General features: G+C 43.8%; 2 protein-coding genes across 2 annotated transcripts in view; both read right to left on the bottom strand.

Moving 5' to 3' along the window:
- Window positions 1-6780, bottom strand: part of LOC138672558 (trefoil factor 2-like) — an 8157-nt gene extending 1377 nt beyond the window's left edge. The window contains exons 1-3 of the mRNA XM_069760650.1: window positions 6631-6780; window positions 4451-4600; window positions 1713-1856 (exon numbers count right to left, since the gene is read on the bottom strand). Coding sequence (XP_069616751.1) covers window positions 1713-1856; window positions 4451-4600; window positions 6631-6763 — 427 coding nt within the window. The 5' untranslated portion in view covers window positions 6764-6780. The remainder of the gene's footprint in view (window positions 1-1712; window positions 1857-4450; window positions 4601-6630) is intronic.
- Window positions 6781-19989: 13209 nt separating this feature from the next.
- On the bottom strand, window positions 19990-45592 carry LOC138672559 (trefoil factor 3-like). The gene is made up of 3 exons (XM_069760651.1): window positions 45464-45592; window positions 20868-21014; window positions 19990-20311 (listed from the first exon to the last, which is right to left on the bottom strand). Exons 1-3 carry the CDS (start codon window positions 45540-45542, stop codon window positions 20301-20303), a joined length of 237 nt encoding a protein of 78 aa, XP_069616752.1. The 5' UTR covers window positions 45543-45592; the 3' UTR covers window positions 19990-20300.
- Window positions 45593-72089: the final 26497 nt, after the last annotated feature.

Here is a 72089-nt window from a genome sequence, read left to right on the forward strand (position 1 = left end):
CTGTGCAGATGATGCAATTATCACCTGTGCAATACTAAGGAAATCCTGAAAACATGACCTGTTGGTGGCTCTTGAGGACCGGAGTTGGGGAACACTGTTCTAGAACATAAAATAAAATTCCGTTAATCTAACTTCCATTCGGAAATGTGCACACCGAGTCTTCTTGATTACTTTTTGGAGCAAAAACTGAACAGAAACTCCAAATTTTTGAAGAGATTTGACTTTTTTGTGGAGGATTCGGGGAGTGTCTGCTCAGTTTCTATTCAGTTTCTGTTCCAAAAACTCCTTCTCAACGTGAACGTACCTTTGTGCAATGTGCACCCGACATCTTTAATCCGACGGTGGAACTGAAGATCGACGAATATGTGCACAGCAATGACATTTTGACCTCAATTTGCATTTTGCCCAATGTTTTAGGTGTTTTTTTTTCATAGGATGGGGGCCAGAATACGCCTGAAAATAACATTGTGTGTACATGGCCAACAGAAGTTAATTACTCTTGAAAACTAGAGAAACGGGAAACATCAACCTGGACCAAAGTTTTCGAGGAGTTTTGAGATTTCGAAGAGGATTTAGTCAGTTTCCGCTTGCCTTCTGCTCCAAAAAACACCTTGACAATCCTCTCGTGAACATTGCCCAAAACTGAAATCTCTTCTAATTTGGGTTTCATTCAGATCAAACATGTTTTTTTTATCCCAATCTGACCACTAATGAGTATTCTCTCAGTTTCTGGTTAGCAGCGGTGGTGCTAAATGACCATTTAGCCCCTTTAGATTTGACCCTTAACCCTAGTGGCTTTTCCTGTGAGGCATCTTTTTGATATGTTAATTTAAAGGGTTCATACTGATGTAGTCTTCAGCCTTCCCAAGACAGGAGGGGCAAGGTGCAGAAGGCTTCAAGGTCCCCATTGCTACCATGTTTAACCTCATAGTATTATATCACTATATGATATCCCCTAGACTACAAAAAAGTGAAAAAAAATAGTTTAAAAAAATATTTAATAATTAAAACACCTCAAAGTTATAATCATCATTCTTTTCGCAATACAAAAAAAAAAACATAAAAAAATTAAACGTAAACCTATCTGGTCTAACAGCATATAAAAGTATTTAACCAGTTTAGAAAAGGAAAAAAAAATTGCAGAATTATTGTTTTACAATCAAAACGTTATATTACGTATCCCAAGCCTTCATACAGCTCTAAAAAAAAAGGGTTAAAAAATGGTGACACCAACCACTACTTTAAAAAAAAAATCTACTTTTTTAAACTTCTAAAATTTACAAAAAAAAATACAAATTTGGTATTACCGTAATTATACTGACCTGAAAAGTTATGTCACGTTAATTGTAACATGCAATGAACATCGTAAAAAGAAAAAAAAAAGAAAAAAACCACATCGGAATTGTTTTACCATTTCCCATCTTTTGGATTTTTTCTTCCCCTGTTTTGCAGTACATTATATGATAAACTGAACAGTGGCACTGAAAAATACAATTTGTACCCTCCCTCCCCCCCCCCCAAAAAAAAAAAAAAACAGTATGGAAAAATAAAAAAAAGTTATGGCTTTTGGAAGAAGAGTAAGAAAAATACTTAATGGTCAAAAAAGGGTTATACCAGTAGAAGGTCATTTATGGCTAGAATTGTTCCAGGGGCTCCAGGCAGTGGTAGAACGTTCCTACTTTCATCAATGGATGATGCAATGAATCATTTACCTTTGAATTTGGGATAAAAGCACCAGTTCACCTCGGGGGTACTCGAGTCGAAGCAGCAGCCTTTGGAATAACAATCCTTAGCTGATATTCCAGGGAAACCACAATCTTTCCTTTTTTTGGTGCTGACCCCACACTGAGACTTATCTGGAATTTAAAAAAATATATATATATACAGTGGGGCAAAAAGTATTTAGTCAGTCAGCAATAGTGCAAGTTCCACCACTTAAAAAGATGAGAGGCGTCTGTAATTTACATCATAGGTAGACCTCAACTATGGGAGACAAACTGAGAAAAAAAAATCCAGAAAATCACATTGTCTGTTTTTTTAACATTTTATTTGCATATTATGGTGGAAAATAAGTATTTGGTCAGAAACAAAATTTCATCTCAATACTTTGTAATATATCCTTTGTTGGCAATGACAGAGGTCAAACGTTTTCTGTAAGTCTTCACAAGGTTGCCACACACTGTTGTTGGTATGTTGGCCCATTCCTCCATGCAGATCTCCTCTAGAGCAGTGATGTTTTTGGCTTTTCGCTTGGCAACACGGACTTTCAACTCCCTCCAAAGGTTTTCTATAGGGTTGAGATCTGGAGACTGGCTAGGCCACTCCAGGACCTTGAAATGCTTCTTACGAAGCCACTCCATCGTTGCCCTGGCGGTGTGCTTTGGATCATTGTCATGTTGAAAGACCCAGCCACGTTTCATCTTCAATGCCCTTGCTGATGGAAGGAGGTTTGCACTCAAAATCTCACGATACATGGCCCCATTCATTCTTTCATGTACCCGGATCAGTCGTCCTGGCCCCTTTGCAGACAAACAGCCCCAAAGCATGATGTTTCCACCACCATGCTTTACAGTAGGTATGGTGTTTGATGGATGCAACTCAGTATTCTTTTTCCTCCAAACACGACAAGTTGTGTTTCTACCAAACAGTTCCAGTTTGGATTCATCAGACCATAGGACATTCTCCCAAAACTCCTCTGGATCATCCAAATGCTCTCTAGCAAACTTCAGACGGGCCCGGACATGTACTGGCTTAAGCAGTGTGACACGTCTGGCACTGCAGGATCTGAGTCCATGGTGGCGTAGTGTGTTACTTATGGTAGACCTTGTTACATTGGTCCCAGCTCTCTGCAGTTCATTCACTAGGTCCCCCCGCGTGGTTCTGGGATTTTTGCTCACCGTTCTTGTGATCATTCTGACCCCACGGGGTGGGATTTTGCGTGGAGCCCCAGATCGAGGGAGATTATCAGTGGTCTTGTATGTCTTCCATTTTATAATTATTGCTCCCACTGTTGATTTCTTCACTCCAAGCTGGTTGGCTATTGCAGATTCAGTCTTCCCAGCCTGGTACAGGGCTACAATTTTGTTTCTGGTGTCCTTTGACAGCTCTTTGGTCTTCACCATAGTGGAGTTTGGAGTCAGACTGTTTGAGGGTGTGCACAGGTGTCTTTTTATACTGATAACAAGTTTAAACAGGTGCCATTACTACAGGTAATGAGTGGAGGAAAGAGGAGACTCTAAAAGAAGAAGTTACAGGTCTGTGAGAGCCAGAAATCTTGATTGTTTGTTTCTGACCAAATACTTATTTTCCACCATAATATGCAAATAAAATGTTAAAAAAAACAGACAATGTGATTTTCTGGATTTTTTTTTCTCAGTTTGTCTCCCATAGTTGAGGTCTACCTATGATGTAAATTACAGACGCCTCTCATCTTTTTAAGTGGTGGAACTTGCACTATTGCTGACTGACTAAATACTTTTTTGCCCCACTGTATATTTATTTTTTATGACAATTTTCATAAACAAAATACAATAAATTTCCTGAAATTTCTTTAATCCGAAAATGTCCAGAAATTCTGATAATCCGGCACTTGACAGTTTACTTATCCAAACTCCGATATCAGAGATTCCATCTGGCATGACCCAAATTTTTTTTTTTACATTTTTTAAATTTTATTCTGGCAAAATTTGGTATATTCTGGCTGGAAAAGAGGAATTTACGCAAATCCCACCTAAAAGTTTGTTTCCACTTAGTCTTGGTAGGTTATGCAGCTGTCCTAGGAGTGGGTCTTAAAGGGGTTGTCCATCTCTGTGGCCATATTTTTTCTTTTCGCAATTCAGTTTCATTAAATGTTTTGAACCATTTTTTTTTTTAAAAAAGCTCTTGGTTTTTCTGCACAGTTTACTTTGATGTGGTCTGTAGTCATAAATCAGCTGATTAGTTTTATAAAAAAAACAAGATGAAAGAGTTGCAAGCTTTCCCGTTAGATTGTTAGTATGAGCTCACTGATCGATTCTCTGTTAACTCATTTTGTAGTCAAAAAGGCAAAGACTATTGGAAACAAACGGTTGAATTTTTTTTAATGAAACCTAATTTTTTCGGCTGTTCTTCTGAGTCCGGCGTTGCTTTTCTTTTGTTTCTGCGCCTCTCCGTTCCTGAGATATGGCCCCTTCTTTCCTGTACAGAAATTTAGACTTGTTAGTCAAGAGGGCGCGGTCATCATCTACTCTGTGGGCGTTTTCTTCAGAACCACACCCATTTGTACCAAGACTAGATGTATGTACATCACAGGATACAAGTGGCCATATCTCAGGAACGGAAAGGCACAGGAACAAAACAAAAACAACGCCGGATTCAGGAGAACAGCGGCATTTATATCGGGTAAAATAAATAAATAAATAAAATTACATATTTATGCCAAGAGACAGATCCTCGTAAAATAAAATGGTACCTTGTGCCTTAGAGAAGAAGCACCAGTTAACCCCAGGGATGCTGGAGTCAAAGCAGCAGTTTCTCTTGGAGCATTCGGAGGAGCTAATCCCCCGGTAGCCGCAGTCTCGTCTGTCGTACGGGGCCACGTTACATTCTTTCTTGTTAATTACTGCCGATAGAAAAGAAAAGAAAGAAAAAGACTGAATTATTTCCTGCAGTCAGGAGATGCACATTCTAGCTAAAGACACAGCGTATAACCTCATGTGAGCACTAGGGGGCGCTGTAACTCCACTGTTACCGATCACTATATAAAAGGCTGCCGTTACTGAAATTATATGTTCTGGCTGAAATGAGACAAGTAATTATATTCTCGCCTGTTGAAACCTTCTGAATTTTTAACATTTTTAAGAACAAGTATTTGAGATGTTTTGTGCTACATTTTGGAGACGGTAGGAAATGCAATCCAGTTATTGTGCCCCCCATAGCGGTGCCAGTCAGTCGGATGTGCCCTTTATAATAGTACCAGCTTCAGTTCTTCCATTATTGTACTAGTCAGCTACTCTGCTGATATATCTGTGTCGGTCAACCACAGTGCCCCCAAAACAATGCTACTATACAAGTATCGGTCAGCTACAGTGTCGGCGACTCATCACCAGTGTCACATAACAGTGCCAGCCCATAACAGTGCCCTTATAGAAGTGGCAACTGCTCCCTTCACATTAATAACAGGACCAGCCAGGCCCAGTGCCCCCATAACAGTGACCCCATGACAGTACCCCCATAACAGTTCTAATATACAAGTATCCATCACTTACAGTGTCGGCGACTCATCCCCAGTGTCACATAGCAGTGCCAGCCCATAACAGTGCCCTTATAGAAGTGGCAACTGCTCCCTTCACATTGATAACAGGACCAGTGCCCCCATAACAGTAACCCCATGACAGTACCCCCATAACAGTGCCCCCATAACAGTGCTAATATACAAGTATCCGTCACCTACAGTGTCGGCGACTCATCCCCAGTGTCACATAGCAGTGCCAGCCCATAACAGTGCCCTTATAGAAGTGGCAACTGCTCCCTTCACATTGATAACAGGACCAGCCAGGACCAGTGCCCCCATAACAGTAACCCCATGACAGTACCCCCATAACAGTGCCCCCATAACAGTGCTAATATACAAGTATCCGTCACCTACAGTGTCGGCGACTCATCCCCAGTGTCACATAGCAGTGCCAGCCCATAACATTGCCTTTATAGAAGTGGCAACTGCTCCCTTCACATTAATAACAGGACCAGCCAGGCCCAGTGCCCCCATAACAGTGACCCCATGACAGTACCCCCATAACAGTTCTAATATACAAGTATCCGTCACTTACAGTGTCGGCGACTCATCCTCAGTGTCACATAACAGTGCCAGCCCATAACAGTGCCCTTATAGAAGTGGCAACTGCTCCCTTCACATTGATAACAGGACCAGCCAGGACCAGTGCCCCCATAACAGTAACCCCATGACAGTACCCCCATAACAGTGCCCCCATAACAGTGCTAATATACAGGTATCCGTCACCTACAGTGTCGGCGACTCATCACCAGTGTCACATAGCAGTGCCAGCCCATAACAGTGCCCTTATAGAAGTGGCAACTGCTCCCTTCACATTGATAACAGGACCAGCCAGGACCAGTGCCCCCATAACAGTAACCCCATGACAGTACCCCCATAACAGTGCCCCCATAACAGTGCTAATATACAGGTATCCGTCACCTACAGTGTCGGCGACTCATCACCAGTGTCACATAGCAGTGCCAGCCCATAACAGTGCCCTTATAGAAGTGGCAGCTGCTCCCTCCACATTGATAACAGGACCAGCCAGGCCCAGTGCCCCCATAACAGTGCTAATATACAAGTATCCGTCACCTACAGTGTCAGCAGCAGTCCGCTATAATGCCCATGTAACAATGCCGGCTATATGACGGGGGTTGTATCCGGCACCCAGGGAACACAAGCAAGTTCTGGGTCATACAGCACTTGGGGGGTCTACACTGCCTTACATGTACGTAGGGAGCTTGTGCGGGCACCGGCTGTGTTATACAGCTGGCACCTGAGTCTAACTGCTGTGATCGCAGTAGTATAACCTTCCAGATGCTGCTGTCAATTCTTTTAGGAAGATCTGATAGGCGACTACAGTTTAGTCTACTCACCTACGTCTTCCCGACTGTTGCTGCCACTATGGCTGTCGCTGTGGCTGTTGCTTTTGCTGTGGCTGTGTTTGGCCAGACTCCTCTGCCCCAGGACAAGCACGACGGTCAGCAGTATCAATACTTTAGCACCCATGTCTGCTCTTAGTGAAAAGGCCTTGTGATTACGAGGATGCTGCATATATATAGGGATGACCCTATTTAACCAGCGAGGAGAACATTTACCGAGGGTGGGTTCACTCCCAAATTATGGCCACTACACCCATAGAGATGGAACATTGCAAACATTTACGACCCCTAATAAATAGACAGGCAGCGGACGGAGGTGCATGTGTATGGTGACTACCACTGATCACATGAGCTGATATTAAGACCGAGGACCATATAGTAATTATTTCATTATTACACTACAGTCCTGGTTTTATTAAGACCCAGGCTACGCAGGAAAGCTGTAATCTGAAATTCTCAGCAAATAGAATTTTAGGAATCATCTTTTGTTAAATTGTAATCAAGTCACTTTGTCCTTCAGGAAAGACGAACATTACCCTTTTCAGGAGCTGTTTCAATCAATGGACTCAGTGCGGTCCTGAACGGGGGCTATGGCTGCTTACCTCAATCTGCAGGATATTATTATTATTATTAATAATTATGTTGGATTGATTGGGCTAAACTGAAATCAATAACAGCGATACCCAATTTTTTCGTGGTACATTCAGGCATATATAGGAATGCGCTGTGTGTTGCAGATTTTTAGGTTCCATGAAATGGAGGTTGGAAACGTACAACTAAAGGTACTTCACCAGGAAGCTGGCCACACTTTGACTTTGATGTGGGATCCTTGCTCTTGGGTTGCGAGTTCTAGGGCTATGAATGAGTTTACTGCTTACATTTCTGCTAGTCTAGGGAGGTAAAATGGTTAATGGATCATTGGAGGTTCAGGGAAGTTTATGGGTTAATATCTAATATCTCTGGAAGGCTAGGGTGGTAATGGGGCATCTAATAATGCCCCTGGTCTAGAATGAAAAAAGTACATCCTTGGAGGTCTAATGGGAGAAGGAGTTAGTGTATAATATCCCTAGAGGTTTCGAGTGTAGGTGTTGTGTATAATATCCCTGGAGGCCTGGGGGGTAGATGTTGTGTATAATATCCCTGAAGGTCTGGGGGGTAGATGTTGTGTATAATATCCCTGGAGGTCTGGGGGGTAGATGTTGTGTATAATATCCCTGGAGGCCTGGGGGGTAGATGTTGTGTATAATATCCCTGGAGGCCTGGGGGGTAGATGTTGTGTATAATATCCCTGAAGGTCTGGGGGGTAGATGTTGTGTATAATTTCCCTGGAGGCCTGGGGGGTAGATGTTGTGTATAATATCATTAGAGGTCTGGGGGTAGATGTTGTGTATAATATCCCTGGAGGCCTGGGGGGTAGATGTTGTGTATAATATCCCTGAAGGTCTGGGGGGTAGATGTTGTGTATAATTTCCCTGGAGGTCTGGGGGGTAGATGTTGTGTATAATTTCCCTGGAGGCCTGGGGGGTAGATGTTGTGTATAATATCCCTGAAGGTCTGGGGGGTAGATGTTGTGTATAATATCCCTGAAGGTCTGGGGGTAGATGTGTATAATACCCCTGAAGGTCTGGGGGGTAGATGTTGTGTATAATATCCCTGAAGGTCTGGGGGTAGATGTTGTGTATAATACCCCTGGAGGTCTGGGGGGGGGGGGTAGATGTTGTCTATAATATCCCTGGAGGTCTGGAGTGTAGGTGTTGTATATAATATCATTAGAGGTCTGGGGGTAGATGTTGTGTATAATATCCCTGGAGCTCTGTGGAGTAGGTGTTGTGTATAATATCCCTGGAGGTCTGGGGGGTAGATGTTGTGTATAATATCCCTGGAGCTCTGTGGTGTAGGTGTTGTGTATAATATCCCTGGAGGTCTGGGGTGTAGGTGTTGTGTATAATATCCCTGGAGGTCTGTGGTGTAGGTGTTGTGTATAATATCCCTGGAGGTCTGGGGGGTAGATGTTGTGTATAATATCCCTGGAGGTCTGGGGGGTAGATGTTGTGTATAATATCCCTGGAGGTCTGGGGGGTAGATGTTGTGTATAATATCCCTGGAGGTCTGGGGGGTAGATGTTGTGTATAACATCTCTGGGGGGTAGATGTTGTGTATAATATCCCTGGAGGTCTGGGGGGTTGATGTTGTGTATATTATCCCTGGAGGCCTCGGGGGTAGATGTTGTGTATAATATCCCTGAAGGTCTGGGGGGTAGATGTTGTGTATAATATCCCTGGAGGTCTGGGGGGTAGATGTTGTGTATAATATCCCTGGAGGTCTGGGGGGTAGATGTTGTGTATAATATCCCTGGAGGTCTGGGGGGTAGATGTTGTGTATAATATCTCTGGGGGGTAGATGTTGTGTATAATATCCCTGGAGGTCTGGGGGGTAGATGTTGTGTATAATATCCCTGGAGGTCTGTGGAGTAGGTGTTGTGTATAATATCCCTGGAGGTCTGTGGAGTAGGTGATGTGTATAATATCCCTGGAGGTCTGGGGGGTAGATGTTGTGCATAATATCCCTGGAGGTCTGTGGTGTAGGTGTTGTGTATAATATCCCTGGAGGTCTGGGGGGTAGATGTTGTGTATAATATCCCTGGAGGTCTGGGGGGTAGATGTTGTGTATAATATCCCTGGAGGTCTGGGGGGTAGATGATGTGTATAATATCCCTGGAGGTCTGGGGGGTTGATGTTGTGTATAATATCCCTGGAGGCCTGGGGGGTTGATGATGTGTATAATGTCCCTGGAGGTCTGGGGGGTAGATGTTGTGTATAATATCTCTGGGGGGTAGATGTTGTGTATAATATCCCTGGAGGTCTGTGGAGTAGGTGTTGTATATAATATCCCTGGAGGTCTGGGGGGTTGATGTTGTGTATAATATCCCTGGAGGTCTGGGGGGTAGATGTTGTGTATAATATCCCTGGAGCTCTGGGGGTAGATGTTGTGTATAATATCCCTGGAGGTCTGGGGGGTAGATGTTGTGTATAATATCCCTGAAGGTCTGTGGAGTAGGTGTTGTGTATAATATCCCTGGAGGCCTGGGGTAGATGTTGTGTATAATATCCCTGAAGGTCTGTGGAGTAGGTGTTCTGTATAATATCCCTGGAGGCCTGGGGGTAGATGTTGTGTATAATATCCCTGGAGGTCTGGGGGGTAGATGTTGTGTATAATATCCCTGGAGGTCTGGGGGGTTGATGTTGTGTATAATATCCCTGGAGGTCTGGGGGGTTGATGTTGTGTATAATATCCCTGGAGGTCTGGGGTGTAGGTGTTGTGTATAATATCCCTGGAGGTCTGGGGGGTTGATGTTGTGTATAATATCCCTGGAGGTCTGGGGTGTAGGTGTTGTGTATAATATCCCTGAAGGTCTGTGGAGTAGGTGTTGTGTATAATATCCCTGGAGGTCTGTGGAGTAGGTGTTGTGTATAATATCCCTGGAGGCCTGGGGGTAGATGTTGTGTATAATATCCCTGGAGGTCTGTGGAGTAGGTGTTGTGTATAATATCCCTGGAGGTCTGTGGAGTAGGTGTTGTGTATAATATCCTTGGAGGCCTGGGGGTTGATGTTGTGTATAATATCCCTGAAGGTCTGTGGAGTAGGTGTTGTGTATAATATCCCTGGAGGTCTGGGGGGTAGATGTTGTGTATAATATCCCTGGAGGTCTGTGGAGTAGGTGTTGTGTTTAATATCCCTGGAGGCCTGGGGTGTTGATGTTGTGTATAATATCCCTGGAGGTCTGGGGTGTAGGTGTTGTGTATAATATCCCTGGAGGTCTGGGGTGTAGGTGTTGTGTATAATATCCCTGGAGGTCTGGGGGGTTGATGTTGTGTATAATATCCCTGGAGGTCTGGGGTGTAGGTGTTGTGTATAATATCTCTGAAGATCTGTGGAGTAAGTGTTGTGTATAATATCCCTGGAGGTCTGGGGGTAGATGTTGTGTATAATATCCCTGAAGGTCTGTGGAGTAGGTGTTGTGTATAATATCCCTGGAGGTCTGGGGGGTAGATGTTGTGTATAATATCCCTGAAGGTCTGTGGAGTAGGTGTTGTGTATAATATCCCTGGAGGTCTGGGGGGTAGATGTTGTGTATAATATCCCTGGAGGTCTGTGGTGTAGGTGTTGTGTATAATATCCCTGGAGGTCTGGGGGGTAGATGTTGTGTATAATATCCCTGGAGGTCTGGGGGGTAGATGTGTATAATATCCCTGGAGGTCTCGGGGGTAGATGTTGTGTATAATATCCCTGGAGGTTTGTGGAGTAGGTGTTGTGTATAATATCCCTGAAGGTCTGGGGGGTAGATGTTGTGTATAATATCCCTGGAGGTCTGTGGAGTAGGTGTTGTGTATAATATCCCTGGAGGTCTGGGGGGTTGATGTTGTGTATAATATCCCTGGAGGTCTGTGGTGTAGGTGTTGTGTATAATATCCCTGGAGGCCTGGGGGTAGATGTTGTGTATAATATCCCTGGAGCTCTGGGGGTAGATGTTGTGTATAATATCCCTGAAGGAATGGGGGGTTGATGTTGTGTATAATATCCCTGGAGGTCTGGGGGGAAGATGTTGTGTATAATATCCCTGGAGGTCTGGGGTGTAGGTGTTGTGTATAATATCTCTGAAGATCTGTGGAGTAAGTGTTGTGTATAATATCCCTGGAGGTCTGGGGGTAGATGTTGTGTATAATATCCCTGAAGGTCTGGGGGGTTGATGTTGTGTATAATATCCCTGAAGGTCTGTGGAGTAGGTGTTGTGTATAATATCCCTGGAGGTCTGGGGGGTAGATGTTGTGTATAATATCCCTGAAGGTCTGTGGAGTAGGTGTTGTGTATAATATCCCTGGAGGTCTGGGGGGTAGATGTTGTGTATAATATCTCTGGGGGGTAGATGTTGTGTATAATATCCCTGGAGGTCTGTGGAGTAGGTGTTGTGTATAATATCCCTGGAGGTCTGGGGGGTAGATGTTGTGTATAATATCCCTGGAGGTCTGTGGAGTAGGTGTTGTGTATAATATCCCTGGAGGTCTGGGGGGTAGATGTTGTGTATAATATCCCTGGAGGTCTGGGGGGTAGATGTTATGTATAATATCCCTGGAGGTCTGGGGGGTAGATGTTGTGTATAATATCCCTGGAGGTCTGGGGGGTAGATGTTGTGTATAATATCCCTGGAGGTCTGGGGGGTAGATGTTGTGTATAATATCCCTGGAGGTGTGGGGGGTAGATGTTGTGTATAATATCTCTGGGGGGTAGATGTTGTGTATAATATCCCTGGAGGTCTGTGGAGTAGGTGTTGTGTATAATATCCCTGGAGGTCTGGGGGGTAGATGTTGTGTATAATATCCCTGGAGGTCTGTGGAGTAGGTGTTGTGTATAATATCGCTGGAGGTCTGTGGAGTAGGTGTTGTGTATAATATCCCTGGAGGTCTGGGGGGTTGATGTTGTGTATAATATCCCTGGAGGTCTGGGGTGTAGGTGTTGTGTATAATATCCCTGAAGGTCTGTGGAGTAGGTGTTGTGTATAATATCCCTGGAGGTCTGTGGAGTAGGTGTTGTGTATAATATCCCTGGAGGCCTGGGGGTAGATGTTGTGTATAATATCCCTGAAGGTCTGTGGAGTAGGTGTTGTGTATAATATCCCTGGAGGTCTGGGGTGTAGGTGTTGTGTATAATATTCCTGGAGGCCTGGGGGTAGATGTTGTGTATAATATCCCTGGAGCTCTGGGGGTAGATGTGTATAATATCCCTGAAGGTCTGTGGAGTAGGTGTTGTGTATAATATCCCTGGAGGTCTGTGGAGAAGGTGTTGTGTATAATATCCCTGGAGGCCTGGGGGGTTGATGTTGTGTATAATATCACTGGAGGTCTGTGGAGTAGGTGTTGTGTTTAATATCCCTGGAGGCCTGGGGGGTTGATGTTGTGTATAATATCCCTGGAGGTCTGGGGTGTAGGTGTTGTGTATAATATCCCTGGAGGTCTGGGGGTAGATGTTGTGTATAATATCCCTGAAGGTCTGTGGAGTAGGTGTTGTGTATAATATCCCTGGAGGTCTGGGGGGTAGATGTTGTGTATAATATCCCTGAAGGTCTGTGGAGTACGTGTTGTGTATAATATCCCTGGAGGTCTGGGGGGTAGATGTTGTGTATAATATCCCTGAAGGTCTGTGGAGTAGATGTTGTGTATAATATCCCTGGAGGTCTGTGGAGTAGGTGTTGTGTTTAATATCCCTGGAGGCCTGGGGGGTTGATGTTGTGTATAATATCCCTGGAGGTCTGGGGTGTAGGTGTTGTGTATAATATCCCTGGAGGTCTGGGGGGTAGATGTTGTGTATAATATCCCTGAAGGTCTGTGGAGTAGGTGTTGTGTATAATATCCCTGGAGGTCTGGGGGGTAGATGTTGTGTATAATATCCCTGAAGGTCTGTGGAGTAGGTGTTGTGTATAATATCCCTGGAGGTCTGGGGGGTAGTGTCATGATTCCAATGGCAGGGAATCACAAAAGGACAAGCACCAACGAGCTCTAGGGTGATGGAACCTGAGCTGACCGCGACCCTAAACCTGAACACACAAATAACAATAGCCGGGGGAACGTGCCTACGTTGATCCTAGACGTCTCGCACCAGCCGAAGATCTAACTTCCCCTATTAGAAGAAACACAGACCTCTCTTGCCTCCAGAGAAATACCCCACAGAAATAGCAGCCCCCCACATATAATGACGGTGAAATGAGAGGAAGGCACATACACAGTATGAAATCAGATTCAGCAAAATGAGGCCCGCTAAAACTAGATAGCAGAGGATACAAAAGTAAACTGCGCGGTCAGCAAAAAACCCTTCAAAAAACCATCCTGTAATTATTTGAACTCATGTTCCAACTCATGGAACATGAGGAGCAATTACAGCCCGCTAGAGCAACCAGCAGCAAAGAAACAATTATATGCAAGCTAGACAAGACAAAAATAAATCAAAACGTAGAACAAGAAAATCAAAAACTTAGCTTGTCCTGAAGATTACTGAAGCCAGAAGCTGAGGTAACAAAACACTCTGATAACCTTGATAGCCGGCGGGGAAATGACAAGAAAGCCCGGTTAAATAGGAAACTCCCAAATCCTAATAGAACAGGTGGACACCAGAGACAGCAGAACACAAATCACCCAGTACCATCAGTAACCACCAGAGGGAGCCCAAAAACAGAACTCACAACAGGGTAGATGTTGTGTATAATATCTCTGGAGGCCTGGGGGGTTAATGCTGTGTATAATATCCCTGGACATCTAGAGTAAGACGAAGGTAGTGTATAATATCATTTGAGGTATAACATCCCTGGAGGTCTAGAGGGAGAAGATGGCAGTCTATGATATTCTTTGAGGTTTGGGAGGAGAAGAAGTTAGTTTACAATATCCCTGGAGGTCTAATGGTAGAAGAAATTAGTGCATAGTATCCCTGGAGGTCTGGAGGGTAGATGGTTTTCTTTAATATCTCTGGAGGTCAAATGGGAGGAGAAGTTAGTGTATAAAATTCCTGGAGGTCTGGGGGGAGACGAAGTTAGTGAATAATATCTCTGTAGGTCTAAATTGGAGAAAGAGATAGTGTATATTACAGATGGAGGTCAAAGGGATTAGCTCTCAAAACTCTTGGAGTTGGTGAAGGAGTTGATGAATAATATCCCTGGAGGTCTAGTGTGTATAATAGCCCTGGAGGGTTAAGATGGAAATTACATTTGTGTATAACATGCGTTGCAATTTGGGGTAGAGAAGAAGTTAGTGAATAATTTATTTGGAGGTGTAAGCAGAGAAATTGTTGTATGACATCAATAGAGGGGAGATCTAGAGTGGGACTGCTAAAGAGGCACTACATGTCCTGGGTGAAGGCAGCCATAAGCCAGCAAGCGACATCAGACAAAATGGAGGACCTGATTAAATGTCTGTTGTAAGTCCAGCAGCAGCAACAGCTGGCACATCAGGAGACAAGTAAGCTGCTTATATAACAGATCCAGCAACAGCAGCAGCGCCAGCAGCCAGTGAAGCAGGAACAAGACCAGCACCAACAACAGATTTGCTCAAAGAGGCGGTTCTTGGCATGGCGACAGCTCAGACTCCAATGTAAGTAGATGATTTTTCCATTCCGAAGGTGGTTTGGAGAACCCTGGACAAAATGACCCCAGGTTTTGACCGTTTTTGAAAGGGTTGCTGAAAAGGGAGAAACTTCCACCAGAGCAATTGGTAGAGGTGCTGGCACCATATTTGATGGGGGAGCTCCAGAAGGTCTACAGTGACTTGGATAATAGAAAAAATTGGAGTCCGGCTCAACAGGACTGGATTTTCCTTTTCTTTTTCTTTTTTCAAAAGAAAATATAGTGCATGCAAAAGGAAAATTTACATACTCGACATGACCCAGTCGACGCGTTTCGACTGCGCTAAGCAGTCTACTCATGAGTAAGAAGGGAGAATGCCTCCTGAGTGTTATATAGAGACTGAGCCGGTACACTGGATGCTATCCAGCCTGTGTGACCAGGACTGGCTCTCAAGAGATTTTGTCAAACGAACTGCTTACTTTGTTTTGCCTGCACGGAAGGCTGTTTATTTTTTCTTTTGCTTATGGCTGGTTTATGAAGCAGTAATAAACCAGCATGGACATTTAAATGGACACGCTTTCTGTTTTGCCTCTCGAAGTACCCAAGTGAGTAGCATTACTACAATCCATAGGGTGGCAAAGTGGTTAGTGTATTATTTCCTTGGAAGTGTAATCGGAAAATAAGTTATTGTATAACATCCCTGGAGGTCTAGGGTGGTGAAGGGCTAAATTTCAAACACAACTTCTAATTTTCTAGTTGTAGATGTATATATTAGACTTACAAAAAGGTTTCGCCTTTTTCCTAGAAGCAGCACCGCTCTTGTCCATGATTTTGCCTTTTTCCTAAAAGCAGCACCGCTCTTGTCCATGATTTTGCCTTTTTCCTAGAAGCAGCACCGCTCTTTTCCATGATTTTGCCTTTTTCCTAGAAGCAGCACCGCTTTTCTCCATGATTTTACCTTTTGCCTAGAAGCAACACCGCCCTTGTCCATGATTTTGCCTTTTTCCTAGAAGCAGCACCGCTCTTGTCCATGATTTTGCCTTTTTCCTAGAAGCAGCACCGCTCTTGTCCTTGATCTTGCCTTTTTCCTAGAAGCAGCACCGCTCTTGTCCATGATTTTGCCTTTTGCCTAGAAGCAGCACCACTCTTGTCCATGATTTTGCCTTTTTCCTAGAAGCAGCACCACTTTTCTCCATGATTTTGCCTTTAGCCTAGAAGCAGCACCGCCCTTGTCCACGATTTTGCCTTTTTCCTAGAAGCAGCACCGCTCTTGTCCATGATTTTGCCTTTTTCCTAGAAGCAGCACCGCTCTTGTCCATGCTTTTGCCTTTTTCCTAGAAGCAGCACCGCTCTTGTCCATGATTTTGCCTTTTTTCCTAGAAGCAGCACCGCTCTTGTCCATGATTTAGCCTTTTTCCTAGAAGCAGCACCGCTCTTGCCCATGATTTTGCCTTTTGCCTAGAATGAGCACCGCTCTTGCCCATGATTTTGCCTTTTGCCTAGAATGAGCACTGCTCTTGTCCATGATTTTGCCTTTTTCCTAGAAGCAGCACCACTCTTGCCCATGATTTTGCCTTTTGCCTAGAATGAGCACCGCTCTTGTCCATGATTTACCTTTTTCCTAGAAGCAGCACCGCTCTTGCCCATGATTTTGCCTTTTGCCTAGAAGCAGCACCGCTCTTGTCCATCATTTTGCCTTTTTCCTAGAAGCAGCACCGCTCTTGTCCTTGATCTTGCCTTTTTCTTAGAAGCAGCACCGCTCTTGTCCATGATTTTGCCTTTTTCCTAGAAGCAGCACCGCTCTTGCCCATGATCTTGCCTTTTTCCTAGAAGCAGCACCGCTCTTGCCCATGATCTTGCCTTTTTCCTAGAAGCAGCACCGCCCTTGTCCTTGATCTTGCCTTTTTTTCCTAGAAGCAACGCCGCTCTTGTCCATGATTTTGCCTTTTTCCTAGAAGCAGCACCGCTCTTGTCCATGATTTTGCCTTTTGCCTAGAAGCAGCACCGCTCTTGTCCATGATTTTGCCTTTTTCCTAGAAGCAGCACCACTTTTCTCCATGATTTTGCCTTTTGCCTAGAAGCAGCACCGCCCTTGTCCATGATTTTGCCTTTTTCCTAGAAGCAGCACCGCTCTTGTCCATGATTTTGCCTTTTTCCTAGAAGCAGCACCGCTCTTGTCCATGATCTATTCTATGTACGGTGTCAAAGGTGGAGACTGGAGGAGGGGTGAAGAATTGCAGAAGGAGGTGGAAGGAGCAGGAATAGTCTTGGACATTATAATCATGAGCTGACGCCTTATAATACCATTATCTGTAGGCTTTTGATCAGGCGCCAGAGTAAATATCACCTGTGTGTATTGATTGGTTTTATTCCTAGACTCTAAGAAGAAATCCATATGGCAAACACAGAAGACAGAGAGGCCCGGAGCAAAGGTGACCATGCGGGCCCTTCTAGCTAATACATGTGGGACAATATGTTTCATTACTTTCTTTTATTGCACATTGATTGTCCACTCATTAGGACATATGGTGAATGGCCTGTAAGACGTGACTAAGCTAGATAGATAAAAAACACACAAAAACATTTCCTAGAAACTAAGATGAGAATTAGAGATGTTACTCGCAGTTGATTCCCTACCACTGGACAGTAAAAATCTTCTTTAAAACATATCTTTACAGCATTCCTATTATTTCAGGTAACTTTTCAGAACGTCCACATGAGAAATAACACTATTTCTGGCTATTACATGGTTTCTATTTTGCATTTTTCGCCATTTTTCTCATTTTATTTCTCATTTTCAGCTGTCTCTGAGCTGGTGGGTGGAGACACGTACACAGCATGAAGGATTCCTGCTCTCCTGTCTCTGCAGCACATGTTCAGAAGCAGCAGCAGCGCATTATAGAGCAGTACTGAGCAGTGTAGCTGTGAATTGGGAGTGAGATAAAACACTTACTAGAAAGCAGCAGCTCTAGGGATTTTGGAAAGTGCACTAGTGATAGTTTTCTATATGTGATCCTCCTCTTTGGAGAGGATGCTCTGTATATCAAAAATATACAGGACCAGAGCCTGCATGTTTTAATTAAGCTGACTATCTGCACAAGAGGGAGGAGCAAAAACAATCATAATCAACTGACACCTGAATATTTTAAAGTTCTAAAAGGGGTTGTCCAGGACTTTAATATTGATGGCCTATGCTTAGGATAGGTCATCAATGTTTAATCGGTGGGGGTGCAACACACAGCACCCTTGCCAATGAGCTGCTCCCGGTGTGAGCCGGAACTGCTCAACTGCAACAGCTCCGTCGTTGAATAGGGGGCATAGCTGAGTAGTTCCGGACGCGGCCGACACTGGGAATAGCCAATAGGAGGGGTGCTGTGTGTCGCATCCCCCACCTATCAGACAATAATTACCTATCCTAAGGATAGGCCATCAATGTTAAAGTCTAGGACTACCTCTTTAAGGATGATTATACCGTTACTTCTTTCTTTCTCCACTTATGAGCCACTTCTTCTTCCGACCTCTTGAACAAAATGGTCTGGCAGCTCACTGAGGGATCAGATTCCATCGAGAGAGAAGGAGAGTGAGAAAGATGGGCGAGGATTGTCCAGACAGGATCATCCGCCATGAAAGGTTAATTTAAAGTTTTCATTCTTTGGATATAAACATGAGAATTCTGATTCACTAACAACAGGCAAGAAAGAAATGGAAACAGAAAGTATATTGGACAGTACAGAACTTTTTATGGTTAAGGTGTATTTATACAAAAGTGAAAAACTTTAACATTCAATGTCAGCACCTTAAGCTTCATCCTATAGGACCCTCGTGTAATATTATGTTTTTCCATAAAGGGCTATCTTTTATTATTCACGTACTTTTGCTTAAAGGGGGATTCCACCGGAAATGGCAAATTTTGGTTCTGAGTCTGCGCCGTCAGCACCTTGTGTGCGGCCGCACCCTATACTACTAAGTGCAAGGAGCGTTAAGAAATATTTTTATAGAGTCTGACCTGGAGTCTGAAATAATTATGGGGTCTGGTCTGGGTCTGAAATAATTATGGGGTCTGGTCTGGAGTCTGATAATTATGGGGTCTGAAATAATTATGGGGTCTGGTCTGGAGTCTGATAATTATGGGGTCTGAAATAATTATGGGGTCTGGTCTGGAGTCTGATAATTATGGGGTCTGGTCTGGGGTCTGAAATAATTATGGGGTCTGGTCTGGAGTCTGATAATTATGGGGTCTGAAATAATTATGGGGTCTGGTCTGGGGTCTGAAATAATTATGGGGTCTGGGGTCTGAAATAATTATGGGGTCTGGTCTGGAGTATGAAATAATTATGGGGTCTGGGGTCTGAAATAATTATGGGGTCTGGGGTCTGAAATAATTATGGGGTCTGGTCTGGGGTCTGAAATAATTATGGGGTCTGGGGTCTGAAATAATTATGGGGTCTGGGGTCTGAAATAATTATGGGGTCTGGTCTGGAGTATGAAATAATTATGGGGTCTGGTCTGGGGTCTGAAATAATTATGGGGTCTGGGGTCTGAAATAATTATGGGGTCTAGTCTGGAGTATGAAATAATTATAGGGTCTGGTCTTGGGTCTGAAATAATTATGGAGTCTGGTCTGGGGTGTGAAATAATGATGGGGTTTAGTCTGGGGTCTGAAATAATTATAGGGTCTGGTCTGGGGTCTGAAATAATTATGGGGTCTGGTCTGGGGTCTGAAATAATTATGGGGTCTGGTATGGGGTCTGAAATAATTATGGGGTCTGGTCTGGGGTCTGAAATAATTATGGGGTCTGGTCTAGGGTCTGAAATAATTATGGCGTATGGTCTGGAGTCTGATAATTATGGGATCTGGTCTGGGGTCTGAATTAATTATGGGGTCTGGTCTGTGGTCTGAAATAATTGTGGGGTCTGGATTAAATTGGGTGTCTAGTCTGGGGTCTGAATTAGCAATGAGGTCTGGTTTGGAGTCAATTTATCATCTGGTTTGGGATCTAAAGTAATTTAATGTCCCCTCCCTCCTTTCAAATCTTCCCATGCCCTCACCTTATAGTATTGGGCAGTATGGTAAATACCAAAATGACACCCGTTGTAGCAGATTTTCTACACAGATCAGCTTCTATAGAAAAAGGACTTTGAAATTAGCCATTTTTGTGAGCCTTGTCTTGAAAGCAAAAATAAATAAAATTACGGTGATCCTCCACCTGATTATCGAGACCAAAAAAATTGACCAATAGAACGCAAGAGCCAAAAATTCCAGTATTTTTATTGCATCGTTCATTGACAAGATTTGGTTTTTGATTAAAAAAAAAAGTCTGTTTATGTGTCGGGAGTTGTTGTAGGACAGCTCGATCTTCTGGTTAATGACGCCATATCTGGTACTCTTGCTCTTTCATCCATGTCACCCCATGTGCAGGGTTATACTCCATGTTCTGGGTTCTGTAATGAGTAGCTGACCTTTAATCGTGGTGGGTCCGTAGAATATATAAATGTTGACATTTCAGCCAGGGGGTAGATCATAAAGTGCAAGCGGAGGAAAGACTTGTGATCTTCCAATCTAGAAACATTCTGTAAAGAAGGTAAAACATGTTTATAATCGTCGTGAAAACAGGGATTATAATAACAATGCATTACCTTATCAGCTTTGCTGTATAGACTAGGTCAGAATGAGCAGAGTCATCTCGTTAGTAGGGAATGCATGATTTTAAAGATGGCTCTGACCAAATACATCAGGAATATAACAGTATACATTATAGACACAGAATAAGTCCCCTATACAGCCCTTCTTTCACTTCCTGACCTGTAGAAAAATGGACTGGACTTAATCAATCCCTGGCGATTGTTATGATTAATATTAAAATTATACTGATATCCTAATAATTACTAATAAATTGAGGATGACTATTTCAGACCGTTTCTTGGTTTGGTAGAAAAGGTTGACTCTCAAATCTATGAGCGAACCTTCTATTAAATATTCAATATTCCTGCAGCGCCACCTCTGGAGAAATCGTGCATTACACCTCTGAACTTAATGGACGTTCGGTTCTTTTAATTCGAGAGGATCGTGTTATGTAGATGTATTCTGAGGAGGGTAATTAAAAGTGGAATAAGGCTTTAGGATTACCTTCTGGGGCAACAGGGTAGAAACACCAGACAACGCCAGAAACCTTGTGGTCAAAGCAGCAGCCTTTGTTATGGCAGGTGGCCGCAGAGATGCCCGGATAGCCACAGTTGGTTCTGGTTTTAGGATCCACTGCACAATGGTCGGCAGCTGAAAGACAAAAAACACAGGATTATCAGGGTGGATGCTGGAGACATCTCTACATCAAAAACTTGTCTCTTGGAGCAGAAAAAAACCGCAACGTATGAAAGTAGCCTTAGGACGTCCTCGTTTTCTACGGCAAGCACTTGCGGTAGCCTACGGGGCCGTTCACTTGTTCACCATTTTTGACGATCCAAGTCCAGAAACGTCTGATTTTTATCCTGGTGATGGATCGAAAGCAGCAATCAAGGTCTACGAGTCCATGAAAAAAAAATCAGGCAGCACTCAGATGACATCCGAACGCGGTCAGGTTTTCACGAACAGTCGGGAAAGGAGAACACTCGGACCACACTTGGTAAATGTTGACGTCTGACCGAGGCTTTAGTCAGATTTTGTGATCAATTTTTTTTTCTTTAGAATCTGCCCTCATGAACTCCAACCTCCCCCCCCAAAAAAATTAAAAAGACTAAATGACTCTTAATGGTTGGCAGGGGACCAAATACTTATTTCTCACTGCAAAACGCAAATAAATGTATATAATTTATACAATGTGATGTGATTTTCTGGATTTTATTTCTGATATTCTATCTCTCAATGTTAAAATTAACCTTCCCTTAAAATTATAGACTGTTCATGTCTTTGTCAGTGGGCAAACTTACACAATCAGCAAGGGATCAAATACTTTTTTCCCCCCACTGTATCAGCACTACCTGCCCTGACGAAAAAAAAGTCCCTCATCGCCCAAGCCACCTGTTTCCTCTCCAGCTGTTTTTTTTGCGGGTGGGATACAGGGGGAAACCAAATGTTAATTTACAATCTGTTACTGTTGGCGATACTGTGACTTTGGACCTGATGGACCCCGGTGCCGGCATGATGCTGGCCCATCTGGAATTTTTGTCCAAAGATATTATCCCATGAAGATCAATGACCATCACCAAAATAGTCGGAGTCAGCCCTACTCTCCCATAGGCGTAAATTTACCTTGACTAGGGTGCAGGAAAGGGAGTAAAGGAATTGGGGTTCTCGGAAATCATTTCCACCAATGTCCTATTAGGTATTGATATGGGATGGTTGGAATCCCAGTAGGTTTCTGATGACCCTCCAAACTCTGTTGTTATGTATAATGATGGTAAGTGAATTTTTTCCCCTCTTAAAAAGGCCAACACCTATGCCTAAGGCAGAAATGTCTGATGATGATCCAGAGAAACTGTTCCAGAAGAGTCATCCTTGTGCCGCCCCGACAGATAGGGTTAAAGGAAAGAAAGGCCATTCATTGTTCCCTACCAGTTTCAGGATGTCTGGGTCACCGGATGAGGTGGATCCTTTAAGACCCAGTGTGGAACATGGGCAGCGCCCAAGGGCAGCAGGACGGATGAAGTGGAACAGAAGGTAGAGAACACCAAACATAAAGATCTAGAGTTTCAATCTCAAGACACAGGTATGTCTAAATGGGCCTTCAATAGCCTTAGGGAGAGGATGCCATTGATCCACTTCAGGCAACCTGCAAAACCCGATGTGGAGCTCAACAGAGGGCAGCAGACCCAGGGGAAGGAAGCGGAGACTTGGGACAGGTGTATAACACAGGAGCGATTATTGAGGGTAGCACATGAGATTCCCCTAGCTAAACAACCAGGAAGAACTTTGAAGCCAGAGCATTGGAAGTATAGGCCATTGCAGTCTGGCCCACTACAGATATAAACAAAAAAACCCCGAATGACTGGTGCTGCCTCAAATAGTTATTGGTCAGCAGACTGTGAGTGTTGTTTTTCGACACTGGAATCTTCTCTTGCTTGGTCTCCTGTGATGCACGCCCCAGGTTTCAATGGTTTCTGGTATGCTTATGGCCTGGGCAAGGTTGTGTGAAAGGGCACCTATCATGGACTTGAGCAGAAAACTTCTGCCCAGGGAGGTGGCCTACACCACCTTAGAGGAACCATAGTGTGGTTGCAACCATATCTCTATGGAAGCAATTTTCCGGTAGTGACCGATCACAACCCTGTTAGCTGGTTACTAGGAATGAGCGAATAGCTTCAGAAAAGTGCTTATCCGAATAGCTGCATCTGGAACCCAGAAACCTGGAGGGCTCCCGATAATCAGCTGTGGCATACACATGTATGGAGAGCCTGTGTGTGGTGACAGTCCCAAAATATTCTCTGTGTATTTTTCTCTCTAGCAAAAAAAAAGTGCTAAATTTTGCGGGAGAAGATAATGTCCCCTAAGGTAGACAGTTTGCCTCTAGCATGCCTGGGACATCACATGAGACAATGGAAATGCAACATATCCATGCCATACCTATCATGATCTGATGTCAACACCATCCACAGATATATCTGTGATCGGGGAACATAATCATCTCTGTGAGTTCCAGCACCAGGACTTTTGGCCTTAGGAATTGAGAGAATATGTTATATCAAGACGAATTATAACTATATCATAGTCATGTTTGGGATGTCTAGGATGGTGAAAGTATGCTCGTAAATTAGGCGGTCATATTATTCCACTAGCAGGTTCCTGTGGAAAAATATGGCATAAATTAGAATTATGTCTTTGCACTTTCTGTGCTTAAAATTAGCCATCGCCTTCTCACCTGACCAGGAGGAGGGCTGAGGGGTGTGAATGTGACCCTTTATAAGATCTTATCCAGAAAAGCTCTTGGTCAGACCCAGGAGACACAATATGTCTTATAGATCTGTCCAAATTTTTGCAGCAATCAACTTCCAGATTCCATTCATAATATGCTTCTGTATTACCCCTTTTATTTTTATACTTTTTTGCCTTGTCTGTATGTCTTTTTAATCTTTTTGTAACTTTTTATGCACTGTACTTTTTTGTTTAGGAAATCTAAAACTTCATACGTTTGTATCTCGCAGCTCTAGACATACCCACAACCTTGAGGAAGAAAAGGTCTAAATGTACCCACAACCTTGGAGAAGAAAAGCTCAAAATGTACCCACAACCTTGAGGAAGGAAAGCTCTAAATGTACCCACAACCTTGAGGAAGGAAAGCTCTAAATGTACCCACAACCTTGAGGAAGAAAAGCTCTGAACATACCCACAACCTTGAAAAGAAAAGCTCAAAATGTATCCACAACCTTGAAGAAGGAAAACTCTAAATGTACCCACAACCTTGAGGAAGGAAAGCTCTGAACATACCCACAACCTTGAGGAAGTTAAGCTCTAACTGTACCCACAACCTTGGAGAAGAAAAGCTCTAAATGTACCCACAACCTTGAAGAAGGAAAGCTCTAAATGTACCCACAACCTTGAGGAAGGAAAGTTCTGAACGTACCCACAACCTTGAAGAAGGAAAGCTCTGAACGTACCCACAACCTTGAAAAGAAAAGCTCAAAATGTACCCACAACCTTGAGGAAGGAAAGCTCTGAACATACCCACAACCTTGAAAAGAAAAGCTCAAAATGTACCCACAACCTTGAGGAAGGAAAGCTCTGAACGTACCCACAACCTTGAGGAAGGAAAGCTCTAACTGTACCCACAACCTTGGAGAAGAAAAGCTCAAAATGTACCCACAAACTTGTAGAAGGAAAGCTCTAAATGTACCCACAACCTTGAGGAAGGAAAGCTCTAAATGTACCCACAACCTTGGAGAAGAAAAGCTCAAAATGTACCCACAACCTTGAAGAGGAAAGCTCTAAATGTACCCACAACCTTGAGGAAGGAAAGCTCTAAATGTACCCACAACCTTGAGGAAGGAAAGCTCTAAATGTACCCACAACCTTGGAAAAGAAAAGTTCAAAATGCACCCACAACCTTGAGGAAGGAAAGCTCTAAATGTACCCACAACCTTGAGGACGGAAAGCTCTAAATGTACCCACAACCTTGGAGAAGAAAAGCTCAAAATGTACCCACAAACTTGTAGAAGGAAAGCTCTAAATGTACCCACAACCTTGAGGAAGGAAAGCTCTAAATGTACCCACAACCTTGGAGAAGAAAAGCTCAAAATGTACCCACAACCTTGGAAAAGAAAAGCTCAAAATGTACCCACAACCTTGAGGAAGGAAAGCTCTGAACGTACCCACAACCTTGAGGAAGGAAAGCTCTAACTGTACCCACAACCTTGGAGAAGAAAAGCTCAAAATGTACCCACAAACTTGTGGAAGGAAAGCTCTAAATGTACCCACAACCTTGAGGAAGGAAAGCTCTAAATGTACCCACAACCTTGGAGAAGAAAAGCTCAAAATGTACCCACAACCTTGAAGAGGAAAGCTCTAAATGCACCCACAACCTTGAGGAAGGAAAGCCCTAAATGTACCCACAACCTTGAGGAAGGAAAGCCCTAAATGTACCCACAACCTTGGAAAAGAAAAGCTCAAAATGTACCCACAACCTTGAGGAAGGAAAGCTCTAAATGTACCCACAACCTTGAGGACGGAAAGCTCTAAATGTACCCACAACCTTGAGGAAGGAAAGCTCTAAATGTAGAGTTGAGCGACCTCGACCTTTTTATAGTCGAGCCGGGTTTCGCGAAACCCGACTATCTCAAAAGTCGGGTCGAGTGAAATCGGCCGATTATGACGTAAAGTCGGGATCGACCGAAACACGAAACCCAATGCAAGTCAATGGGGCAGCATAGTCGGCAGTGAGTGGGGGCCAGGAAAACACCTAGAGTGCCCATTTTAATGTCAAAACCATCCATTCTTCTTAATGAAGCTTGTCAAGCGTAATTTACCTTATAATAATTGGAAGGCATTTGAAATTGGGGGTCATTTGGCTAAAGTTGTGGTGGGTAGGGCTGGTTCAAGTAATTAGTGGGCCCAGGAAATCTGGACCACGTCACGGCAGTGGAGCAGGGAGAGGTAAGTATTTCAACTTTGCAAGTGCTGTGAACCTGAGCAAGCAGGGGGGGCCCACTCGTTGGCATTGGCACTGGCACAGGGCCCCTCAAAGTACAGCGGTGTGTTTGCACGGCGGGGGCGCCTCCCACCGGCAGCAACACTTTTGCGTACTATGAGAGGCCCTGTGCCAGTGATGTCGCCAACTAGTATTCCTCCCCCCACCTGATGAAGGAACCTGCACTTTCATCTGCACCTTCCTCTTTGTCCCCGTGTAAGGTGGTATGGTATGCGGGAAGAGCAACCTGACTTTCAGCAGGGTCACAATGTTGTTGTGTAGCGTGCACGGGGAATGTTGCGTTATGGGTCAATGTACCAGCAGACTCATCTATCACTGGCTGGGCAATGGGCAGGATGAGGAGGAAACACAGATATAAGCCCAAAGAATAAAGTTGGCTAAATGCAGTTCAAAATTGGTAACACAGGAATAACCAGGGGGCATTGCAGTGGAGGACAACTGGAATGAGAGGCTGACACAGAGAGTAGGCCCAAATCAGTAAGTAGTCGAAATGCAGTTCAAAATTGGCAACCGTAGTAAACAGGCGGCACAGCTTTGTTCAGTGGAGGAGAACAGCAAGGAGTGGCAGACACCGATAGTAGGCCCCAACCCAACTAGTAGGCCAAATGCAGTCTAACATTAACAACTACTTAACGAGCGCCTGAAAACGGAATTTCAGGACAGGAAACCAGGAGAACAGCAAGGAGTGGCAGACACCGATAGTAGGCCCCAAACCAACTAGTACGCCAAATGCAGTTGTTCCGTTTAACCACAATTTAATGAGAGCCTGAAGATAGAAGTTCAGGAAAGGCAACCTGGAGAACACCTTGGAGTGGAACACACCATCTCTCTACACCCCATACCCAATTTGTAGGCCTAATGCAGTGTAGTTTCCAACAACTACTAAACGAGAGCCGGAAGATCGAAGCTCAGGAAAGGCAACCTGGAGAACACCTTGGAGTGGAACACACCATCTCTCTACACCCCATACCCAATTTGTAGGCCTAATGCAGCGTAGTTTCCAACAACTACTAAACGAGAGCATGAAGATCGAAGCATTGGCGAGGAAACCTGGGGAACACCTTGGAGTGGAACACACCATCTCTCTACACCCCATACCCAATTTGTAGGCCTAATGCAGCGTAGTTTCCAACAACTACTAAACGAGAGCCGGAAGATCGAAGCTCAGGAAAGGCAACCTGGAGAACACCTTGGAGTGGAACACACCATCTCTCTACACCCCATACCCAATTTGTAGGCCCAATGCAGCGTAGTTTCCAACAACTACTAAACGAGAGCCGGAAGATTGAAGCAATGGAGAGGAAACCTGGGGAACACCTTGGAGTGTAACACACCATCTCTCTACACCCCATACCCAATTTGTAGGCCTAATGCAGCGTAGTTTCCAACAACTACTAAACGAGAGCCGGAAGATCGAAGCAATGGAGAGGAAACCTGGGGAACACCTTGGAGTGTAACACACCATCTCTCTACACCCCATACCCAATTTGTAGGCCTAATGCAGCGTAGTTTCCAACAACTACTAAACGAGAGCCGGAAGATCGAAGCAATGGAGAGGAAACCTGGGGAACACCTTGGAGTGTAACACACCATCTCTCTACACCCCATACCCAATTTGTAGGCCTAATGCAGCGTAGTTTCCAACAACTACTAAACGAGAGCATGAAGATCGAAGCAATGGAGAGGAAACCTGGGGAACACCTTGGAGTGGAACACACCATCTCTCTACACCCTATACCCAATTTGTAGGCCTAATGCAGCGTAGTTTCCAACAACTACTAAACGAGAGCATGATGATCGAAGCATTGGCGAGGAAACCTGGGGAACACCTTGGAGTGGAACACACCATCTCTCTACAGTGGAACACACCATCTCTCTACACCCCATACCCAATTTGTAGGCCTAATGCAGCGTAGTTTCCAACAACTACTAAACGAGAGCCGGAAGATCGAAGCTCAGGAAAGGCAACCTGGGGAACACCTTGGAGTGGAACACACCATCTCTCTACACCCCATACCCAATTTGTAGGCCTAATGCAGCGTAGTTTCCAACAACTACTAAACGAGAGCTGGAAGATCGAAGCAATGGAGAGGAAACCTGGGGAACACCTTGGAGTGTAACACACCATCTCTCTACACCCCATACCCAATTTGTAGGCCTAATGCAGCGTAGTTTCCAACAACTACTAAACGAGAGCCGGAAGATCGAAGCTCAGGAAAGGCAACCTGGGGAACACCTTGGAGTGGAACACACCATCTCTCTACACCCCATACCCAATTTGTAGGCCTAATGCAGCGTAGTTTCCAACAACTACTAAACGAGAGCCGGAAGATCGAAGCAATGGAGAGGAAACCTGGGGAACACCTTGGAGTGTAACACACCATCTCTCTACACCCCATACCCAATTTGTAGGCCTAATGCAGCGTAGTTTCCAACAACTACTAAACGAGAGCCGGAAGATCGAAGCAATGGACAGGAAACCTGGGGAACACCTTGGAGTGTAACACACCATCTCTCTACACCCCATACCCAATTTGTAGGCCTAATGCAGCGTAGTTTCCAACAACTATTAAACGAGAGCCGGAAGATCGAAGCAATGGAGAGGAAACCTGGGGAACACCTTGGAGTGTAACACACCATCTCTCTACACCCCATACCCAATTTGTAGGCCTAATGCAGCGTAGTTTCCAACAACTACTAAACGAGAGCCGGAAGATCGAAGCAATGGAGAGGAAACCTGGGGAACACCTTGGAGTGTAACACACCATCTCTCTACACCCCATACCCAATTTGTAGGCCTAATGCAGCGTAGTTTCCAACAACTACTAAACGAGAGCATGAAGATCGAAGCAATGGAGAGGAAACCTGGGGAACACCTTGGAGTGGAACACACCATCTCTCTACACCCCATACCCAATTTGTAGGCCTAATGCAGCGTAGTTTCCAACAACTACTAAACGAGAGCATGATGATCGAAGCATTGGCGAGGAAACCTGGGGAACACCTTGGAGTGGAACACACCATCTCTCTACAGTGGAACACACCATCTCTCTACACCCCATACCCAATTTGTAGGCCTAATGCAGCGTAGTTTCCAACAACTACTAAACGAGAGCCGGAAGATCGAAGCTCAGGAAAGGCAACCTGGGGAACACCTTGGAGTGGAACACACCATCTCTCTACACCCCATACCCAATTTGTAGGCCCAATGCAGCGTAGTTTCCAACAACTACTAAACGAGAGCCGGAAGATCGAAGCTCAGGAAAGGCAACCTGGGGAACACCTTGGAGTGTAACAAACCCTCTCTCTACACCACGGAAGGGCTGATTCTTAGGAAGGAAGGCTGTCGGAAAGAAGCAGGGCGCGTCCGAGGGTGATTATATTCTTATTAGGTATATACTCACCCTCGGACGCGCCCTGCTTCTTTATTTGTAATGAATGTTTATTTGCAATGTGGTTTTGACTTACTCTATTTTTTTGGTAAATAATGATTTTATTATTTTCATTGTTTTGCATCTTCTTGGCAATAATATAAAGAAGACGCGACAGGACAACACTCGGTGGATGCCATATCTGTGTTTAAAATTGAAAAAACCTTTCAGTTAACTACTTGCAGGAGAAAGTTATTGTAGCTGGTGGCCATTTTTAGTACTGTACCAGATTTTTGTTGTATGTGTTTGTTTTTAATGTTAAAATGTCTGCATTTGATATCTCTCCAGTATTTTCTTTTTTATAAGCAAAATACTTATTTTTATATTTTCTGATGTTGGTTCCAGGGGTACACGGGCAGCAGTGGTGTGGTCAGTGGAGGCCTAGTGGAAGGAGTGACCGCAGACAGGCATCGAAGGCCTAAAATAATAACACATGGCTGTAGGCAATTTTAAATTGGTTCCAGGGGTACACGGGCAGCAGTGGTGTGGTCAGTGGAGGCCTAGTGGAAGGAGTGACCGCAGACAGGCATCGAAGGCCTAAAATAATAACACATGGCTGTAGGCAATTTTAAATTGGTTCCAGGGGTACACGGGCAGCAGTGGTGTGGTCAGTGGAGGCCTAGTGGAAGGAGTCACCGCAGACAGGCATCGAAGGCCTAAAATAATAACACATGGCTGTAGGCAATTTTAAATTGGTTACAGGGGTACACGGGCAGCAGTGGTGTGGTCAGTGGAGGCCTAGTGGAAGGAGTGACCGCAGACAGGCATCGAAGGCCTAAAATAATAACACATGGCTGTAGGCAATTTTAAATTGGTTACAGGGGTACACGGGCAGCAGTGGTGTGGTCAGTGGAGGCCTAGTGGAAGGAGTGACCGCAGACAGGCATCGAAGGCCTAAAATAATAACACATGGCTGTAGGCTATTTTAAATTGGTTCCAGGGGTACACGGGCAGCAGTGGTGTGGTTAGTGGAGGCCTAGTGGAAGTAGTGACCGCAGACAGGCATCGAAGGCCTAAAATAATAACACATGGCTGTAGGCAATTTTAAATTGGTTCCAGGGGTACACGGGCAGCAGTGGTGTGGTCAGTGGAGGCCTAGTGGAAGGAGTGACCGCAGACAGGCATCGAAGGCCTAAAATAATAACACATGGCTGTAGGCAATTTTAAATTGGTTCCAGGGGTACACGGGCAGCAGTGGTGTGGTCAGTGGAGGCCTAGTGGAAGGAGTGACCGCAGACAGGCATCGAAGGCCTAAAATAATAACACATGGCTGTAGGCAATTTTAAATTGGTTCCAGGGGTACACGGGCAGCAGTGGTGTGGTCAGTGGAGGCCTAGTGGAAGGAGTGACCGCAGACAGGCATCGAAGGCCTAAAATAATAACACATGGCTGTAGGCAATTTTAAATTGGTTACAGGGGTACACGGGCAGCAGTGGTGTGGTCAGTGGAGGCCTAGTGGAAGGAGTGACCGCAGACAGGCATCGAAGGCCTAAAATAATAACACATGGCTGTAGGCAATTTTAAATTGGTTCCAGGGGTACACGGGCAGCAGTGGTGTGGTCAGTGGAGGCCTAGTGGAAGGAATGACCGCAGACAGGCATCGAAGGCCTAAAATAATAACACATGGCTGTAGGCAATTTTAAATTGGTTCCAGGGGTACACGGGCAGCAGTGGTGTGGTCAGTGGAGGCCTAGTGGAAGGAGTGACCGCAGACAGGCATCGAAGGCCTAAAATAATAACACATGGCTGTAGGCAATTTTAAATTGGTTCCAGGGGTACACGGGCAGCAGTGGTGTGGTCAGTGGAGGCCTAGTGGAAGGAGTGACCGCAGACAGGCATCGAAGGCCTAAAATAATAACACATGGCTGTAGGCAATTTTAAATTGGTTCCAGGGGTACATGGGCAGCAGTGGTGTGGTCAGTGGAGGCCTAGTGGAAGGAGTGACCGCAGACAGGCATCGAAGGCCTAAAATAATAACACATGGCTGTAGGCAATTTTAAATTGGTTACAGGGGTACACAGGCAGCAGTGGTGTGGTCAGTGGAGGCCTAGTGGAAGGAGTCACCGCAGACAGGCATCGAAGGCCTAAAATAATAACACATGGCTGTAGGCAATTTTAAATTGGTTACAGGGGTACACGGGCAGCAGTGGTGTGGTCAGTGGAGGCCTAGTGGAAGGAGTGACCGCAGACAGGCATCGAAGGCCTAACATAACAAAAATGTCAATACAATGGTATTGTCAGTGGCAGGCATTGAAGGATGTCAGCGCATAGACTAAACATTGGTGGAGCTGTGAGATAATTTTGCAAGTGGTAGAGGACTGTTTGAGCTGGGGTGGGGGGAAACTGTCTTGTGGCCGGCGGTACAGGCCCAGGGCCCCTCATATTACAACGGTGTGTCTGACGTTGGGTGCGCACCACCACCGCCAGAGACACTTTATTGTACTAGGAGGGACCCAGTGGCAGTGCCGTCGACCAAAAGCGGGCTCACCCACCTCTTCAGACAAACTGCACTCTCACGGGTGCTGGCGCCAAGTGTCGATACCACGGCCCCGTGTGGGGAGTTTGGCCATTTAGTGAGGTGTAAACATGTCGTATGCTGGACAATCAGGTGCAGAAAATTACGAGATTGGAAAAGGCATTCAGAATAGTCCACAGGCAAGACCTTTTCATAGGAAAGCTAGGTGTCAGCCGGGCAAGGTGGGGCAAAAGATTTCGAAATCCAGTTGTGGTTCATTTTAATGAAGGTTAGATCATCTACATTTTGGGTAGCCAGACGAGTCCTTTTTTCTGTTAGTATTGAACCTGGAGCACTGAATACTCTTTCTGATAGGACACTAGCTGCCGGGCAAGCAAGCTCCTGCAATGCATATTCTGCCAATTCTGGCCAGGTGTCTAATTTTGATGCCCAGTAATCAAATGGGAATGACGGTTGAGGGAGAACATCGATAAGGGATGAAAAATAGTTTGTAACCATACTGGACAAATGTTGTCTCCTGTCACTTTGAATTGATGCTGCAGTACCTGTCCTGTCTGCGGTCATAGCAAAATCACTCCACAACCTGGTCAGAAAACCCCTCTGGCCAATGCCACTTCTGATTTCTGCCCCTCTTACACCTCTGGTCTGCTGGCCCCTGCAGCTCGTGTTAGAACGATCACGGGCGCTGTGTGCAGGGAATGCCAGAAGCAAACGGTCAACAAGAGTTGATTGTTTGGTTGCTAATATTAGTTCCAAGTTCTCATGTGGCATTATATTTTGCAATTTGCCTTTATAGCGAGGATCAAGGAGGCAGGCCAACCAGTAATCGTCATCGTTCATCATTTTAGTTATGCGTGTGTCCCTTTTGAGGATACGTAAGGCATAATCCGCCATGTGGGCCAAAGTTCCAGTTCTCAAATCTGCGGTTGTGCTTGGTTGAGGGGCAGTTTCAGGCAAATCCACGTCACTTGTGTCCCTCAAAAAACCAGAACCCGGCCTTGCCGCGCCACCAATTTCCAGTGGCCCCGGAAAAGCTTCCTCATTAAAAATATAATCATCCCCATCATCCTCCTCGTCCTCCTCCTCCTCTTCGCCCGCTACCTCGTCCTGTACACTGCCCTGGCCAGACAATGGCTGACTGTCATCAAGGCTTTCCTCTTCCTCAGCTGCAGACGCCTGATCCTTTATGTGCGTCAAACTTTGCATCAGCAGACACATTAGGGGGATGCTCATGCTTATTATGGCGTTGTCTGCACTAACCAGCCGTGTGCATTCCTCAAAACACTGAAGGACTTGACACATGTCTTGAATCTTCGACCACTGCACACCTGACAACTCCATGTCTGCCATCCTACTGCCTGCCCGTGTATGTGTATCCTCCCACAAAAACATAACAGCCCGCCTCTGTTCACACAGTCTCTGAAGCATGTGCAGTGTTGAGTTCCACCTTGTTGCAACGTCTATGATTAGGCGATGCTGGGGAAGGTTCAAAGAACGCTGATAGGTCTGCATACGGCTGGAGTGTACGGGCGAACGGCGGATATGTGAGCAAAGTCCACGCACTTTGAGGAGCAGGTCGGATAACCCCGGATAACTTTTCAGGAAGCACTGCACCACCAGGTTTAAGGTGTGAGCCAGGCAAGGAATGTGTTTCAGTTGGGAAAGGGAGATGGCAGCCATGAAATTCCTTCCGTTATCACTCACTACCTTGCCTGCCTCAAGATCTACAGTGCCCAGCCACGACTGCGTTTCTTTCTGCAAGAACTCGGACAGAACTTCCGCGGTGTGTCTGTTGTCGCCCAAACACTTCATAGCCAATACAGCCTGCTGACGTTTGCCAGTAGCTGCCCCATAATGGGAGACCTGGTGTGCAACAGTGGCAGCTGCGGATGGAGTGGTTGTGCGACTGCGGTCTGTGGACGAGCTCTCGCTTCTGCAGGAGGACGAAGAGGAGGAGGAGGGGGTGCGAACGGCTACAGCCAATTGTTTCCTAGACCGTGGGCTAGGCAGAACTGTCCCAAACTTGCTGTCCCCTGTGGACCCTGCATCCACCACATTTACCCAGTGTGCCGTGATGGACACGTAACGTCCCTGGCCATGCCTACTGGTCCATGCATCTGTTGTCAGGTGCACCTTTGTGCTCACAGATTGCCTGAGTGCATGGACGATGCGCTCTTTAACATGCTGGTGGAGGGCTGGGATGGCTTTTCTGGAAAAAAAGTGTCGACTGGGTAGCTCGTAGCGTGGTACAGCGTAGTCCATCAGGGCTTTGAAAGCTTCGCTTTCAACTAACCGGTAGGGCATCATCTCTAACGAGATTAGTCTAGCTATGTGGGCGTTCAAACCCTGTGTACGCGGATGCGAGGCTAAGTACTTCCTTTTTCTAACCATAGTCTCATGTAGGGTGAGCTGGACTGGAGAGCTGGAGATCGTGGAACTAGCGGGGGTGCCGGTGGACATGGCAGACTGAGAGACGGTGGGAGATGGTATTGTTGCCCCCGGTGCCCTAGATGCAGTGTTTCCTACTACGAAACTGGTGATTCCCTGACCCTGACTGCTTTGGCCTGGCAAAGAAACCTGCACAGATACTGCAGGTGGTGCGGAAAATGGTGGCCCTACACTGCCGGAAGGGATGTTGCGTTGCTGACTAGCTTCATTGGCCGAGGGTGCTACAACCTTAAGGGACGTTTGGTAGTTAGTCCAGGCTTGCAAATGCATGGTGGTTAAATGTCTATGCATGCAACTTGTATTGAGACTTTTCAGATTCTGTCCTCTGCTTAAGGTAGTTGAACATTTTTGACAGATGACTTTGCGCTGATCAATTGGATGTTGTTTAAAAAAATGCCAGACTGCACTCTTTCTAGCATCGGATACCTTTTCAGGCATTGCAGACTGAGCTTTAACCGGATGGCCACGCTGTCCTCCAACAGGTTTTGGCTTTGCCACGCGTTTTGGGCAAGATACGGGCCCGGCAGATGGAACCTGTTGCGATGTTGATGCCTGCTGCGGCCCCTCCTCCTCCGCTTCAGAACTGCTGCCGCCTGCACCCTGTTCCCCCAATGGCTGCCAATCGGGGTCAAGAACTGGGTCATCTATTACCTCTTCTTGTAGCTCGTGTGCAACTTCGTCTGTGTCACCGTGTCGGTCGGTGGTATAGCGTTCGTGATGGGGCAACATAGTCTCATCAGGGTCTGATTCTTGATCATTACCCTGCGAGGGTAATGTTGTGGTCTGAGTCAAAGGACCAGCATAGTAGTCTGGCTGTGGCTGTGCATCAGTGCACTCCATGTCAGATTCAACTTGTAATGGGCATGGACTGTTAACTGCTTCACTTTCTAAGCCAGGGACGGTATGTGTAAAGAGCTCCATGGAGTAACCCGTTGTGTCGCCTGCTGCATTCTTCTCTGTTGTTGTTTTTGCTGAAGAGGACAAGGAAGCGACTTGTCCCTGACCGTGAACATCCACTAACGACGCGCTGCTTTGACATTTACCAGTTTCACGAGAGGAGGCAAAAGAGCTAGAGGCTGAGTCAGCAAGATAAGCCAAAACTTCCTCTTGCTGCTCCGGCTTTAAAAGCGGTTTTCCTACTCCCAGAAAAGGGAGCGTTCGAGGCCTTCTGTAGCCAGACGACGAACCTGGCTCCACAGCTCCAGACTTAGGTGCAATATTTTTTTTCCCACGACCAGCTGATGCTCCACCACTACCACTACCCTCATTACCAGCTGACAATGAACGCCCCCGGCCACGACCTCTTCCACCAGACTTCCTCATTGTTTTAAAAACGTAAACAAACTAACGGTATTTGTTGCTGTCACACAAATTACACGGTGAGCTATAACTTCAGTATGATTTAGCTACCCCTTTACAGGTGAGTGAGACCACAACGAAAATCAGGCACAATGTTACACACTCTGTTGTTGGTGGCACCAAATGAGAGAGATGCCACACACGCAGGACTGTCACTGAAGCACAAATGTTAATATTAATCTCCCACTGATTTGATTTTTTTTTTTTTTTAAGGGAGACTTTAGGAAAAAAAAATAATAGAATAAAATGATTTTTTCAGGAAGAATTTAGAAACCAAATAAAATAAAATGATTTTTTCAGGGAGAATTTAGAAAACAAATAAAACAAAAAAAGGCTTTCTATGGCCCACTGAGTGAGAGATGACGCTCACAGGAGTCAGGAGTGGCACACAAGCCCAGAGGCCAATATTTATCTCCCACTGATTGATGTAGTGATTTTTTCAGGTAGATTTTAGAACCCAAATCAAGCTAAAAAAAATAATAGGCTTTCTATGGCCCACAATTGGAGAGAGAGAGATGGCACACCCAGGAGTCAAGACTGGCACACAAGCAGAAAGGGCAATATTAATCTCCCACTGATTTGATTTTTTTGTTTTTTTTTCAGGGAGACTTTAGGAAAAAAAAAAAATAGAATAAAATGATTTTTTCAGGAAGAATTTAGAAACCAAAGAAAATAAAATGATTTTTTCAGGGAGAATTTAGAAAACAAATAAAACAAAAAAAGGCTTTCTATGGCCCACTGAGTGAGAGATGACGCACACAGGAGTCAGGAGTGGCACACAAGCCCAGAGGCCAATATTTATCTCCCACTTTTTTTTTTTTGTTCCAGGGAAAATTTATAAACCCAATAAAAAAAATAATAAATAGGCTTTCTATGGCCCATTATCTGAGAGACAGAGAGAGATGGCACGCTTAGGACTGGCACACAAGCCCAAAGGCCAATATTAATCTCCCTTTTTTTTTAAGGGAGAATTTATAAAACCAAAAAAAAATAAATAAATAGGCTTTCTATGGCCCACTATTTGTGAGAGAGATGGCACGCTCAGGACTGGCACACAAGCCCAGAGGCCAATATTAATCTCCCACTTTTTTTTTTTTCCAGGGAAAATTTATAAACCCAATAAAAAAATAAAAAATAAATAGGCTTTCTATGGCCCACTATGTGAGAGAGAGAGATGGCACGCTTAGGACTGGCACACAAGCCCAAAGGCCAATATTAATCTCCCACTGATTGATTTATTGATTTTTTCAGGTAGAATTTAGAACCCAAATAAAGCAAAAAAAAAAATAAATAGGCTTTCTATGGCCCACTGAGTGAGTGATGATGCACACAGGAGTCAGGAGTGGCACACAAGCCCTGAGGCCAATATTTTTCTCCCACTGATTGATGTAGTGATTTTTTCAGGTAGATTTTAGAACCAAAATCAAGCAAAAAAATAAATAGGCTTTCTATGGCCCACTGAGTGAGAGATGACACAGACAGGGATGGCACTCTAGCAGAAATGCCAATCTTAATCTCCCACAAAAAAAAAAAAAAAAACAGGAATTGTCCTTCAATTACTATCTCCCTGCAGTAATCTCAGCCAGGTATGACAGGCAGCAATAAGGAGTGGACTGATGCACAAATTAAATAAAAAGTGTGGACAAACAAACAAGATAACTGTGCAGAAAGGAAGGAACAAGAGGATTTGTGCTTTGAAAAAAGCAGTTGGTTTGCACAGCGGCGTACACACAGCAATGCAGCTATCAGGGAGCCTTCTAGGGCAGCCCAATGAGCTACAGCGCTGAGGGGAAAAAAAAAATGTAGCTTCCACTGTCCCTGCACACCGAAGGTGGTGTTGGGCAGTGGAAATCGCTACAGCACAAGCGGTTTGGTGGTTAATGGACCCTGCCTAACGCTATCCCTGCTTCTGACGAAGCGGCAGCAACCTCTCCCTAAGCTCAGATCAGCAGCAGTAAGATGGCGGTCGGCGGGAACGCCCCTTTATAGCCCCTGTGACGCCGCAGACAGCAAGCCAATCACTGCAATGCCCTTCTCTAAGATGGTGGGGACCAGGACCTATGTCATCACGCTGCCCACACTCTGCGTTTACCTTCATTGGCTGAGAAATGGCGCTTTTCGCGTCATTGAAACGCGACTTTGGCGCGAAAGTCGCGTACCGCATGGCCGACCCCGCACAGGGGTCGGATCGGGTTTCATGAAACCCGACTTTGCCAAAAGTCGGCGACTTTTGAAAATGAACGACCCGTTTCGTTCAACCCTATCTAAATGTACCCACAACCTTGAAAAGAAAAGCTCAAAACGTATCCACAACCTTGACAAAGAAAAGCTCTAACTGTACCCACAATTTTGAAGAAGGAAAGGATATAATATGACCACCGTACAAAGCATTCATCTGAAATATGCAGATCAGTTCCGGCCCTGAAGTTGGATAAGAGCATCTTGGTAAAGGGAAAAGATTAAACAACTACATATTTTTAGTCTTCAGATGGGGGCGACATGATTAACTTGTACAAGTGCATAAATGGCCATTATGAAAAAATATGGTAAAAAGCTGATTCATATAAAACCCCCTCAAAAAAGAAGAAGCTACTCCCTCCGTCTGGAGAAAAAAAGGTTCATTCTCCAGAGGAGCAAAGGCTTCTTTACCGTAAGGCACAAGTTCTGGATTTTTCGCGTTTTTTCGCTATAAAAACGTGATAAAACTGCGAAAAAAATGCATCCATTAAGCATCCTATTAATAGAATGCAATCTGCAATTTCTGTGCACATGTTGCGTTTTTTTCCACGAAAAAAAACGCATCGCGGTAAAAAAAAACGCAGCATGTTCATTAATTTTCCAGGTTTTTCTCAGATTTCCCGCTATTTAATGCATTGGGAAGCTCCGAAAAAAAACGCGAAAAATCCACGCAAAAAACGCATGCGGATTTCCTGCAGAAAAAGTCCGGTTTTGTTCAGGAACTTTCTGCAAAGAATCCTGGCGTGTGCACATTGGCTAAGAACTATTCCTCCGTGGGTCAGTCTGCCTGGGTTGAATCTGACGGAATTGTGTCTTTTTCCACCCATTCTAATGACAGGTCCATGGAATCTGCCCCTGGGTATATAATATATGCACAGTAACCCCAGGTCCGTAAATCACATAAATGACGCAGCTGATAGAAACCGAGCTTCTACTAAAAGGATGATCAGAAGGTTACAGCTCACCTTGGTGGAAAAAAATAGCTTCTGGCTACTTTAACAAGAACAGAATAAAAGTTTCAGTCACCAAATTTCACAATACAAACTGTATATGTTAATAATAAACAGATCTCTCAGACCTGATGAGGCCGATGTACTTACTTTGAAAAATCCACACCAGGATTGCTGTATAATCCTTTTTTTTTCGAACATTTTCATGCCTGATATTAAAATGAGCCCTTCAAAAGATCTGGATCGGATTTTCAAAATAACTACACCAGCTTCATCAGGTCTAAGAAATTTATTTCAGATTTGACTCGTTGCTTCATTGTATTCTCTATGAGAGAGCTGCTGCCAGACTCCTCTGGCGGTGACTTATTTCCACATCCAAGAAATTCAACATGTCACATCCATCTCTGTCCTCTCCTGCTTGGCTGGTTCGGCCAGCTTTCATATAATGAGTATTCCGGCCTTAACTCTATCACTGTTCTAATTTGTATTCCAAAAATCAATAGAAATACATGTGAAAATAAGAAACTTTGTAATATATTTTATCAGAGAAATCTACTTCTCCTGATCTCATCTTTTATTCTCAAAATTCTCAGTTCACTATAAAATGTGTCTTCGGTGATTACAGATTTTCCCATCACTGAGATAAGAGATGACAGTTAGTGCTCATAAAGTTCTATGGAGAACTGTAACTGCCGGTTCAGCAGACTGTGTCTTCCTCTAGCTCCTCCCTTCTCCATAGAACTTTATGAGAACCAACTGTCATCTCCTATCTCAGTAATGGGAAAATCAGTGATCACTAAAAACAGATTTTAGCCTGGAATCAGGAATGGAAGATCAGTCCCAGGGGAGAAAGAGTGAAGTTTCCCTGATGAGATATGCAACAAAGTTTGTTATTTTCAGATGTATTATTGCTTTTTAATGTCCCCAATGCTGGTGTTGTAGGGAAAATGAACACTTCTGTGAGGACGACTCTAAAATTTCTATATGACACTACTGTGAGGATGACTATAATTTCTATATGACACTTCTGTGAGGATGACACTATAATTTCCATATGACACTACTGTGAGGACGACTCTATAATTTCTATATGACACTGCTGTGAGGACGACTCTATAATTTCTATGTGACACTACTGTGAGGACGACTCTATAATTTCTATATGACACTACTGTGAGGATGAATCTATAATTTCTATGTGACACTACTGTGAGGACGACTCTATAATTTCTATATGACACTACTCTGAGGACGACTCTATAATTTCTATATAACACTACTGTGAGGACGACTCTATAATTTCTATGTGACACTACTGTGAGGACGACTCTATAATTTCTATGTGACACTACTGTGAGGACGACTCTATAATTTCTATATGACACTACTGTGAGGACGACTCTATCATTTCTATGTGACACTACTGTGAGGACGACTCTATAATTTCTATATGACACTGCTGTGAGGATGAATCTATCATTTCTATATGACACTACTGTGAGGACGACTCTATAATTTCCATATGACACTACTGTGAGGACGACTCTATAATTTCTATATGACACTACTGTGAGGACGACTCTATAATTTCTATGTGACACTACTGTGAGGACGACTCTATAATTTCTATATGACACTGCTGTGAGGATGAATCTATCATTTCTATGTGACACTACTGTGAGGACGACTCTATAATTTCTATATGACACTACTGTGAGGACGACTCTATAATTTCTATATGACACTACTGTGAGGACGACTATAATTTCTACATGACACTACTGTGAGGACGACTGTATAATTTCTATGTGACACTACTGTGAGGACGACTCTATAATTTCTATATGACACTACTGTGAGGACGACTCTATAATTTCTATATAACACTGCTGTGAGGACGACTCTATAATTTCTATGTGACACTACTGTGAGGACGACTCTATAATTTCTATGTGACACTACTGTGAGGACGACTCTATAATTTCTATATGACACTACCGTGAGGACGACTCTATAATTTCTATATGACACTGCTGTGAGGACGACTCTATAATTTCTATGTGACACTACTGTGGGATGAATCTATAATTTCTATGTGACACTACTGTGAGGACGACTCTATAATTTCTATGTGACACTACTGTGAGGACGACTCTATAATTTCTATATGACACTACTGTGAGGACGACTGTATAATTTCTACATGACACTACTGTGAGGACGACTGTATAATTTCTACGTGACACTGCTGTGAGGACGACTCTATAATTTCTATATGACACTACTGTGAGGGCGACTATAATTTCTATATGACACTACTCTGAGGACGACTGTATAATTTCTACATGACACTACTGTGAGGACGACTGTATAATTTCTACGTGACACTGCTGTGAGGGCGACTCTATAATTTCTATATGACACTACTGTGAGGACGACTGTATAATTTCTACATGACACTACTGTGAGGACGACTGTATAATTTCTACGTGACACTGCTGTGAGGACGACTCTATAATTTCTATGTGACACTACTGTGAGGACGACTCTATAATTTCTATATGACACTACTGTGAGGACGACTCTATAATTTCTATGTGACACTACTGTGAGGACGACTCTATAATTTCTATGTGACACTACTGTGAGGACGACTCTATAATTTCTATATGACACTACTCTGAGGACGACTCTATAATTTCTATATGACACTACTGTGAGGACGACTCTATAATTTCTATGTGACACTACTGTGAGGACGACTCTATAATTTCTATGTGACACTACTGTGAGGACGACTCTATAATTTCTATATGACACTACTCTGAGGACGACTCTATAATTTCTATATGACACTACTGTGAGGACGACTGTATAATTTCTACATGACACTACTGTGAGGACGACTGTATAATTTCTACGTGACACTACTGTGAGGACGACTCTATAATTTCTATATGACACTACTGTGAGGACGACTCTATAATTTCTATATGACACTGCTGTGAGGACGACTCTATAATTTCTATGTGACACTACTGTGAGGACGACTCTATAATTTCTATATGACACTACTCTGAGGACGACTCTATAATTTCTATATGACACTACTGTGAGGACGACTCTATAATTTCTATGTGACACTACTGTGAGGACGACTCTATAATTTCTATATGACACTACTCTGAGGACGACTCTATAATTTCTATATGACACTACTGTGAGGACGACTGTATAATTTCTACATGACACTACTGTGAGGACGACTGTATAATTTCTATGTGACACTACTGTGAGGACGACTCTATAATTTCTATATGACACTACTGTGAGGACGACTCTATAATTTCTATATGACACTGCTGTGAGGACGACTCTATAATTTCTATGTGACACTACTGTGAGGACGACTCTATAATTTCTATGTGACACTACTGTGAGGACGACTCTATAATTTCTATGTGACACTACTGTGAGGACGACTCTATAATTTCTATATGACACTGCTGTGAGGACGACTCTATAATTTCTATGTGACACTACTGTGAGGACGACTCTATAATTTCTATGTGACACTACTGTGAGGACGACTCTATAATTTCTATGTGACACTACTGTGAGGACGACTCTATAATTTCTATATGACACTGCTGTGAGGACGACTCTATAATTTCTATATGACACTGCTGTGAGGACGACTCTATAATTTCTATGTGACACTACTGTGGGATGAATCTATAATTTCTATGTGACACTACTGTGAGGACGACTCTATAATTTCTATATGACACTACTGTGAGGACGACTCTATAATTTCTATATGACACTACTGTGAGGACGACTCTATAATTTCTACATGACACTACTGTGAGGACGACTCTATAATTTCTACATGACACTACTGTGAGGACGACTGTATAATTTCTATATGACACTGCTGTGAGGACGACTGTATAATTTCTATATGACACTGCTGTGAGGACGACTCTATAATTTCTACATGACACTACTGTGAGGATGACTGTATAATTTCTATATGACACTGCTGTGAGGACGACTGTATAATTTCTATATGACACTGCTGTGAGGACGACTCTATAATTTCTACATGACACTACTGTGAGGACGACTCTATAATTTCTATGTGACACTGCTGTGAGGACGACTCTATAATTTCTACATGATACTATTGTGAGGAAGACTGTATAATTTCTATATGACACTACTGTGAGGACAACTGTATAATTTCTATGTGACACTACTGTGAGGACGACTCTATAATTTCTACATGACTCTACTGTGAGGAGGACTCTGTAATTTCTATGTGACAATACTGTGAGGACGACTCTATAATTTCTATATGACACTACTGTGAGGACGACTGTATAATTTCTATATGACACTGCTGTCAGGACGACTATAATTTCTACATGACACTGCTGTGAGGACGACTCTATAATTTCTACATGACACTACTGTGAGGACGACTGTATAATTTCTACGTGACACTGCTGTGAAGACGACTCTATAATTTCTATGTGACACTACTGTGAGGACAACTATAATTTCTATATGACACTACTGTGAGGACGACTCTATAATTTCTATATGACACTACTGTGAGGACGACTCTATAATTTCTATATGACACTGCTGTGAGGGCGACTCTATAATTTCTATATGACACTACTGTGAGGACGACTCTGTAATTTCTATGTGACACTACTGTGAGGACGACTCTATAATTTCTATATGACACTACTGTGAGGACGACTGTATAATTTCTACATGACACTACTGTGAGGACGACTGTATAATTTCTATATGACACTGCTGTGAGGACGATTCTATAATTTCTACATGACACTACTGTGAGGACGACTGTATAATTTCTATATGACACTGCTGTGAGGACGACTCTATAATTTCTACATGACACTACTGTGAGGACGACTGTATAATTTCTATATGACACTACTGTGAGGACGACTCTATAATTTCTACATGACACTATTGTGAGGACGACTGTATAATTTCTATATGACACTTCTGTCAGGACGACTCTATAATTTCTACATGACACTGCTGTGAGGACTGTATAATTTCTATATGACACTATTGTGAGGACGACTGTATAATTTCTACATGACACTACTGTGAGGACGACTGTATAATTTCTATATGACACTACTGTGAGGACGACTGTATAATTTCTATATGACATTACTGTGAGGACGACTGTATAATTTCTGTATGACACTGCTGCGAGGACGACTCTATAATTTCTACATGACACTACTGTGAGGACGACTGTATAATTTCTATATGACACTGCTGCGAGGACGACTCTATAATTTCTATGTGACACTACTGTGAGGACGACTCTATAATTTCTATATGACACTACTGTGAGGACGACTGTATAATTTCTATATGACACTGCTGTGAGGACGACTCTATAATTTCTACATGACACTATTGTGAGGACGACTCTATAATTTCTACATGACACTACTGTGAGGACGACTCTATAATTGCTACATGACACTACTGTGAGGACGACTGTATAAGTTCTATGTGACACTATTGTGAGGACGACTGTATAATTTCTATATGACACTACTGTGAGGACGACTCTATAATTTCTACATGACACTACTGTGAGGACGACTGTATAATTTCTATGTGACACTACTCTGAGGACGACTCTATAATTTCTACATGACACTACTGTGAGGACGACTGTATAATTTCTATGTGACACTACTGTGAGGACGACTCTGTAATTTCTATGTGACACTACTGTGAGGACGACTCTGTAATTTCTATGTGACACTACTGTGAGGACGACTCTATAATTTCTATATGACACTACTATGAAGACGACTCTATAATTTCTATATGACACTACTGTGAGGACGACTGTATAATTTCTACATGACACTACTGTGAGGACGACTGTATAATTTCTACATGACACTACTGTGAGGACGACTGTATAATTTCTATATGACACTACTGTGAGGATGACTCTGTAATTTCTATGTGACACTACTGTGAGGCGACTCTATAATTTCTATATGACACTACTGTGAGGATTAATCTATAATTTCTATATGACACTACTGTGAAGATGAATCTATCATTTCTATATGACACTACTGTGAGGATGAATCTATCATTTCTATATGACACAACTGTGAGGATTACTATAATTTGACACTATAGATACTGTGGTAAAAATGGCACCATATTACTCCTGTGAGGATACCACCTTATTAATAGTGGATATGACGCTACTGTGAGGCTGGATCCATTTTTACTACTTTTGGTAATACTGTAAAACTGATCTTCTACAAGGACGGCACTATAATACTACTGTGAGTATGACTGGGCATGTTGAAATCCAATATGCCTGATCCTTTTAACCCTTGAAGTGCGTGTAACCCCCATGCACATACGATAGATGACCAAAATCAGCATTTTTTTTACTGACTTTGCTAAAAAAATATATAATACTACAAGTAGTCCATGTTGTGAGTGCAGGTTATGCTGGGATTTATAGTACATCATCACACTGAAAGTGCCACATAGCTCTGTATCCAACCTCACTGAAACCCAAGGTGCCACACCATTGTGCCAACCTTCTAATAAGGGAAACCGTCTGTAGCAATGCCGATACTTACGGGGCGCCTGGGCAGTTCCACTGGCAGCCAGGACCATGAGGAGGGCCAGCACCCAGCGCAGTCTCCAGCCCATCACCATCTTCTCTCTGCGGGTGGGACGGGCGCAGGGGTTATTTTATACCCTCGGACCTGTTTACAACATTCTTTAAATGAGGTTTACTTAGGGAGAGGCCTCGCGCTAATTTCCCTCCCCCGCCCTATATATATTTTAAATCAAGTAAAATGTGACGAAGGTGAAATTCCCTCCAGGTCCAGATAAGATGTAATCCTTCATTATGTCAGGGATCGGAAGAAGGAAAGGACGACGGGCCTGAGAGCTGGAAATAATAATGCCGGACGGACCCTCGGAGGATTGCTCATCCATCAGCGGGTGCTAGTCTGCCCTCTACATGGCATCCCGGACCCCCACCCGAAGGCTGACTGAAGATGAGTTGTACATGGGCCCTTGGCTAAAAGGGTCCTAGTGGTAGTGCACAATGTTATGCCTTCATTTGTATGGTATCCCTCGCAAGGCGCGATTATGGCGAGAGCACAACGGGCGGAAGTCCAGGGGCTTTCACCACCCTGGGGACTGGGGGGTCTTCACTATTAGCCCTCCTTAACCAGGTCTGTTCTTCATCTATCTATATATCATCTATCTATCATCTATTATCTATCATCTATCTCTATATTATCTATCTATTATCCATCTATCATCTATCTATATCTATCTATCTATTATCTATATATTATCTATTATATCTATCTATCTATCTAACTACTATCTATCTATCATCTATTATCTATCATCTATCTCTATATTATCCAACTATCATCTATCTATAATCTATCTTTCTATTATCTATCATCTATCTGTTATCTATCGATTTATATATCATCTGTTATCTATCTATATATCATCTATCTATTATCTATCTATCTATCTATCTATTAATTATCTATCTGTCTATTATCTATCTATCTATATCTATCTATCTATCTATCATCTATCTATATCTATCTATCTATCTATCTATCATCTATCTATTATCTATCTATTATCTATCTATCTATCTACCCATCCTGCACAAACAACTACAGACCGGTCTCCAATCTCCCCTTTATCTCTAAACTCTTGGAGCGCCTGATATACTCCCGCCTTACCCGTTACCTCTCCACTCACTCCCTCCTAGACCCTTCACAGTCCGGTTTCCGTCCCCTACATTCGACAGAAACTGCCCTCATCAAGGTGACCAATGACCTTCTGACAGCAAAATGTAATGGTGACCACTCTCTGCTCATTCTTCTCGACCTTTCTGCAGCTTTCGACACTGTTGACCACCCTCTCCTGCTCTCTAGGCTCCAGTCACTTGGCATTAAGGACACTGCTCTCTCCTGGTTCTCCTCCTATCTTTCTGACCGCTCCTTCAGTGTTCTGTTCTCTGGCTCCACCTCATCTCCTCTTCCTCTCACTGTTGGGGTACCTCAGGGCTCAGTCCTTGTCCCCCTTCTGTTCTCTCTCTACACGGCCCCAATTGGACAGACCATCAGCAGATTTGGCTTTCAGTACCATCTTTATGCCGACGACACACAACTATATACGTCATCCCCTGACCTTACCCCCGCTGTACTACAGAACGCCACTGACTGTCTGTCCACAGTCTCCAACATCATGTCCGCTCTCTATCTGAAACTCAACCTCTCCAAAACTGAACTTCTTCTGCTCCCGCCTTCTACTAACCTCCCTAAATCTGACATTTCCCTCTCCGTGGGTGGCACCATAATAACACCCCGGCAGCAGGCGCGCTGTCTGGGTGTCATGTTTGACTCCGATCTCTCCTTCACCTCCCATATACAATCTCTTGCCCACTCGTGCTGCTTACACCTAAAGAACATCTCTAGAATCCGCCCTTTTCTCACCATGGAAACAGCTAAAACCCTCACGGTCGCCCTGATCCACTCCCGCCTGGACTACTGTAACGCTCTATTAATTGGCCTCCCCCTCACTCGACTTTCCCCTCTCCAGTCCATCCTTAATGCAGCAGCCAGGGTCGTCCATCTGGCTAATCGTTACTCGGACGCGTCCGCTCTTCGCCAGTCGTTACACTGGCTGCCCATTCATTACAGGATACAATTCAAAGTACTTGTTCTCACCCACAAAGCTCTCCACAGTGTGGCCCCCCTTACATCTCCTCCCTCATTTCTGTCTATTGGCCTAACAGACCACTGCGCTCTGCAAATGACTTTCGACTAACCTCTTCACTAATCCGTACCTCCCACTCCCAACTACAAGACTTCTCCCGTGCTGCGCCAATCCTCTGGAATGCTCTACCCCGAGATATTAGGACCATCCACAATTTGCATAGTTTTAGGCGCTCGCTCAAAACACATTTGTTCAGAGCGGCCTATCACGTTCACTAATCAAAGTCATTTTATGTTTGTGTGTGTGTAGCCCATTCACTATCCCCATCTATCCCCCACCCCTGAAGATGGCTGGACCAGCTATTATCTATCTATCTTCTATCTATTATCTATCTATTATCTATCAATCATCTATCTATTATCTATCTATTATCTATCTATCTATCATCTATCTATTTATCTATCTATTATATATCTATCATCTATTATCTATCTATCTATATATCTATCTATCCCCCACCCCCTGAAGATGGCTGGACCAGCTATTATCTATCTATCTTCTATCTATTATCTATCTATTATCTATCAATCATCTATCTATCTATCTATCATCTATTATCTATCTATCTATATATCTATCTATCCCCCACCCCCTGAAGATGGCTGGACCAGCTATTATCTATCTATCTTCTATCAATTATCTATCAATCATCTATCTATTATCTATTTGTCTATTATCTGTCTATTATCTATCTATTATCTATCTATCTATCTATCTATCTATCTATTATCTATTATCTCCTGTCTCTTCCCCACTATCCTGAAGAATGTAAGTCCGCAAGGACAGGGTCCTCTCCCCTCTGTACCAGTCTGTCATTGTAAATTTGTTTACTGTAAATGTTATCTATAACCCTGTATGTAACCCCTTTTCACATGTACAGCACCATGGAATTAATGGTGCTATATAAATAAATAATAATAATAATAATAATTATCTATCTATAATCTATCTATCTATTATCTATCTATCTTTTATCTATATATCTCATTGCTCTAAAATGCAAAGTGCAAAGGCGCTACAGAAATACAAAACATATTATTATTTTATTAATATTAATCATTTATCAATCATTTTTTCTTTCTATTTATCTATCTGTGTTTGTATCTAGAAAAAAAAAACACAGCAGCACTCTACTGTCTAGGAGCCAATATATATGCAAACACTGAAGACATTGAATCTAAACTGTGCTATTACTCAGTAAGATGTACTTACAAAAATGAAGGTTCTTAGTGCATAAATTGGCCAATCCATGTGTGCCCATCAACCACGGCAAGGTGACCTCCCTCTGATGGGTCCCTGATCTACTGTACATGCCTCTCCTGAGCTATCAGCCTACAGTTAAATGGACAAACATATCTCTCCCGGGCCACGAGCCTACAATTCAAATGTATAAGTAGAACTGATATATATCACCTGCTGGTTAATGGGAGGAGTGCAGGAGTGTGTTGGTATCTATCTCGATAAACACAAAACCTACAAAAAAAACTACAAAAAAAATCTATGTAGATAAATATAAAAAAGTGAAGGCAGCATTCTAGAATAATAATATACAAAATATTGGCTCAAGTGGCAACGTTTCATAGCAGCCAGAATTTTTTTCAAGTGAAAACTTTTTTTTAGTTTTTTTTTTTTTTTGAGGGGCCGGGGGTTGAAATAGGTTGAGTTTCATCATGCCAATAAAAGTATATTGAAGTGCATACTTTTGGATTCTTGAGTACAGGGCTGCGATCAGGAAGTGGGAGGCTGAGGCCACACGGCAAGTAGAAGTTCTCTGTTACTGAGGAGAGACGAGAACTCAGCTGGAGGAATGGAGCAGTTACCAAAAAGCAGGGCTGCCAACTGCTGGAATTTCAGGGTCCCATACTGGCAAAATTTTCAGGCCCCCTTTAGACTCCACCCCAGCTCCGCCTGCATCCCGCAAACCTTCCTCAGTCCCATCGCCCACTTTTGGAAAAACTCCACCTCTGCACCACGTCCTCACCAATCACGCATTACTAGTTCCCACTGATCACCAGATCACATACATAGCCAACAGCTTTTGTTTTGGCCAAAATATTTTTTTTAAGCCGCCACCACGACAAGGAGACTCTTTTGGCCAGGCCCTACCCTACCCTAATCTATTAAACATTTCTTAAAATATCCAATGCTCTTATTAGGTATATTTTTCTTTTTTTTTCTTTAATGGAATGTGTCACATACATTTTTTTTAAAATAATTAACATCAGATTGTGATAATTTTTGTATAATCTGTATTTCTGATTGCAGATTATTGTATTCTGCTTTCTGGACATTTCTGGAAGACGTTCTCTTGTCAGTTTGGAGATATGGACATTGGACATATGCATCTATATATATCACAAGACAATATAGGGGACTTGATTTATTTCCTTGGGAGAATTTTCTATACTATTCTATATTTGATGTATTATTTTATGATATACGGGGTGACATTAACTTTAAAGTAATACTTCCAAAACTGTAAACTATGATTAACCCTGCTGTTGTCTTCGGTCTGGGGAGACCGATTTTGAACTTTGGTATTTTTTGGGGGTGTTCAAGATGCGGATCTGAAACTTGTGGTTGATTGACTTAAATGAGGATGGGTCGGTCGGCCACGGGTTTCAGAGCCACATCTTGAATATTTTAAAGAATATTGAAGTTCAAGGTCGGTCGTTTTTGACCGAAGACAAAAGGAGGGTTAAAAGGATTGGCCGTGTTCTGGTTTTTGCCCAATGTGTTTGAGATGATGACACGGCACTTTCTAACATGACCTTTCTTGGATTGTAGCTAGTGATGAGTGAATGTGCTGGGATCAGGTGTTATCGGAGCATGAGTCATGAGTAAGGCCACTTAGTGCAGTCGAAACGCGTCGACTGTGGGTCATGTCGACCATGTAAATTTTCCTTATGTATGCCCCTTATTTTCTATTGAAAAGAAAAAGAAAAGGAAAATCCAGTCCTTGGAGCTGGACTCCAATTTTTTCTGTTATTGGAGCATAGTCGGGTGCTGACTAAGTGATTTCCACATGCTCGAAAAATAAGTCCTCATGGCTGTTTGACAGTCGCAACACATACAGGGATTGTCTAACAAACAGGAAATCCCGACATGTGTTGCTGCTGTCGAACAGCCACAGGACATGCAGCCGCCGGTTCTCGATCATAATTTTCGAGCACGCCAAAGACACTTGGTTAGCCCCCGAGCATGGCGGATAACGCCTTATCCGAGCACGTTCGCTCTTCATTAATTGTAGCGCTAGTGCGAGATTGTCCTTACCTGAGCTGAGTTGAGTTGCAAGAAGTCAAGCCATGTTGTTTTTTTGCGACCACCGCAGTGATCCAATTAATTTCTTCGGGATCCCCGCAACTCGGCAGTGCTGGCCACAACCAATCAACATGCAGCCCCTGCCTAACAGGCTTTAGAGAGCTTTTTAGACAAAGCTTTACAGCAGGGACATGGGCCATACACACAATGGACTGGAAGACACCCAACTGAATTGTATGGGAGCGTGATCTGTACAATGGTCTGCAGATAAGCTTTAACCATCGCCGATTGTTAATAGTGGAACCCCCTCAGAAAGAGTTAATAAATTAAGCGATAATTTATGTGTACACTACAAAAACTACAACTTGTCCCGCAATAAACAAGGCTCCTACAGCTACATCAATGGCAAGAAAAATTATAACTATTGAAATATGACGATGATGAAATGAAAACAAAAAAATACTCGACCGCCCCCTGAAATGAACGGAGCGGCTGGTCAGACAGGTCCTTTCTCGGCTGCGGCTAAAAGCTGACGTTCCGTAATCCTCATCGCTGTCTCCCATAGAGATGAATGGGAGACATGAAGGAAGTGGCCGCGGTGGATATTCAGCAGAATGCCAACGTGACTGTCCGCGCCAAACTTCTGCTTGAAGATCCGCCATGCGAACTGCCCTAATAATAATCCCATATATTATGTGTAAGGGATAAGTATTAGGTTACTAGAGTATTCCCTGTAAGACAGGCAGCTGTACCTTATTGCAGGCAGCGGTCAGTAGGGTGGAACTTCGTAGTAGTTTGCAGGCAGCAAATACAGACGGCCTCCAGCTTCACACTGCACAAGTAGGGAGGTGGGCACAAGAAGAGCAGCGGGTGGTGGGAGCACCAGCGGGCAGGCAATTGGGAGGTCGGGTGGGGGAATAGAAGGTCGTATGGGCAAATGGGTGTGCGGGCACATGCCCCTCATCACTTTCGGGCCCTCAATTCCTGCAAATAATGTTCCACAAGGGCCAGGGGCGTGCCTGCAGGCCGCAGCCTAGGAACAAAGGGCGGGCCGGCGGTGTCTCCTGTCACTGATGTCAGACGCAGACGGCCCCCTTTTCTGCAACCATAGAATTTAAGTGAGTGGGGCTCTGGGGCTTAATAAAGGAAAGCAATTATCACCCCAGTGTGCCGCGCAGTCTGCAGGCCATATCGAGCCCCATACACCAGTAATGGCAGTAATGCCCTGATGAGAGGTTCAGAGGACTCTGTAAAGACTGCTGAAGCTACAAAATGACATGGTGGTGATGTGGAGGCGGCCTGCTCTAGCTTGGTAGTCTGAGACAGATGGAGCGCTCCCAGACACAGGGCCACAGGTTACTTGGTACCGGTCCTTTCTGTCTCAGTTCTGGGGTTGTCACGGTGGCTGGACCCGGTCCGTGACCCTGCTAAGGGGCGTCCAATAAAGAGCGATGGTGCGTAGTGCGAGGAATAGCGAGGACACAGGGTTCAGTTTCTTTACCTTTTACTGAAGGTTTCAGGATCGTCAATCCAGGGCACTTTCAACAGGGCTGTCTGAGACCGGCCGGTCCGAAGGCACATCCAGAGTTCCCTTTGCAGGTGGAAATCAGTGTCTACCCACTAGCGCCTGTGTGTTGTAGTGCTTCCCTGCTGAGCATTCAGGATAGTCCTCACAACTTCTGTTCTCGTTCTTTCTAGATCTTTCTCTTCTCCGTCCCCCAGGTATGTTATGGCTAGGACGCACCTTTAGGACAGGTAGGCCTGGAGTTATTCTGGAACCCTAGTGTCGCCCCTCTCCCACGATTGCCTCCTATGTCCTTCTTAGGTGTTGTATGGTAGACAGCCAACCTGTAATTAACTGTCCTGCCGCTGTTTGAAGTAATGTGTGGAGACTGTTACTTCTTCGGTGCTCCGGCCACCGGCTATGCGCCTCAGTAAGATGTTGCCGTTCTCGGGGCATGACTCCTACTGGATCTCCTTTGTGCTGATCTCGTTTCTCACTGTTCCACAATATCCTTCGCTTCGTGTCTCTTTCTTTAGATACCGCCGCAAGGTAGTGCAGGCGCGGTTCCGTAACAATCTGTCCTTTCGCTAGGTACCTGCCAGATTTCCCAGTTCTGACAGGTCCTTCCTGGAGCTCTCCCAGGCTTCGTTCTACCTAACTTCCTGTCCGACCCCTAGTTTTACCAATGTGAGAAGTGGCCCAATAAATAAGCCTTTTGCTCCCCCTATTGGCCGGAGTGTGAAGTGTAATGTGTTCTGGTGATACCTGGTCAGATGAACTCCTTTAGTGCCATCAGACATACCATCACTCCCCTCAGTGGCAGAGCGACGCTACTGCAACGACCAGATCTCTGGGGCGCTGCACAGACATGGACTTTACACATGAGGAGTGTGTGTTTGTTAATTATTATTATTATTATTTATTGTTATAGCGCCATTTATTCCATGGCGCTTTACATGTGAGGAGGGGTGTACATAATAAAAACAAGTACAATAATCTTGAACAATACAAGTCACAACTGGTACAGGAGGAGAGAGGACCCTGCCCGCGAGGGCTCACAATCTGTGGGAGTATGTTTGTTTGTGCTGTGATTATAGATTTTGTGATGTCTTGGACTCTCAGGAGTGGTCCCTTCCCTATCAGTGCACCATGTGTCTCTAGCTCGTCCTGGCTTGTGGTCCGAACTCCTAATATTTACAGCTTTGTGTGCAGAAGTGGAGCCAGTGTGTCAGCATTGAAACACTGCTCCAAAGTGCTGCTGTAAGGTAGTAGATAGTAGTGCAATTGGGTAAATGGTGGGGCCGTGAGGAGGAAGACCGGGCTGCGGGCACCTGTACTGAGCCGGGTCCGGATCTGTTGAGGCTGTGTCCCCTGTTGCCCCGGGGAAGGAATAGGGGACTGGACAGGTCCCATGACCCAGAAGGAGGGGGCCCGGGTGAGCCGGAAACCAGGGGAAAAGCGCATGAAGCGAGGCAGATTTTCCCGCTGTCAGAGAGGACAGCGGGGTGAGCAGCGCGCTCCGCACCCTGAGGGCCAGCACAGTGACAGACTGCAGTTGTCGGCTCCTGGTACCACTAGCGGGGTATTGAGAGTAAAGAGCACCGTGCATCCAGTGACTGTGGGTTCCGCGTATGTGTGGAGAAGTGAGGGTCGGATAAAGGACAGTAGTTTGCGGCCCAGGATTGCTGCAGCCCTTTTTGCTTTGGCTGCACAGGCTCATGGATTAGGGGCTCAACGGGTAGAACCAGAGACCGCCCGTTGCCGCCAGAAGACGGATCATCGTTCAAGGGACCCCATCTGTTGCCGGAGTTACAACCCCCAAGCGATCATCTGCAGTGGAGGAACATAAAGGACACGATAAGTTTCATAATTGGACTGTTATTATTTTTGCTTCTGCTTTTCACCATTTAGCTATTTATCTCCCTGCGAGGAGTTTATTTACCCCGTTAATTAAATTGTTAAAATTTGTTAACCCTTACTCTGCCTCCTTTGCGTTACTGCATCCCGCAACCTGCTTACAGGGCCTGTTAGTACCTGTTATCTATCTTGCTTTGGTAACTGTGTAGGAAGCCTAACAAGGTTATTTAAGAAAAAAAATCGAAAGCACGGTGTATGCGGGCGCTGATGGGTCCAGAGGAAACTGAGTAACCAGGAGATTGGAAAGAGGAGATGCATTTCAAAGTTGTTCGCTGATGGGTCCAAAAGAAACGGTAACCATGAGATTGAAAAGAGGGGACGCTTTTCGGAGTTGTTCTATCTCCTTTGAGTTTCCAATCTCCTTGTTCCATTTTTTTCCTCAACTTTCGTGCCTGATTTGGTCAGGTTCAGCAGGTGGAGAAGCAGCCTCGTCCTACCGTTTCTCAAGCCACTTTGCTCAACCTTACTAGGTGGGTGACTCCCTTAAGTCTTTATTTCTCAGTTTTATCCCACTCGATTTTACACATGGAGCACCCTTGCTTCTTATTCTAACAAGGTCATTTGGAAATGTTACTGGGAAGCACATAACATGGAGAAGTACTGGTTCTTTTTAAAGAAACCAGATGTATCAATCAAGCCCTGTTGGCGATGGTCCATTGGAGAAAAGTATGCAAATTTGCTTTCTCAAAGAATGAAATAAACTATTTTCTAAGCACCATTTATAATAGTTATTTACTGTATAAGTCAATGTCTAGTCCTTTAATGGGTCTTGCAACATGACCAGGGATAAATGCCAAGTCGAAACTCCTCTATTTTGGGGGATGTCCTTCATCATTATAGACTATGATAGACACTGAGGTGACATAGGGAACAGTCTCTGCTATGAGACAGAAGGCTGAGACTGACTATTAGCACTTTGAAGGTTGGATGGTTGACAGCTGGTCTATATGAATTGGTCCTATAGATGGTGGCTAAGCACATTGTTGGCCATACAAGAGATCAGTTCTGGTGAGTGAGCTGGGACTGTGAGAGATGCGAGCCATGGTGGGTTGGATGGGGCTAGACTCATATTTGTAGGTACCTACTGTCCAGGCAAAGTATGTATGGAATTGTAAGGTTTCCTGGAGGCAACCCATGGGCATTATCCAGGTGCAGTAGTGGTCCTAGGAAGCAGAAGGCACATCTTGAGCAGAGAACTTTCCAGATGGTCATCTTCTGATTCTTGGCACACATTCGTAGTGGTTCACACAAGCATAAGTTTGTTACAATTCAATCTATAGGTGGCAGAAGCTCAATCAGATGATCCTACTATAGTTAGTTAGGCCCGGTCCACACTCTCTAGCAGGTGTACCTTCGTTAAGGTTCTCTTCCATCCCAATCAAAGGTTTTAAGACCAATCAAAAATATCAGCTGGAGGTGAGAGAGTGTATAACACTCTGAGGTCCCCTAGTACTGTAGTGAATACTTTTCAAGCTCTTTATGCCAGATACAGCCTTAATAATGTCCACGTGACCTCAACATGTGTATGTTATAGGTAAACTGATGGTGGCTGTTATGACTGCTGCCACACAATATCTATAATTTTTATTCAGTGATATATGGCTTTATCTCCGTATCTTCATGTATCCAGATTCACTCCAAATGACTGCTGCATTCCCTGCCTTGGCTTTTACCCAGGATATGACAATCTTCCTTGATTGGCTGTGCTATACCCTGTGATGTGCTAGCTGTAAGGCATTATAGAGATACATGTATGGCCACTCGCGAGGTCACGAAACCCTTTTCTGGCTCATGCAATGTTCTGCTTTGTGAAAATTGATGGTTGCATATGAATTTGCATCGAATCAATTCATTCATCTCTAGTATGAACTCGAATGAGTCTGCTCAGTAAATCATTACACCATGACTAGGGTGGGACCGGATAAGATTGTTACGTGACCTCTGTTTATCCTGGTCCACGTGTCGTGTGACTCTTGCATCTCAGTGCTGGCTGACGGCTACGTGTATTGTGTGGTCAACCCAAGTTAGGTGACGTCAAGAGTTTGTCCAAAAGTAAAACCGAGTAACTTGTGACCTGCTGATTTTTGTACACCCTCCCTGCTCTTGGGCAGATGCTTCTCATCTGGACCCTTTTTTTTAATCCATAATCTAAAATGGGATTTGTGAACCATTTAAAGCAAAGTCTTCATTTGGAGTCATTTATTTTCTTATGGTTCATCTCTTAACTAGTAATTACTTAGTGTAATGTAACAGTCAGAATTTTCTTCTTTATAAGTAGGAATTATGATCACCAGCGGGCAAAAACAAAATTACTAGTGATTAATAAATTAGTAATTTTTTTTACTGAAACAGCGCCCCCATAGGATAACTATGGTATGGCAGCTTAGCCTCATTTACTTAAAAAGGGCTGATTTGAAATACCGTGAATAGTCCATAATGACGCTGTTTCTTAAAAATAAAAGTACAGTAGATGATTTTTATATTCTCATTTTTTTCATCCCCATATAACTCTTTTATATTCTTGCCCTGCCCATTGAGGGATAACATCTGACGTCAGCATGGCGCTGAGCGATTTCTGGGTAAAGTCGGTTTCACATCTCCGACATTCACAGTCCAAGGTCGGACTGCGAGGTCCGGGGACTGACCACCAAATTTTGACAGCCTTATATATGTAAACAAGGGGCTGTGAAAATCACTTCGAAGGGTCATATTTTGGATGTCAAGAACCTACATAATAATTGGGAACCCATTTTGTCTTTTGCTCTGTGGCCCCTTTGTATGCCACTGATCTGAGAATCTTAAGAGTTACATATTAGAAATAAAAAAAAAAATTGCGAAACGCGTCTACATTTCCAATTGCAGCTTTATTACTTTACAAAAGTGCCTGACTTTATTTACATTTAGAAAGAGGGAAAGTAGATATGAAACATGGTGAGGGTCGTGTCTTATGGTGTTCTTCCACTGGCAGAGACCGGGCTGTCCATCAAAATCCGATTACAATAGGCATTCTATGGGAAAAAAGTAATAATTAACAAGGGCACTGGATACTTAACCAAAGCATGACTCCAAAGATTTTGATGCATTGGAACAATAAACATAAGTGAACAAAAGAAAACATAAACTTTGCTTATTTTTACTCCCCAAATAGCTAAACCATTGTCCGTTCACTTTGATAATGTAGCACAGTCCCATTGAAGTGAATATTACTGAGCTGCAGTACCTGACCCAACCAGGGGATCAGAGCGGCGCCTTTTCCTTCCAACCTCTTATAACCACTGTAAATTAGCAATAAATCCAAAAATTGTTTTCACATTATAAAAACGTTCCAACCTATCCTCGTATTTTGATACACTGAAAGAATAGAAATCGTTTTTGAGTCCATGCAATTCTATAAATCTTACCATCATCTGGCCGAGCGTAGAAGCACCAGATGGCATCTGGGTTCATATTGTTATAGCAGCAACCCTTGTTGAAACATTCAGTTGGTGAGATGCCGGCACGTCCACAATTTACTCTTACGACTGGTTCAACAGTGCATTGTCGCTCAGCTGAAAAATGGAAAAAAATATATATAAGATTAGTGTCAGGCTTCAGCTGTAAAGCTAACAGAAAATCGAGTTTATAGTAGCTGAAGGAAACTTCATAGAACATTTGTATTTTACTAATTTAAAGAGGACTTGTCATTTACTCCACAAGTTCGATTGAAATATCTCCTAAAAATCCCTGCAATCCCCTGATTCCAAAACTCTTTTCCGTTTTGCGCTGCATCACTCCATTGCAAAGATATTCACATTTGTTTGTTCTGGAGCACACTATGTGAAATCTTTGCTTGTAGTCCAACTGGGCGTTTCTTTGGAATCTTCTATGCGGTACGTGCGCTTTCTACCCTCCCTTTTAGATGATGCCAATTACAGCTAGCAGTCTACAACGCAGCTGAGCTGTGATTGTCAGTATATGGTATGGAGGATTGAAAGCGCATGTCCCCAGAGAAGGCTCTGGAGAAACACCCAGTTGTGCTACAAGCAGAGATTTCACATACTGTGTTCCAGAAGAAACAAATGTGAATTTCTCTGCAATGGAGCAATGCAGAGCAAAACGGAAAAAAGCAGAAGAATCAGTGGAGTGCAGGGATTTTTACAATATATTTAACAAAATTTTTTGAGCAAGAGACAGGTCCTCTTTAACACCCTAAACCTATATTAAGATCATATTTAAAAGCATCAGGAGACGAGTAACTTTTTTTAGGATTATTATTTATTTATATAGCACCATTGATTCCATGGTGCTGTACATGAGAAGGGGTTACATTACAATACAAATATCACTTACAGTAAACAAACTAACAATTACAGACTGATACAGAGGGGCGAGGACCCTGCCCTTGCGGGCTTACATTCTGCAGGATGGTGGGGATGGAGACAATAGGTTGAAGGTTGTAGAAGCTCCGGTGTTGGTGAGGCAGTAGCTCCGGTAGTGGTGAGGAGGCAGCGGTGTCAGTGCAGGCTGTAGGCTTTCCTGAAGAGGTGGGTTTTCAAGTTCCGTCTGAAGGATCCAAATGTGGTTGATAGTCAGACGTGTTAAGGCAAAGAATTCCAGAGGATGGGGGATATTCGGGAGAAGTCTTGGAGGCGGTTGGGTGAGGAGCTGATAAGTGTGGAGGAGAGAAGGAGGTCTTGGGAGGACCGGAGATTACATGAGGGAAGATATCGGGAGATTAGTTCAGAGATATATGGAGGAGACAGGTTATGGATGGGTTTGTAGGTCAGTATTAGTAATTTGAACTGGATATGCTGAGGGAATGGGAGCCAGTGAAGAGTTTTGCAGAAGGGGGAAGCGGAGGAGTAGCGAGGAGAGAGATGAATTAGTTGGGCAGCAGAGTTAAGGATGGACTGGAGAGGTGCAAGGGTGTTAGCAGGGAGGCCACAGAAAAGGATGTTGCAGTAATCAAGGCGGGAGATGATGAGGGCATGCACAAGCATTTTAGTAGATTGACGGTTGAGGAAAGGACGGATTCTGGAGATATTTTTGAGCTGGAGGCGAGAGGAGGTGGAAAGAGCTTGGATGTGCGGTTTGAAGGATAGGGCGGAGTCAAGGGTTACTCCAAGGCAGCGGACTTCCAGTACGGGGGAAAGGCGACATTAGAGAATACTTCAGAATTCATGCTGGGACAGCGTTGGTTTTTGATGGTTTGGGAAGCTATGAAGGCTTATTATAGAGGGCTCTGCATTAAGGAGATATCCCGGGTAAAAGCAGAAACTGGCAGAAAGGATCAGATGTTGATTAGAGAATTGGAGGAAGCAGAGGAATATGCAAATTGTCTCTTCAGAGAGGAAGAGGACCAGAACTCCAGTGCCACCCACCGATGTTTTGAGATACTAATTTGGCTTTTATCCTAAGTCATATTGCACAACTCGTTAAAGGGTTGATTGTGACTTGTAGGATCACATATAAGTCAGAGAGGGACCTGCGGGATAAAGTTGGTTGGTGGTAGATACAGAGTGTAGGAGGCTCTGGATGTGTTAAGTAGGGATACTTTGGAGTGGAGGAAGCCTGGGGCTCTACTGTCCCAATCCAGAGTGGCCCATATACAGACATTTTACTATACTTGGCAACTTCTAGATCATTTAGGAGACTTTCAAAAAAGGGAAGACTTCCTTTGAACATTCCCAAGCATGTCATCAAGAGTAGACTAAGACCAGTGGTCTGACTTGACGATAACAGGACCCAATAAAAAATCTACAGCAGAGTGCACAACTATCATGGGCGTTAATGGTATTTTTTTATTATTATTTCGGCCAAATGGACCATTGGCAACTTCTGAACCTACCATGATTATGCCCCTGGCTGATTCCCACTGCCCGGTGCGAGGTTATGAAAAAAAAAAAATGCAATTTGGCAATTATAAGTTTTACTTAAGTGTTACCTAAGTGAAACTATATGCTGCCATTTTTTGCCATTTTATTCTAAAGTGGTTCAACCAAGTTGACCAAGACCAAGTTGCACCACTGATCTTGACTTTAAGATAAAGCTACAACTTTTTGGGGATCCCAAAATATTTACTATTTGAATACCGTATGTGATCACACCAGAGTCAGTTATAGCCTGATGGGAGAATGTCATTTTTTTTTTCAATCTCTCCTTTTCTGAGCTCTTCTCAGCTGATTTATGACCGCAGACTACATTAGAGTTGAATATACAGTGAAACAAAGAGCCTCTAAAAGCCAAAAGGTGCAATACTTTTCATGAAACTGAATTGCAAAAATGATTTTTATCCCAAATACACGCATTTAAGTAAAAAAAAAAAAACTGTAAAAGCTAAACGTTGGATAAAGTCCCTCTATAGGAAGTTAAATTTAGCATGTCAATATTCAACTCCCTTGACAACTTTTAACAGCAGTCAAGTGGGCATCCATGTTTCCATCAAGGCTTTTTCCATTAACAAACAAGTATAAAGTTGCGGGGCTGAAAAGCTAGAACTTTTTTTGTGCAGTACAATGTTTTGAGTATACTTTGTGATAGATATAATGTTTAGATTAATATTCTTTTCTGGTGATATCAAGAAGAAAATTGTGAAAAAAAAGGTTTATTTTTTTTAAATGTTTTATTTTTAATATTGGTGAGATATGGTTTTGGGTCCTTAGGAGCAGAGCTGGAAGCTATGGTTCGGGCTAGCAATAGCATTTTTCCTATTATATTTAGTTAAGTTTTTTATTTTATTATTTTATTTTTTTTTGTACATGGTAATCCATATATAATGTTGATTTTCCCCTGTAACTTGGGTTGACATTTTAGCCCCAGTTACAGGTAGAATAAATACTCCTAACTAATTTGGATTCGGATTAAAAAAATAGCAGGAAAAATTTGTTTAAAAAAATTGGCAAAAACATTTTTGGAAAAAAAAAAATCTAGTGTATATTCCTTGTTGGAGAAGGGATTTTTGTATCACTAGGTATCACTAAGCAAAGAATGACCTGTTTGCTTATGTTAAAAGATGTTAAAAAATGTTTTAAATGTTTTTATTTCTTTTTTCATCAACATGTAGTTCTATTGTGTTATCTCAGGAGTTTTTGCCACTTTTTGCCAACTCAGTTTGACACCTAGAACTGAACTGGTCCCATTGGTCCTTCCTCTTAATTCCTCTTTGCAGAAGTTGTTCCTTATCTCTTTGTCTCAATATCTTCTCTCCCCACTTTGTTTTCTTAACTTATTTGTACGTAAAAAAAAAAAAGTAGTGATCATCCTAAATCTTTTTGAGAATCTGGTAGAAACTGTTTATTCTGCCCACAGTGCCTCCACAGGAGAAACAAAGAATTGCACTTAATGCTTATAAGAATCAATGGGCTACAAAAATAGGCTACCAATGTTACAGATCCTCCAGCACCAAAGACACTCTTTCTAGCTGCTCTTTACTCTGGCTTATGGATGACGACCCTGAGTGGTTGGACCTCCTTTTCCATTAACCCATAATTCTCAAAATGTATTATTTGAACATGGATTTTCCAGTGAAACATATGATTTACCGTATCAGACAAATCTAGGGAACCTTCTTTAAAGCTAGCTAGTATTTTACTTACTGAGCGCAGCCTGTCCATGTACGGAGCTGAAGGACCCAACAATGAGGATGATGACAAATAAACTAAACACCTTGTAATTCATGGCTGGCCTCCTCACTTGGTCTTGCCGGTGGAATAGAGTGCAGAATGGACGATTCTCCAGGGGGATCACTTTATATCCTTTGGTTGTTGTTTGCTAAGTCTTATCGGACCATATCCACAGGGTGGGTCTCCCGAAATGTTGGCTAACATAATGGTCTCTGGTGGTTGGCTTTTGTTTTGGCACGGAACAGGTCCAGTGAGTCACCATCTTCTCCATCTTATCTTAGCTAAGAAGCTGCCAATTTCAATATTATATTGGGTGGGAAATTCCTGGTATTCGAAGCAGCTCAAAAAGGGTTATGCAAGGACTGTATTCCATAGATGAGGATGGTGAGAGTCAATACCTACTGACGCAGATGGAGTTTTATTGACTCAAATGATGAGACAATTTTTTTTTATAATACCATGGACTTCATATCCGGTATATTCTCAGATGCCAGGGGTGTAGGAGAGTCACAAAGGGCCAGAATTTAATGGATATCAGGGATTAATATTCAATATTTTAAGGGTGAATCTGTAAAAAAAAAATCTATTGCCAAAGGTTTTTTTTTTAAGCCTTGCCTAGTTTTGGCTTACATCAAATTAACCATTATATTGGTGACAGCTGTGATAGATGTTATCTGTCTAGAGGAACTCGAAAATACAAATGAGCTTAAACGTGGACCCTTTCCTGTTTAGGTTGCTGGAAAAGTTGTAGAGTAATATAGGCAAGAGCATGGATAGCACTGCAGACTAGATGCCCTAAATTAGAGATGGCCATCCATCTACGCAGATGAGATGACCCATCAGTGATCACTAATTTATAACTCAGTTTACTGATATGAACACCCTATCAACATTTACTGGGAGCTGTAGAATGATGATAATCAAGGCCATAGTAATTTGCTCAAATGCCACTGACCTCTGTAAAATGATTGACTCCTCAGATTTTTTCACGGATGCATTAAAAAAGGGTCCAATTTTTATGGATCATCCAAATTATAGTGGAGGTAGAGGTTGATCTGGTGAGAAGAGTTCACAGGAAGTAGAGTTTCCATCAAATTATCTTCACGTTGAATGACGTCCTTTACGCACTACGAATGTCCTGCCGGCCATAGAACTAAATCAGCCTAAGCTTTGCCAGAACAAGTGGTGAAACAGAGAGCGGAATATTTCTGTGCTCTGTCATAAGAATTTTTTTACGAAAAGTTCACCACCTCCTCAAATAATCCAGGAGATTTGGACAAGAGTTTGGACCTCAACCCCATCCAATATCTTTGGGATGAAGTGGACTGGTGATTGTGAGCCCGACCTCTCCCCAACATGGTTGGAACCAACACCAGTGCAGGCTCTGCTCAGCCATTTATATTACGGTAAGTTGGCTGGGACTTGCAGTCCATCTGACATTTTGGGTATGTGTGTTGTCCAGCTGAAGTTATTATCTCCCTACTGCAGCCAGTTGGATAGCACCACACTCTACTTAAACTTCCAGCTCACTTCTGGAAGCTGCCTGTCCTTCTCTGGTTCAGTCCACTCTGTTTTGCTCCTTGTATTTTCGCTCCTTGTTTTGACCTTGGCTTGTGTTTTTGACTATTATGTATTCTGATTTTGTACCTCTCATGCCCTCTTGGTTCTGACACAGCTACCTGACCCTTCCTGCCAGCCTGCTCCACCGAACAGCAGCCTTTTCTGTTGCCCCATGCTAGGGCCCTCTGTTTAATTCCAGATACCTGTACAAGGGTTAAAGGGTGAAGGCCAGGGCATAAACTGGGATTTGGTAAGTGGAGTGGCTTGCACTAAGTCTGTCCATGATGTACATTTTAGACCTGCCAGGTCACCACTGGCAGAACGTTAAAGAGTATGGGGGCTACTATGGGGACCATCATACAATGTGGGTGACTACTGTGGGGCCACCATACATGGTGGAGGCTACTGCTGAGGGTCATCAACTCAGCGGGGAAACATACAGTGGGGGGGCACCATACAGTGGGGGGGGGCTACTGTGGGCCATCACAGAGTGGGGGCTACTAAGGGGGTTATCATACAGTGTGGGGCTACTTTGGAGGCCGTTAAACAAAGTGAGGGCTACAAAGGGGTCCAACATCCAATGTAGGTGTCACCATACAGTGTGGAGACTATTGTGGGGGCCTGCTTTACCTTTGCTGGTTATAAAAAATGGGGGGACACATCATTTTTTTCATTTATTTATTGGGTTAATAGATCTACAGTAAGCTACACATTCAAGGCAGTAATTATATATCTCACTGATTTATATCTATTGATCTATTTATTATATTATTTATATATCTATTATCTATCTATATTATCTATCTATCATCTATTATCTATACATCTATTATATATCGATCTATTATCTGTCTATTATATATCTATCTACTGTAGCATGGCTAAAGGGTGTGTAGTCGATGGGAGGTATGTGCCACATAAGTGCCTTGTTACTGTATGGTAGCCCAGGGGTATTTCTGTCTTGCACATAACCATGTAGATATATGTGTTTCAGGACCTGTGGTAATGTCAGACCACATGGCTAATCATGTGATGGGTTACTGGGTGGGGTTAGCTCTATTTAAGACTGGCTAATCCTTTACACAGCAGATATGTGTGGAGGTGAAACCCTCCTGAGTGTGTTACGGCTTCAGGACTGAGCCGGATGAACTGGACACTTGTTTTTCTTTGCCTGAACCAAAGGCTATTTTGTTTTCTGTTGTTTTGCCACATGGTTTATGAAGCAATAAACCCAGTGAACTTTAAAGGAACACGTCTCCTGAGTGTCAGCCGTCGCAGCTGAGTGAGTGGAACCCCTACACTACCTATTATCTATCTATTATCTATCTATTAATCTATATCACTATCTATCTATGTATTATTATTATTATTATTTATTGTTATAGCGCCATTTATTCCATGGCGCTTTACATGTGAGGAGGGGTATACATAATAAAAACAGGTACAATAATCTTAAACAATACAAGTCATAACTGGTACAGGAGGAATGAGGACCCTGCCCGCGAAGGCTCACAATCTACAAGGGATGGGTGAGTATTGTCTATCTATTATCTATCTATCTGTTATCTATCTATTATCTACAGTATCTATTATCTATCTATTATCTATCTATTATATATCTATCTATTATCTATCTAATATATCTATCATCTATCTATTACCTATTATCTAATTATTATCTATGTATCTATCATTTATCTAATCTATATATATATATATAATTGTCTAAGGGGTACTTCCGTCTGTCTGTCGCGGAAATCCCGGGTCGCTGATTGATCACGGCCGGCTGGCCGCGACCAATCAACGACAGGCACAGTCCGGCCGCGAATTGGCCCCTCCCTACTCCCCTCCAGTCAGTGCCCCCTCCATACTTCCCTCCAGTCAGTGGCCACATAGGGTTTTAGCAGTCCGTTAACACTGCTATTAACCCTGTGTGACCAACTTTTTACTATTAATGCTGCCTATGCAGCATCAATAGTAAAAACTTTTAATGTTAAAAATAATTAAAAAAATAAAAAATTATTATATTCTCACCTTCTGGTGCCTTTCCCGCTCCTCGCAACGCTCCGGTCCCAAGAATGCATTTCGGCAATGACCGTGAGACCGCTACATCATCACGTGTTATTGCCGCGATGCATTCTTGGGACCGGAGCGTCGCGAGGAGCATCGCTAAACACCTGGGTTGCATCCGGGGGCCGCCGGAAGGTGAGTATATAACTATTTTTTATTTTTTAGTCTTTTTTTAACAGAGATATATGTTGTGAATTCTGTGGCCAAGCTCCCTCCTGTGGTCATGAGTGGTACTGCGGCTGGTTCTGTCTATAAGCTTCCTTTGGTGGATGAGAGTGGTACTGCGGCTTCTGAGTTTCCTTCCTCAGGTGATGAGGTTAAGTCGTTAGGTGCTGCTCTATTTAACTCCACCTGGTGCTTTGATCCTGGCCTCCAGTCAATGTTCTAGTTTTGGTCTTGCTTCCTCCTGGATCGTTCATGTGGCCTGTTTATCCTGCATAAGCTAAGTTTGCAATTTTTTCTGTCCAGCTTGCTATATTTGTTTTTCTGCTTGCTGGAAGCTCTGAGACGCAGAGGGAGCACCTCCGTACCGTTAGTCGGTACGGAGGGTCTTTTTGCCCCTCTGTGTGGTTCTTTGTAGGGTTTTGTGTTGACCGCATAGCTATCTTTCCTATCCTCGGTCTATTCAGTAAGTCGGGCCTCACTTTGCTAAATCTATTTCATCTCTGTGTATGTATTTTCATCTTACTCACAGTCATTATATGTGGGGGGCTGCCTTTTCCTTTGGGGAATTTCTCTGAGGCAAGGTAGGCTTATTTTTCTGTCTTCAGGGCTAGTTAGTTTCTCAGGCTGTGCCGAGTTGCATAGGGAGCGTTAGGCGCAATCCACGGCTACCTCTAGTGTGGTGTGTTAGGATTAGGGATTGCGGTCAGCAGAGTTCCCACGTCTCAGAGCTCGTCCTTAATTTTTGGTCTTTGTCAGGTCACTTGTGTGCTCTGTACTTCTATGTCCATTGTGGTTCTGAATTACCTGTTCATAACAGTACTGGAGGCCCAAAGTACTAATGCTTCTCAATAGAGGGAAAAGAGAAATTCTGAGACCATTTTTTTTTCTTTGCACTGTGTTCTGTCTTTCTTTTCCCCTATACATCAGGGTGGTTCAGAACACAGGTGTGGACATGGACATTCAGGGTCTGTCCTCTTTGATGGATAATCTCACTATAAGAGTACAGAACATTCAAGATTTATTGGTTCAGAATCCTATGTTAGAACCTAAAATTCCTATTCCTGAGTTATTTTCTGGAGATAGAGCTAAATTTTTTAATTTTAAAAATAATTGTAAACTGTTTCTGGCTTTGAAACCCCGCTCCTCTGGTGACCCAGTTCAACAAGTTAAAATCATTATTTCTTTATTACATGGCGACCCTCAAGACTGGGCATTTTCCCTTGCGCCAGGAGATCCTGCATTATGTAATATTGATGCGTTTTTTCTGGCGCTCGGATTGCTGTACGACGAACCTAATTCAGTGGATCAGGCAGAGAAAAATTTGCTGGCTCTATGTCAGGGTCAGGATGAGATAGAGATTTATTGTCAGAAGTTTAGAAAGTGGTCCGTGCTCACTCAATGGAATGAATCTGCGCTGGCAGCTATGTTCAGAAAGGGTCTCTCTGAAGCCCTTAAGGATGTCATGGTGGGATTTCCTATGCCTGCTGGTCTGAATGAGTCTATGTCTTTGGCCATTCAGATCGGTCGACGCTTGCGCGAGCGTAAATCTGTGCACCATTTGGCGGTATTATCTGAGCATAAACCTGAGCCTATGCAGTGCGATAGGACTTTGACCAGAGCTGAAAGACAAGAACACAGACGTCAGAATGGGCTGTGTTTCTACTGTGGTGATTCCACTCCTGCTATCTCTGATTGTCCTAAGCGCACTAAGCGGTTCGCTAGGTCTGCCACCATTGGTACGGTACAGTCGAAATTTCTTTTGTCCGTTACTTTGATCTGCTCTTTGTCTTCCTATTCTGTCATGGCATTTGTGGATTCAGGCGCTGCCCTGAATTTGATGGACTTGGAGTATGCTAGGCGCTGTGGGTTTGTCTTGGAGCCCTTGCAGTGTCCTATTCCATTGAGAGGAATTGATGCTACGCCTTTGGCCAAGAATAAGCCTCAGTATTGGACCCAGCTGACCATGTGCATGGCTCCTGCGCACCAGGAGGATATTCGCTTTCTGGTGTTGCAAAATCTGCATGATGTGGTCGTGTTGGGGTTGCCATGGCTACAAGTCCATAACCCAGTATTAGATTGGAAATCAATGTCTGTGTCCAGCTGGGGTTGTCAGGGGGTACATGGTGATGTTCCATTTCTGTCTATCTCATCATCCACCCCTTCTGAGGTCCCAGAGTTCTTGTCTGATTACCGGGATGTATTCGATGAGCCCAAGTCCAATGCCCTACCTCCGCATAGGGATTGTGATTGTGCTATCGATTTGATTCCTGGTAGTAAGTTTCCTAAGGGTCGACTGTTTAATTTATCTGTACCTGAGCACGCCGCTATGCGGAGTTACGTGAAGGAGTCTTTGGAGAAGGGTCATATTCGCCCGTCATCGTCGCCATTGGGAGCGGGTTTCTTTTTTGTGGCCAAGAAGGATGGTTCGCTGAGACCTTGTATTGATTACCGCCTTCTAAATAAATTTATGGTTAAATTTCAGTACCCCTTGCCGCTGCTGTCTGATTTGTTTGCTCGGATTAAGGGGGCTAGTTGGTTCACCAAGATAGATCTTCGTGGTGCGTATAATCTTGTGCGTATCAAACGAGGCGATGAATGGAAAACAGCATTTAATACGCCCGAAGGCCATTTTGAGTACCTGGTTATGCCATTCGGACTTTCTAATGCTCCATCAGTGTTTCAGTCCTTTATGCATGACATCTTCCGAGAGTACCTGGATAGATTCATGATTGTATACTTGGATGATATTTTGGTCTTCTCGGATGATTGGGAGTCTCATGTGAAGCAAGTCAGAATGGTGTTGCAGGTCCTGCGTGCTAATTCTTTGTTTGTGAAGGGGTCAAAGTGTCTCTTTGGTGTTGAGAAGATTTCATTTTTGGGGTTCATTTTTTCTCCTTCTACTATCGAGATGGACCCTGTTAAAGTTCAGGCTATTTATGATTGGACTCAGCCAACATCTCTGAAGAGTCTGCAGAAGTTCCTGGGCTTTGCTAATTTTTATCGTCGCTTCATCGCTAATTTTTCTAGCATTGCTAAACCGTTGACTGATTTAACCAAGAAGGGTGCTGATGTGGTCAATTGGTCTTCTGCTGCTGTGGAAGCTTTTCAGGAGTTGAAGCGACGTTTTTCTTCTGCCCCTGTGTTGTGCCAACCAGATGTTTCGCTTCCGTTCCAGGTCGAGGTTGATGCTTCCGAAATTGGAGCAGGGGCTGTTTTGTCGCAGAGAGGTTCTGATTGCTCAGTGATGAAACCATGCGCCTTCTTTTCCAGGAAATTTTAGCCTGCTGAGCGAAATTATGATGTTGGCAATCGAGAGTTGCTAGCCATGAAGTGGGCGTTCGAGGAGTGGCATCATTGGCTTGAAGGAGCTAAGCATCGCGTGGTGGTCTTGACTGATCACAAAAACTTGACTTATCTCGAGTCTGCCAAACGGTTGAATCCTAGACAGGCTCGTTGGTCGCTGTTTTTCTCCCGTTTTGACTTTGTGGTTTCGTACCTTCCGGGCTCTAAAAATGTGAAGGCGGATGCCCTGTCTAGGAGTTTTGTGCCCGATTCTCCGGGTTTGTCTGAGCCGGCGGGTATTCTCAAAGAGGGGGTAATTTTGTCTGCCATCTTCCCTGATTTGCGGCGGGTGCTGCAAAAATTTCAGGCTAATAGACCTGACCGTTGCCCAGCGGAGAAACTGTTTGTCCCTGATAGGTGGACGAATAAAGTTATCTCTGAGGTTCATTGTTCGGTGTTGGCTGGTCATCCTGGAATCTTTGGTACCAGAGAGTTGGTGGCTAGATCCTTTTGGTGGCCGTCTCTGTCGCGGGATGTGCGTTCTTTTGTGCAGTCCTGTGGGATTTGTGTTGTGAATTCTGTGGCTGAATTCACTCCTGTGGTCACAAGTGGTACTGCAGCTTCTGGGCTTCCTCCCTCAGGTGTTCTGGTGAGCTCGTTGGCTGCCTTGTTATTTAACTCCACCTGATTCTGTCTTCCTTGCTCCTTGTCAATGTTCCAGTGTTGGATCTGAGCTTCTGGATCTTTCCTGTGGCCTGCTGCTCTGCTTGGATAAGTGCTTCTTTGCTTTTGTTGCTGTTTTTTCTGTCCAGCTTGTCTATTCGTTTTTGCTGGAAGCTCTGAGACGCAAAGGGTGTACCGCCGTGCCGTTAGTTCGGCACGGTGGGTCTTTTTGCCCCCTTTGCGTGGTTTTTTGCTTTAGGGTTTTTTGCAGACTGCAAAGTTCTCTTTGCTATCCTCGCTCTATCTAGAATATCGGGCCTCACTTTGCTGAATCTATTTCATCCCTACGTTTTGTCTTTTCATCTTGCTAACAGTCATTATATGTGGGGGGCTGCCTTTTCCTTTGGGGTATTTCTCTGAGGCAAGTCAGGCTTGTATTTCTCTCTTCAGGCTAGTCAGTTCCTCAGGCTGTGCCGAGTTGCATAGGTAGTGTCAGGCGCAATCCACAGCTGCCTTTAGTTGTGTTTAGGATAGGTTCAGGTATTGCGGTCTACAGAGATTCCACGTCTCAGAGCTCGTTCTATTGTTTTTGGGTTATTGTCAGATCACTGTATGTGCTCTGATTACTGGCACACTGTGTTACTGGATTGCCTTCATAACAGATTTGTGCTCGGGCTAAGCCCTGCTGTTCTCGTGCCAGTGGGTTGCTTTTGCCCTTGCCAGTCCCGAAGAGGCCTTGGACGCATATCTCTATGGATTTTATTTCGGATCTCCCCGTCTCTCAAAGAATGTCGGTCATTTGGGTGGTTCGTGATCGCTTCTCTAAGATGGTCCATTTGATGCCCTTGTCTAAATTGCCTTCCTCCTCTGATTTGGTGCCATTGTTCTTCCAGCATGTGGTTCGTTTACATGGCATTCCAGAGAACATCGTTTCTGACAGAGGTTCCCAGTTTGTTTCGAGGTTTTGGCGAGTCTTTTGTGCTAGGATGGGCATTGATTTGTCTTTTTCCGTGGCTTTCCATCCTCAGACAAATGGCCAGACTGAACGAACCAATCAGACCTTGGAAACATATCTGAGATGTTTTGTTTCTGCTGATCAGGATGATTGGGTGTCCTTTTTGCCTTTGGCTGAGTGCGCCCTTAATAATTGGGCCAGCTCGGTTACTTTGGTTTCGCCGTTTTTCTGCAATTCTGGATTCCACCCTCGTTTCTCTTCAGGGCAGGTTGAGTCTTTGGACTGTCCTGGTGTGGATACTGTGGTGGATAGGTTGCAGCAGATTTGGACTCATGTAGTGGACAGTCTGACTTTGTCCCAGGAGAAGGCTCAACGTTTCGCTAACCGCAGGCGCTGTGTGGGTCCCCGACTTCGTGTTGGGGATTTGGTTTGGTTGTCATCTCGTTATATTCCTATGAAGGTTTCCTCTCCTAAATTTAAGCCTCGTTTCATTGGTCCATATAGGATTTCTGAGGTTCTTAATCCTGTGTCTTTTCGTTTGACTTTTCCGGCTTCTTTTTCCATCCATAACGTGTTCCATAGGTCATTGTTGCGGAGATACGTGGCACCTGTGGTTCCATCTATTGATCCTCCTGCTCCGGTTTTGGTTGAAGGGGAATTGGAGTATATTGTGGAGAAGATTTTGGATTCTCGTGTTTCGAGACGGAAACTCCAGTATTTGGTTAAGTGGAAAGGTTATGGTCAGGAAGATAATTCCTGGGTCTTTGCCTCTGATGTCCATGCTGCCGATCTGGTTCGTGCCTTTCATGTGGCTCATCCTGGTCGGCCTGTGGGCTCTGGTGAGGGTTCGGTGACCACTCCTCAAGGGGGGGGTACTGTTGTGAATTCTGTGGCCACGCTCCCTCCTGTGGTCATGAGTGGTACTGCGGCTGGTTCTGTCTATAAGCTTCCTTTGGTGGATGAGAGTGGTACTGCGGCTTCTGAGTTTCCTTCCTCAGGTGATGAGGTTAAGTCGTTAGGTGCTGCTCTATTTAACTCCACCTGGTGCTTTGATCCTGGCCTCCAGTCAATGTTCTAGTTTTGGTCTTGCTTCCTCCTGGATCGTTCCTGTGGCCTGTTTATCCTGCATAAGCTAAGTTTGCAATTTTTTCTGTCCAGCTTGCTATATTTGTTTTTCTGCTTGCTGGAAGCTCTGAGACGCAGAGGGAGCACCTCCGTACCGTTAGTCGGTACGGAGGGTCTTTTTGCCCCTCTGCGTGGTTCTTTGTAGGGTTTTGTGTTGACCGCATAGCTATCTTTCCTATCCTCGGTCTATTCAGTAAGTCGGGCCTCACTTTGCTAAATCTATTTCATCTCTGTGTATGTATTTTCATCTTACTCACAGTCATTATATGTGGGGGGCTGCCTTTTCCTTTGGGGAATTTCTCTGAGGCAAGGTAGGCTTATTTTTCTGTCTTCAGGGCTAG

The sequence above is a fragment of the Ranitomeya imitator genome, chromosome 3, assembly GCF_032444005.1.
Source record: "Ranitomeya imitator isolate aRanImi1 chromosome 3, aRanImi1.pri, whole genome shotgun sequence".
NCBI lineage: Eukaryota > Metazoa > Chordata > Amphibia > Anura > Dendrobatidae > Ranitomeya > Ranitomeya imitator.

What these genes read in the sequence shown, in the direction of transcription:
- LOC138672559 (XM_069760651.1), bottom strand. Translation starts at nt 45,542, where the DNA reads ATGGTGATGGGCTGGAGACTGCGCTGGGTGCTGGCCCTCCTCATGGTC. An exon ending in TGGAACTGCCCAGGCGCCCC is followed by an intron (nt 21,015 to 45,463) that starts GTAAGTATCGGC and finishes TTTGTCTTTCAG; the next exon opens with CTGCCGACCATTGTGCAGTG.